This window comes from Maylandia zebra, linkage group LG5 (genome assembly GCF_041146795.1).
Source record: "Maylandia zebra isolate NMK-2024a linkage group LG5, Mzebra_GT3a, whole genome shotgun sequence".
Classification (NCBI taxonomy): Eukaryota; Metazoa; Chordata; class Actinopteri; order Cichliformes; family Cichlidae; genus Maylandia; species Maylandia zebra.
Genome location: NC_135171.1, coordinates 36,468,720 through 36,540,423, shown reverse-complemented (window position 1 = coordinate 36,540,423; position 71,704 = coordinate 36,468,720). Strand labels below are relative to the sequence as shown.

General features: G+C 38.3%; 3 protein-coding genes across 7 annotated transcripts; 1 reads left to right on the top strand and 2 right to left on the bottom strand.

The window, feature by feature from the left end:
• Window positions 1-14,590: 14,590 nt before the first annotated feature.
• tfap2c (transcription factor AP-2 gamma (activating enhancer binding protein 2 gamma)) lies at window positions 14,591-27,340 on the bottom strand. 4 transcript variants are annotated; one of them, XM_004547636.5, is made up of 8 exons: window positions 27,187-27,340; window positions 22,367-22,828; window positions 21,878-21,929; window positions 20,658-20,729; window positions 19,853-20,075; window positions 18,526-18,644; window positions 17,039-17,180; window positions 14,591-16,821 (listed from the first exon to the last, which is right to left on the bottom strand). In XM_004547636.5, the coding sequence occupies exons 1-8, from the start codon at window positions 27,214-27,216 to the stop codon at window positions 16,527-16,529; spliced, it is 1,395 nt and encodes a 464-aa protein (XP_004547693.1). In that variant the 5' UTR covers window positions 27,217-27,340; the 3' UTR covers window positions 14,591-16,526. The 4 variants fall into 4 exon arrangements, with proteins under 4 accessions (XP_004547693.1, XP_004547692.1, XP_004547695.1 ...); XM_004547635.5 differs by lacking the exon at window positions 27,187-27,340 and adding an exon at window positions 23,371-23,758; XM_004547638.5 differs by lacking the exon at window positions 20,658-20,729.
• Window positions 27,341-31,611: 4,271 nt separating this feature from the next.
• Window positions 31,612-54,891, bottom strand: rtf2 (replication termination factor 2). The gene is made up of 9 exons (XM_004547634.5): window positions 54,724-54,891; window positions 54,325-54,419; window positions 54,030-54,123; window positions 53,700-53,839; window positions 52,224-52,302; window positions 38,652-38,762; window positions 38,521-38,572; window positions 36,217-36,291; window positions 31,612-32,772 (listed from the first exon to the last, which is right to left on the bottom strand). Exons 1-9 carry the CDS (start codon window positions 54,790-54,792, stop codon window positions 32,576-32,578), a joined length of 912 nt encoding a protein of 303 aa, XP_004547691.1. The 5' UTR covers window positions 54,793-54,891; the 3' UTR covers window positions 31,612-32,575.
• Window positions 41,321-49,572, top strand: gcnt7 (glucosaminyl (N-acetyl) transferase family member 7). Of its 2 annotated transcripts, none has more exons than XM_076884302.1 (5): window positions 41,321-41,613; window positions 44,783-45,086; window positions 45,267-46,008; window positions 46,593-46,685; window positions 48,918-49,572. In XM_076884302.1, the coding sequence occupies exons 2-5, from the start codon at window positions 44,880-44,882 to the stop codon at window positions 49,163-49,165; spliced, it is 1,290 nt and encodes a 429-aa protein (XP_076740417.1). In that variant the 5' UTR covers window positions 41,321-41,613; window positions 44,783-44,879; the 3' UTR covers window positions 49,166-49,572. The 2 variants fall into 2 exon arrangements, with proteins under 2 accessions (XP_076740417.1, XP_004547690.1); XM_004547633.4 differs by having other exon boundaries at window positions 41,323-41,613; window positions 46,590-46,685.
• Window positions 54,892-71,704: the final 16,813 nt, after the last annotated feature.

Here is a 71,704-nt window from a genome sequence, read left to right as displayed (position 1 = left end):
ATGCTTGCATAAGTTTTGTTAGCAGTATAATGTGGTTGTTTTTGTCCTGATGCAGTTTGCCCTTTACCTTCATGCTCTTGTCCTTTTGTGCTTAAAAATAAATTTTTAAAAAGTACTTTCCATATCTATGCTCCTCAAAAGCTGTAGACCACACCACAGTTTTCTTCCTCTGACACATGAGCTGAAAGTGAATTTTCTTCTTGAAATGTGCAGGAAGAAAATGTTTGTTTGTTTTTTTTCTACCTGTCATTTTCCTGTTCACATGCAGCACGGTGGCACGGTGGTTAGCACTGTTGCCGCACAGCAAGAAGGTCCTGAGTTCAATTCCACCATCAGGCCGGGGTCTTTCTGTGTGGAGTTTGCATGTTCTCCCCGTGTTTGCGTGGGTTCACTCCGGGTACTCCGGCTTCCTCCCACCGTCCAAAGACATGCAACTTGTGGGGATAGGTTAATTGGATAATCCAAATTGCCACTAGGTGCGAATGGTTGTCTGGCCCTGTGACAGACTGGCGACCTGTCCAGGGTGTACCCTGCCTCTCGCCCTATGACAGCTGGGATAGGCTCCAGCGCCCCCCGCGACCCTGAAAAGGATAAGCGGAAGGGGATGGATGGATGGACATGCATAAACATGGTCCATAATTACTGACAAAAGAAGATGAGCACAATTGCTGTTTGTAAGTAGGTGCTTTACACGTGCTTTCATGGTCATGTGAACTGGATATTTTGTTTGGTTTTAAATTTTACTTTTGGTTTTGTGTTTTTTTTTTTCAATTAATACCTTTTTCACTCCAATATCCTGTTTAGGTTTTTGGTAAAAATGTGTATATTATACAAATATATACAACCACAGGCATTTCCTACTTGATTTTCCTCTTTCTGTCAAGATGAAAACTGGAAAGACTAATATCACTTTCCTTATTTCCTCCCATCTGGCAATTACAACCAAAAACTGCAAAGTGTGGCATTGCTTTATGCGCGGTAAACTACAGGAGATTAGAAATAATAACTTTGTAATGATCGGTCTAGATTGCAACCAGTTTACATGATTGAGAAATCATCATGTGTTGAACACTTAGGATTTCAAAAACAATATGGAGACAGTAATTTATGTGTTTTTAACCGTATCCTTTTAGAAGGAAATGGCATGTTTGCAGCCTGGAATAAAGAATGGTTTTGGTTGCTGTTAATGTGCAGTAGTTTAGTTTAGTTTAGTTTAGTAAGGCTTAATATTAGTTTTGACTGACAGATGAATGCTAACAATACAGACAACTGGACCTTTCAAACTAGTTTGAGGCCTTGGTGTCTTTTAAACAATTTAAGTGCAATAATCGGCCAAATACTTCACTAGGAAGTCTTTTCCTTGGTCTTTCTTGGTGATGGTGTAAGCACCCTTTGCTACACTATGACATCTGAAAAACAAGTATAGAGAAAAACATCTTATTTAAGAGCAGTTTCAACAACACTATTATGATAAGTGAACCATAAGTTGTGGAGTATTCAGTTTTCCAGAAATCTAATTAATCAATGGCAATAACCATAATAATGTGGCTGAGCAAAAATAACCAACAATATTTTTCTGTTCTCTGTTTCTCTGATGAAACAAATGAACAAACAAGGCAGATAAAAATGTCTGTCAAATAAGATAGCCAATGGCATGCAGTGGTTAGTTAATGTGTTTCCTGTAAATCACTGTGTTATAATGTAAAATAAGTTAGTTTTGAGATGCAGTTAAGTTCAGGGGACATTTTACTTTCATTTCCACCACAGTGGCACCATTAATGGACTGTACAACGAGCAGGTGTGACCGCTTCCTTAGTATTGCCAGTTTTAAAGTCTGAAGTATTTAGCTGTGCGTTAGTGCAACTACCAAGGTGTAACGAAATCCACAATGATCTTAGAGAAGCAATTAATGCTGCACAATTTGGGAAGGGTTATAAGACCATTTCCAGACAATCAAAACTCAATCATTCTACAGTAAGAAAGATAATTTGCAAGTGGAATACATTTAAGACAGTTGTCAATGTTTCCAGGGGAAATTTGTCCCAGCAAATTCACCCCAGTTCTCAAAGAAAATGAAACAAACAAAACAAACAAACAAACAAACAAACAAACCTTTCAGTTCTTACTTCTGGTTAAGCTCTTTATGTTTTAAGGTAAAGTCCCTGCAGCAATCTTCTGGAACAATCTCCTTTTGGACAGAAGAGAAGTGGAAATGTTTGGCCATAATACAGAGAACCACAGTTGGAGAAAAGCAAACACAGCATATCATGACAAACACCTCAAACCAACTGTCAAGCACAGTGGTGGAAGGGTGATGTTTGGGGCTTGTTTTTCGCAACCACAGGACCTGGGCCCCTTGCAGTCATTGAGTCAATCAGGAACTCCTTTGTATACCAAAGTATTCTTGTTTGAAATGTAACCTGTTCGACAGTAAAACTGAGCTATGCAATGTTATCTCAAGCACAGTAACAACTACAACAGAAGGGCTGAAAAGGAAAAGGAACAAGATGTTGCAATGGCCCAAAGTCCAGACCTCCACCTGACTGAAATGCTGTGGCAGGAGTTTAAGAGAACTATGCATAAACAGATGCCCACAATGAACCAATGAAACATTGTGAAGAAGAGCAGGCAAAGATTCACCCACAACAATGTGAGAGACTGATTTAATTCTAACGAAATTATTATTTCAAGTTATTCAAGTTATTGCTTCTAATTGTAAAGCTGGTTCTACGAGTTACTCAGTTGGTATACTTAGTCTTTCACATATCGTTTCTGCATTTGGTTTAGTTTTTGATAAATAAATAATTAGATGGTGTAATATTACATGGTTTTTTTTGTTGTTGTTGTTCATCTGAGGCAATATTTAAGTCATTTTTGGATCTGGTGAGGACTAAATGATGTTTTTAATGACCTGATATGTAAAACCTTGGAAAACATCATAATGTAAAAGTATAATTCATCCCTTTTATGTCTGCAGAGAATCACCCATAAGCAATTTTAACCTCAGCCTGCATGCTTTCTCAAGTCTTGGCCAGAGTGAAACACCTTTATCATGGCATCTTCCCAGAACACTAATTACATAGAAGAGTTGTTGAAGTCATTCCTGAGCAAACACGAGAAAGCAGGAACCACATTTTGACATATAAAAGCACCAGTGAGATTTGATTACAAGTCAGCAAGGACATGTGGCTCCACAGGAGTAGACTATGCTCCAGTGTCTTTTTAGTGAGTAAAGACTGTCAAGCAGAGGTAGACTTAGACCTCCTGAAATTCAGCTTTGTAGATTCATAATTTGTTTACTCATGAAGTTCTGTGACGCTGCCTGTAAAAATTTGACTCTTAACTGATTCAAATATCATAGATCTCTCATTCAAGACTGTCTCCTTGTGTCCTTGAATCCAGTATTTGGCAACTTTCAGCATTATTACTATTCTTAGTTTACTATCTGGAAGACATATTCTTATCACGAGCAATCTTTTTGGCACAGTGCACAGAAAGTAAGTCTACTTTTTTTGCTTGTTTGTTTTTTGTTTTTGTTAAACCGGCAACTAGACTGAATCTTTTCTAGTCACTTTTTACTTTTATCTCTCAAAGCTCCTTAGCTTGGCCTAACTACTCATCTGAGTATGGAAAACAAGGAAAAATCATTTCAAGTAGCTCACTATGGTGATATCACTGAAATGACACCTCAGATTTAAACATTTGAAACATGAGAATAAGGAGATAAAGCGCATGGGCATAACTTGCTTTCAAGAGAACACTTCAGCGAAACTGGTATCAGATGTAGATAAGACAGTAAGGAAGATGCCCCCCTCGGAGGTTAAGTAAGGAGACAGTGGTACTGATTAACTGTGTTGTTTTTAACAGCAACAATGAAAAAATTTGAATTTTTGAAGAGCTAGTTAACCAATTTATATCTGAGCATTTACTCTTACGTGAAAAAATCTATACATGCTAATTATTTTATTCATTAGATGTTTGGTGGGTCATCTTGGTACTTGTCAAGTAAAAGAACCCTTTTGCTCACAAATGAGTTATTCACCATATTTTTGCTGACTTTTTAAAAATCCTTTTTTGATGTATCTGTTAAAGTGCTCTTACACTTAGGTAAAGCTTTTGTCATTAGAGATAACTACTAGGAGGTTAAATGATATGATATTTCAAGCATTTTGGATTCTTCAAGTTGTCTTATTTAATCATTTAGGAGCATGCACGTTGCTGCTGTCAGGCTTTTTGGTAGATGAGTGAGCTGGAGTGAGGCAGTTTGCGCAGAGCAGAAAATGATGAGACATGTCAGAACAAGACAGATATTTTCAAGCTGCACATTTTTCTCCTTGCTGGAGACTTCTGCCTGTCTGTTTCGACAAAGAACTAAACCCACACACAAACACATACATGTACACCCCCACATGAACATGTTCAGGATTGCGCTTACACACACTTGTGTAATCATGCATTCATGCTCGTACGTTTGTCCACTCGTGTATCTAGAGATGGAGGGAAAACACATACAAACAACAAAGTTCACCAGTGTGGCCTAGTTTTATAATAGAGAACATTTACATTCATATCTGTATTAAATTACACCTGTACTCAGTGTTAATCTGCTTTTAGTGTGAATATAATTTAAGGCAGGCAACCTAAAATGTACATACCCTGTCAAAGTATATTCCCTTAGAAAAATGATATAGTAATCCATCCAGTGTGGTTGATTTGTCTTTGTGGTATAATACAGTGTATTCTGGTAAACTTGTATTGCTAGATATTTAGTGACTCATACTGCACTCATCCATAAACGCAGGTGCACTCATACATCCTGCAGTGTGATATCTCAAAATCAATTTCCCAACAGTCTGATAAGCACTTGTTTAAGTTGTGAAATTTATCACGCCTGCTTTCTTCAAGTATCTTGTTAATGCAACTGTGGATATGAAGGCTGCTTAAAACGCACAGCTTAATACCAGAAAGCAAAGTACGGTGCAGTGCGATGCCTGTGGTAAGTATATACTGCTTTCAGCAATTGCTTTTTAAGTAATAACAAAGACTACATTAGTTTTAAAGGTATAAAATGACTCTCTTGATAAGAGCCACCTCTGTTTCTCACCCAACAATCAGATAGTATACCGCAGCAGTTCTCTGAGTATAAACATGCTGAGATATGAGCTTTATCGCCCTCATATCACTGGCATCTGGGACCTCTCCATGCTCTCTCTCTCTCCCTTGTGCTCTTCATGCTCTCGTTTTGCTCCTTTGCCCATTTATCCAGCAGTGTTTGCATCAGCAGAACCGTTGTAAGTGGCAGTCACGCTAATTTATTTATTTTTTCTTGTTATATATTCTGAATAGACAGGTGCATGTGAGTCTACACACAAACACACACTTTATAATGCTTGTTTACTTTATATTTGTTTCATACACAAGCAGCTGCATATAAACACAGAAATGCAAAACATTTAAGTAAGCAGAACAGATCATGGTTTTTCTTTTTTAATAAATCAATTTGGTGCGAAGGCATTTGTCCACTTTATGCTGTTCAAACATTTAAAACAAGCAAATGTGTTTGCCCAGTTTAGCACACAAGCCCTAATCCACACTATGACAGATATGATTTCCACATTTGGAGTAATATTCAAATACAACATTTAGTTTACGACATTTAGGTTTCAGTAAAACCACAGCAGAAAATAGCTTTGTTGTTTCTCTTTCTTCCTCTTCCTGTTTCTCTCTTTCTGTTGTTTAAAGAGGAGCTCTACCAATCTGCCAATGGACACTGACACCTTTCATCACCACCTTCCCTCTTTAAGCAATAACAGCGTAGTGGCCGGATGCCACGGGTAGGTACTGTAAACATTCACTCCCTTTCGCTCCCTCCCTTCAACACAATGGCGTCCAACATCACAGAGGCATGCAAGTTTGTGGCTGCCATATGCCAAACAAGGGCTGAATAAATTGCTGGAAAGGAAGGAATGAGCAAAGAGGATAAAAAAAGAAAAGAGCTGCTTTTTGATTAATCAATGATTAAAGTAGGACAATGAAGGTTGAAGTAAAACTTTGTCTGGTTTTTTTTTCATCTTTATAATGAATAAATTTGTTTAAACTTTAAAAAAAATGCAGCTTGCTAGTGTTTCTATTTGTTTTTTTTGTTTTGTTTTTTGTTCGGTAGCATGAGACTGTCAAACTGCTATTCATGCAAGTGTTACAAGTTGCTTAAGTATGGCCTTTCCCTGTCAGAGATGAGCACATCTCCCTCTCTGTACACTATCCTGCACGTTGCAAACAAGTCTGGACAGCTTTGTATCTCATCCCTCTGTGGATAAACACAGGCAGGAAATGAATGTGGTTTTACAATGATTCACTCCATACTGGAAGCATTTGTTGTCAAAGAAATCCATTCAAAGCAGCTTTGGCTTCACATGTTTACTATTTTCTCTTGCTTTGGAAGATACGCATCTTTTCATTTAGCTGATTCTTACCTCAAAAAGCACCTTACAAGAGATCCTTTTGATTTTTGTAATATGGGGAGTTGTGTCTAACTCTTTTTTTTTTTTTGTTAAACAAAGGCCCTATTTTCAATTGGTTTTTTTTTAGCCAAAACTCAAGTGTCCAGTTATGTTTAGATATTTTATTTTGTCTTTTGCGTACCCCTTGCTTACCGCTTCACGTTCTCGTATTTATTCTCTATCCCATATTTTTCTCTTCTGCTCTGCTATCTTTATTAGTGGAAAGTCAAAGTGCCCGAGGACAGAATTTAAACTGTGCAGTACAGCTGGTTAGAGACTGTCGGCCAGAGTAATGAGCTTTACCTTTAGCTGAACCATAAAGGCTAGTTCCTGCTTATGGGCATTCCTGCTCTGAAGTGAGGACAACACACAAACACATGTGCATGTATGCTTAATATCCTATGTCCTGGTTGTAGCAGCTATCACTTTCAGGCTTTTAAATGTTTCCCCTCATCATGTGCAACTTAACAACCTGAATTGTTATTCTCATGTCGAGCAAGTTCATCAGTTACCGAACTTGTTCCGGATTACATCATTAGCATCTTCATACGTCATGACCTTAACAGGCGGCCGCTTTCATCTGACGATCTAGTATAAATTTCAAAACCTTACAATGAAACTAATGTGGAACTGTCTCTCTCTAAATTTGAGGTGATTTACTTCTGTAGCTTCCAAAATGAAATGTGTGACTTGTCAGTGCTTTATTGTGTCTTTTTTCCCTCTACTATTAATATTTAGTTGGGGGATTTAATTTTCTTAATTCAGATTTGTGGTTTTCCTTTATTTGTTATGTTTATCTTTTTTTTCTTATACAGTACAAATATTAGTATTATTAGGTTTAAAGATATTAAAGCTATTATGTTTAAATATTTTGTATTTATATTTTTAAATATTTTGGTGGATGGATGGATGCATATTACTTGTGTTTCAGTCTCTTTCAGATCACAGTTTTAGTTTTACAGCTTGGACTTTCACTTTTTTCATTGACTTCGTTTCTTTCTTTCTTTCTTTCTTTTTTTTTTTACTGAAAAGCACCCTAGAAATAGTTAGCACTAGATAGTGAATTGCTAGTGAATAGCAAAATATAGCATTAATGGTATTAATTTTAACGCATTAAAAAAAAAAACAGCTTCAGGAAGTAAAGACAAGCAGTTATTATTACACACAGCAAACACCAGGTACTGGATCTTTCTACTGAATTGTTCAAGTAACCAGAATCTAGATGGTTTATTGTGTCTGCAAGCAAACTCCTGAATGAACTAGCTACTTTTATAAAGTCTCCCTTTGTGACTGAAAGCATGTGCATGTTTTCACTACATTAGCTAAATAAGGTGTAGTAGTGCAGTATACCGGATACTCTGTTAGTTTAACTTGACACACACAGACATAGAGTGGACAAAAAGCTAACATGTGCAGCAAATTAATATGTTCGCAAAGGTATATTATACTAAAATGATAACAATAGACTCAAACTTGTCAATCTTTAAATGTTTTTAAAAAATAAAACGATAACAAACAAAAACTGTATCAACTGATTAGCCATGATCATCCCCAACTGACTGAAGAATTATAATGTGAATGGGCCTAAATTCAGTTTTGATGACAGAAGAGTTTGTCATTACTAGCATGACAGATGCCAGAGCCTGTGAAGTATTACAAAATATAGAAATAAATACATTAATACACATAAAATATGCTCATTTACGCTCAAAGTGTTAGTTATTATTATAAATAAATTTAACTGCAACCTGCAAGCATCTGCAAAGTTTACCCTTTACTTTTTACAAAATGCAGCCCCACAAACAATTTTTTAAACCAATCAAACCTGGAAGACTGTTGGAGCTCCCAATGAAAATATCACTGAACATTGTAAACCAGTAAAATTTCTCAGACAAGAATAGGGCCAGTCAACTCTAAGAGTACAGCACTTTTAAACTCCATTGTCTTTTGGCATTTTCTTTGTATAATTCATCAGCTACTAACAAAAATAAACAAACAAAACTATTGTCTGTTGTTTAATGTAAGATAAATACATTATTTTCTTCACATTTGGAAGTATATTTGGGAGTGGAAGGTAGTGACGGGAAAACCTGAAGTCTAGATAGCAGTGGTGGTAGAGCAGAGAGAGCAGATGGCTGAATGACACTTTGGGTGAAGCACCGTGAGAGCGCTGTAGATGCCCTAAAACCCACAGTGAAAGATTACAAAGAATTAAAAAAAAAAATGGAGACTAGTGACTGATAGTGAACGCTGGCAAAAGGATCATTAGACAAGAGTTGTAACATTGAGAGCATGAAAAAACATGACCAAAGAAATAGGTCAGCAAGAATAGGATTTAAGACTAAAATAGAGAAAGTAGAAAATTGCTTAGTGAACTCACACGTAGACGTCATGAACAGTGAAGAGAACGTGACCATTACTGCGGCCTTATCCTTTATTTCAGCCATGCGTTCTCAGACTTCATTCTGGGCTCGGGAATCAGCCATGTGCATGTCAGTGACAATGAAGAACTGAGCAGCGAGACGGAGACAAATCAATAATCCCTGCTAAGCCATAATCCCATTAATGGTAACAACAATAAGCAGCAAATGTTGCTTCATGGGATTTTTTTCTGTTTTCTATTGATTCACAGTAGACTTAATGGACTGCACAAAAATGTTTGAGAAAGAAGCATCTGAGCAACTAATGAGACTACTTATCTCCTGTTGCGATACCCCCTGTGGTCATGAATTTTGATTCTGGTAAACTGGTAAACAGTACTATGCATAAACTTTGGTACGTTTTGTGTTTACAGGTTTGTTTGTTGACCAAACAGCTTGTTCTGATTACTGCACTCAGACCTAGGTGAACAAGATTTGCCTGTATGTTGGTTAGCAAGGGGAGACGGCAGATGCTTTTCATTAAATAGATGAGTGGCGGCAACCATCCTGTGTTAATTTATCTGTTTTTGTGTGCGAGTAAATGAGGAAGAAGTAAGGGCTTTTTACTGGTGGTGGACTCTTTGTACGAATTAGCTTATATAAAATTGTGGGAGACCATCAAGGTCTCTTCTACAGCTAATTCTTCTCCACTCTCTGAGAGTACTGAGATGTGGCAGGTTGAAAAGAATTGCAAAGTATCTTCATTTTGCTGTTGACACTAGGAGAAGCCAGCAAAGAATCACGTATTCCCCGAGAAACCAAAACATCTGTTGTCTGTGAGAAGAGAGCACCAGGATGAGAACAGGGACTGAGGGGTCTCTACAATCTTGTCCACACTGGCAGTGGCTACAATGCTAACTAATTGGAAAGAGGCCCATTCATGAGCAAGCGAAGGAGGGGCATCTGCGTGGCAAGCCAAAGAGGAAGGAAGACAGACCACCTCATTCCCACAGGATGAGGGGGAAAAAAGGAAAAAAAAAAATAACAAGAAAACATCAACCAAAAAAACAAAAAAGAAAGAGTTGGTCCCCCTCTTCCCTCCCTCTCACCCGCCTTTCCTCTGTAGCTCTTCCAGTCCCAGACTCCAGACTAGCTTCATCCTTGTAATTTAGATTAATTTCTTCCACATTTTCCTCAGGGATTAGGCAGCAACCCCCCAAACCCCAGCACTCCTACCCCCAGCATACACACAGCATGCATGCACGCACACCCAGCTCACCCCCTACCATAGTTGCTTAATGCTCTCATTATTGAACTTCTTTCCACCAAATATAACTTCACCCTACCCCCAACCTTCGCACAAAAACAATCACTCACAAATGTAAAACCTCTCAACTGAGATCAGTGTGGATAGCTTGATATATGATTCTACTTATTATATAAAGAAACCATTATGTCTCATTTTCAGCTTTATTTGGTTCAATACTTAGAGTCAACTCAGAATTATTATTGCTGTTTTCAAATGCCGTCAACCACGCACTGCAATAAACATCCTTTGCAGCAATTACTAGCCAAAGTGGTTTGTCACGGAAAGATGAACCTCTTTGGCATCTTTAAAAGGTTTCTCATAAATAAAAGGTAGAGGTTGCCTTGGGAATAATTATGGAATTAGGGATAACAAAACAGCTGCTATAATAACAGATACACAGTGAACATATAAAAGGCAGTGACTATTGTCAATACACAAATTAGCCATGGTCTTTGACAACTGTTCACTGCGTCGCAGCAGCCAAATACTGACAGACTTACTGTAACTCAGGTGTTCTTTAATGCCAGTGAGTCACTCTGGGAGTAGACACAAACATTCCTCAGCCATACCGGGAAAGTAAAGCAAAGACACATTTGCTTTACGACTATTACGTTTTAAATATATTTACATTGACCAACAGTTAATTACACTTTCCTCTTCAATTTAAAACGGCCAGTCCATCGCATCATGTACAGTAAGTACTAACTGCTGGCCTAGATGACTTTAAGAGGCCACATTTGCCTCTGTTTTTCTTTGGTCTTTTCTTGATTTTCTGCATTTTTCTAACACACATATATTATCCATTATATGCCCCATCCCCGCCCCCACCCCATCTGTTTTCTTTCTTCCCAAAATATATTTTTTCAGTTGTTTTCATTTACAAGTAAAATTGCAGGAGTGAGAACATTATCAGACTGGAAACAAAGAACTGCCTTCTGCCTGTGTGTTGTAGGGGAATTCTACTGAGCCCTGCAGTAACTAAAACTACATGCATATACACACATTATTCCACATCTTTGCAAAACATTTTAAATTGAAAAAAGCTGAATTTTGTTTGGGTAAGTTGCCACATGTGTCATAATGAATAATACAGTAACAAAATAGAATTCATCTTCAGTCTGGACTAAACATAAGAAGCCTTTTTCTTTCTAGAGAAACTGATATGTAAGGTCAGTTTCTATTAGTCCTATTAATATGGGTATTTCTGGGATTTTTTTTTTCTATAACCAGTATATAAAAAAATAGTTTGACTCCAACACAAAATAACTTACTCCCCACCCCCTACTCCAACGAGGAGTCGACAGTGAACGGAACAATGTCACAGAACTTGAGGCTAGCCTTAAAGTACAACATCAACTCATTAAAGGTGTAATTCCTCTGCTGTTAAGATCAGATTCAGTACACTTACTTCAGTATGATTTATATTTTATCCTGGTATGTTCTTGTGCTTTTCCCAGCACTGATGCAGACCATGTTGCATCAACTTTTATCAGAATGCATCATCTCTAATACTTTTAGTCAACTTGCTCTCCATATAGCTCCTCATTCCTTACTCTTATTCCTCAGTGGCACCAAAATGGCACTATTAATCATGTAAAGACCGGATTGTTCCTATTTTTGTCCAAATGAGAGACACTTTTTTTTTTATATTAAAATGATCATCTGGGTTGTGTGTTTACAGGGCCAGGCGTGTTTTAATTCAGATTTCTGATTTACACTACTACTCTCATCTGTGTGACTTGTCACTTATGACATGGAACGTTAAGGCTATGTTTTAACTCATAAAGTGGTTTCAGTGGTTGGGAGCTGCAAGCAAGCGATTAGTCTGACTGCAAATGAGCCTTAATGTACAACAGATTTCAAAGACAGGGAAGGGAAGCGGTTAACTAAAAGGGTAATTGTAAAGTTCTAAGTGTCCTCGAAACAAGTTGGGCAGAAATCTATAAAAAAAAAAATTGTAACAGTAAGAGCATACAGTCAACTTGTTAGGCTAATAAGTAATAAAAACCAACAAAAAGATTGTCAAACAAGGTTTAAAAAAAAAAAAAGGGAAATATCACATCAAGTTGTCTCCTTTTTGGCCTTTTTTCCACTCTTACAGTTTCATCCTGTGACTTGGTTTGACCTACATGGAAAGGTCATTCAGTCAGAGCTGGAATAGAATACAGCTACAGTTCAGTGAATCTGGAGTTGACAAGTAGCCTCGGGCATCCTAATGAGGTCTGAAGATTATATTAACATGTCAGATATAATCTCTAATATCTATTTTTTGAAAGAAAAAAAGTACATGAGTTCCTCTTCTTTCATAAGAGAAAAAGAAGTGAAGGTAACAGGTAAGTGCAACAAGTCTATGCTCGCCTCCTTTTCCCAGCTACATTAGGCGTGTCGTAAGAGAATTACTCACACGGTCTCACAGTTGAGAAGAAAACGTTTGACCAGTTGCGATGTTGCCTGTGTTTTGGAAAAACACGTACAAGGAATTAAACAAAGCCGTTCACCTGATGTCAAACGGAAAATATGATCATTGTATATGTAAAATCAGGTCAGTTTAACAACTCTGCTGATCATTTGACCAGCTCCAACTTTGTGAATGTGCTCAGTTCGAATTGATTCTACTGACAATAAAAGATTTGGGGGGGGGGGGGGGGGGGAACCCCCCCCCCAAAAAAAAACAAACAAAACAAATGGGACGTGTGTACTTAACAGCTGACATCTGCCAAAACAAACTTTGTGATGTGACAAAGAGACGGCATAAAGAAACAAGGTCAACCTCCAATCAAATCCTCAGTGCTTCCTCAACCATTTTCAGCCTGTCATCAAAGGCACAAGAAGAAGAAAAAAAAAAAAAAAAAAAAAAGTCTTCCTCTTTCTCTCTGCTAAATTTCACCCATACCTCCTCCACCTATTATCTACCCTTTCAGGGCCAAGCACACAAGCTAACACGAGTAACTGAAGGCAGTTAAAGTCAACCGCTGTGAGGGCAGCGAGCCACTGCGTTGACAGGTCTGGTTAAACAGGTTCTGAGGGGAAAGGCTGATACTTGTTTAACTGCAAGGTAGTTGCTGCTGCTGCTTCCTTTATAACCTGTGGCTTGGTTTTTGGGAAATGTTCGTTTCACCCACTGACCCCAAAAGCTAATATAAAACATAAAGAGAAACACTGATGTCATATATGTTTGTGCATTTCAGTGCCGTTGTTATACCTTTCAATTCAGCTATATGTTCGATGTTGATTCATATAAGTGTTACTCCTACGTATGAGGGGCCGTACAAGCCAAAATTCATTCTTTCAAGCTGCAACACTTGCACCTGCAAACTTCTTTTTACGTGCACTCAAAATAGTGGCACAAAAATAACGCCATAGATAGCTTGCTGAAGAACTTATAAGAGCACAATATTGCAATGTGTGTTTTAAATATGTGTAAACATGAGAATAAAAATATCCAAATATAAAAATTAAAATAAAACTATGTGAGAGTGAAAGTATATGTATGTGAAAGAAGAATATATGTATGTGAGAGTGAAAGAATGAATTTGTTTGTACGGCCCCTCATACCTACGTGAAACACAAACAGATGAACCTCTGAAAAGCAAGGCCTGAACAGACAAGTGATGATGAAACAAGTAGACAGTTCTGCCTAACTTCCTTTTCTCTTAACTAAATTCTTTGCTGCAGCCACAAATTTGCATCTCATTATTCCCCAAGAAACTTGCAAGTAGGCTTAATGGCACACCTGCTCCAAACATATGTAAAGGAAATATTGGCAAGCTGCAGAGGATAGACGTTGAATGCTGAACGGTTAGTACAGTCGATTCAATAGTTGTCCAAGTTTAACATAAACAACCCATTTGTCCTCTCTAAGCTGCACTTCTTTGTTCATCACATGATGTACTTTTGAGGTCTGTGCTTTTACTGAGCAACACAGCTTATTTGTGAAGCTAAGTGAGAGCACATAATGATGGCTACTGTTCTCATTAGTTTAGTAGGGGATTTTCTTTGCCGTTTATTAATAGGAAAGTTTTTCAACACATGACTTAACCATCATCTGTGTGATATTGCTGAAAAAGAGGCTACAGAACAAAAGTGCTATCCATTAAGAAAAAAAAAAAAAAAAGTAAGTGTGTGGCCTAGGCAACATTACTGACTCACTAAATCAGGCTTGAGGCTGTCATTTATTTTTTTCCTGAAACTTTAAAACAGCATTTTTTTTTTTTTAAACATTTTCAAAAATGTATATCATCCCCACTTTCTAAAGTCTAGTTTATAAAAAAAAAAAAAAAAAAAACCTAACTGATTTACAAAAGTTTAACACATCGTCATAAAAAGTTAAGCTATGCACCAAACTGATACCATTATTTACACAAGCCCATTAAATTACAACATAAATTAGAAAATATTTACATCCAGGACAAGACACTGGATAAAATTCTATGCTTGGAATTTAATTTCTAAAAACATTTTTTAAAAGAAATATTTACATTTACGCACGCATTCTCACAACCAACACACAACCTGGCAGAAGTGGGCTTGTTGGTAGGTTAGTGTCAATTTGGATGTTGTTTTAATAACTTGTTCACAAAAAATTAATAAGTAAAAGCAAACAAACAAAAATTCTCACGACTATGTACTGTATGTGTTGTAAGACTGAGTAACAATGGATCCATGGCAACGCCTGTAATCCACAAACACTGAGGAGGCTTCTGTCATAGCAAATTCAAAGTGCCCCTGCTATGCATTCTGGGATTTTATCTATCATGTAGTCTGTTAAATCATTTTTGCACATGAGAAAAAGGGTTTGCAAAGTCCACATCAAAGTGAGTTATTCTCTCCTGCAAAAACCAGTGCTGCTAAACTGCTTGAAATGCATAATTTGAAGTCCAGACTTTTCTTTTTGTCATTTACATCACTATGTAACATGGTGCCATAATGCACACCTAGCAGCTAGTTTGGCATGCCCTCAAAAAAAAAAAAAAAAAAAAAAAAAAAGCAGTCAACTAAAACCTAATGCAGCCACTAATACTGAGTGTTTCAGAGGGTGAAGAGATGTGCTGTAGCAGTATACAACCACAAAAATAAAATAATGAGCCTCTAAATTGGCATAATGGGGGCACTTTAAAGTTTTTGGTTTCTGAAAGAGCACAGGCTGAGATGAGAAAACCAACTGTCTTTTCTCATCTAGCTTCAAATCAACTCCCATGAACAAAAACACAATAACACTGGATCCATTCTGAATTAATGGTACAACTAAAGCACAAAAATAAAGAAAACTAAGATTTTCCATCACACATAACTGTCCTTTGCAAGTCAATTGAGACACAGGAAATAAGTGGATTTGCCCCCAGACTGAGCAGGAAGGAGAAAACTGAGAGGAATTCACAGCCACAGAAAGTCATCTTGAAATGATGTCCTCTAGGGAAGATGAGGGAGGAAGGAAAAAAAAAAAAAAAAAAAAAAAAAGAGAGAGAAAGACAAGGGAGGTGGAAAAAATAGTCGCAGAATGCATTTTGTTTCCCCCTCATCTTCTTCAACAAAATGCAGGCCCTGTGGTTATAGCAGTAGGCCACTAGCAACTGTATGTAACTGCATAGTGGCTAGCATGATGCGGCATGTATTAATCCCCTTTTTAGGCATGTACTCCTTGCTAGGAATTTAACAGTATTTTATCGCATTACTTTGGTGTATGAATGTACACCCTGGTAACCTCTCTGGAAAAGTCATGGCTGTAGTTTCACTAGCTTATGACAAATAGCAACTGTGCTAAACAGCAATATGAACATAAATGTATACTTTTTTCCTTTTCTCCCCGACTTGCATGCATCACACAGACCCTGCTGTCCGTGGCAAATTTAGAGAGAACTGAATGCACAAACCTTACCAGTTCATAATGGCAGGACTTGTTGCCAAAAACAAATCTTTTGCACGTGTGAAAAATAACATATGCCATGCTGCTCTCCTCTTACTGGTTTGTGTGAATGAAGGCAAGACAAACATTAATATAGAAGTGAACTATCACTAAATGACAATCCTGTTGCTTTAGCAGACAGAAGAAGCCACACATGCCATGTCTGAAAAGGGCTTTACTCTTTCACAGAGCGGGCTCCCATTAGGACAAATCCAGAGCATTCAACACGCATGCCAACAGTAACTGATTTGTAGCCTGCTGTGACAGGCTGTTAAAAATCCCCAACCTGTCAAACTATAAATTTACAGTGTGAGCACACACATTCACACACAAATGCAGCTCTCAAAAAGACAATACCAAATATTGATTTTTAAAAAGGTCCAAAAGGGAAGTCGGGGCAGCAAGATTAAGTGACTCTGGGAATCTCAGGTTCATAGGGATTCTCCTTTAAGCTCTCATTTCCTGTGCTTGTCCATTTTGTCAGTAGATTTACTTCCACTGTCTGAGGATCCCTGGGTGTCGCTACCAGAGCTCAGGTACATCTTGTCCACTTGTTTGAGCGCTTCATTCAGGTAGTTCTGAAGCGAGGTCATGGCAGCACAGATGGCTGGAGAGCCAAAGCCATGAGTGATGAGACTGAAGTGAGTCAGGCAGCCTTGGATTCCAGGTTCCAGAATGGGAGCAGGCCTAGCGTTGCCCAAAGGTGAGCGGTCCTGAGTGAGCAGATCAGTAAACTCTTTGCAGATTTGCCTGTAGGTAGAGAAGCAGAATAACTAAGGATGTGAAATATGTACAGATTTGTGACCTAATTGGAAAATGGATAATACTTCAGATAATTTCGAAAATACAGCTTTCTATTGATCAAATACTTTAAAACCAGCTTTTGAAAAAGGTTGTCTTGCTACATCCCACTTTGCTAGGTGTTTAAATGCATGTAAATTAAAACAATGATTGAAAATACACTTACTTGGCAGCAAGGAGCATGTTCTTGCGCGAGTTAGCCTCATTCCGCTCCACATGTGGCCTACCCAGGTATTCAGCAATTGCCTTTGCAGGGAATTCGGTCTCACACACATAACCAAAGTCTCTTGCTAAATGAACAGCTTCACCTAAGACAAAAAAGAAAAAGATAATATTACATATAAGAAAAAAAACAAAAACAAAAACAGGTTTTCTGTAGATCCAAGAAAACACTCAAGTTGCAACTTTATTGCTAACCACAAATTAATAATTGTGAATAAATATATTACTAATACATATTAATATTAGTCTTTAGACAAATATTATAACAACATATCCTTTGACATACTAGATTGTTAAGCTGTCCAGGAGCAGAACAATTTACTAGTTTAAGAGCATTACATGAATAGTCCCATTTTCAAACAGATATACACAAGCATGAAGGCATAAGAAGTGAAGCAGCTGAACTGCAGAATAATCATCTGCAGTCATTCTTCTAACTCTAGGTAAGAAGAGCTATGCAGATTGATACATTTTTGTCTTCAGGGTGGCTCGACTTGCATGTTCATAAAGGGATTATGTGAATAAATGCTACCAAAACGGGCCCCGAGATGCCAACAACACCGCTTATTGATAGACATGTACAAGTCTTCAAATGCTGGCAGCTATTCAGAAGCACAAGCTTTAAGGTCAGCTGGCCCTCCTGGCAAGCCGAACACAAGATAACAAGGCTTAATTCAGCTTTGAAGGTCTCTAAATAACACAGGCCTCCAGTCATCTTCCTGCACAGAATCATCACCCCATTTATAAAAATTCGGCATGTGGGGAGTGAGAGAGGGAAAAAAATAAAATAATATCTTTCTATAGCCAGCGGCAGGTAAATGTGATTAAAGTGATACTGGGATGATAGAATCAAATGTCACTGACTGAGGTATGACTGCAGTTGTCATTCAAACTATACAGCAACAGAAAACAGTCACAATAAAAATCAGGGCTGTATGACCTAGTAGTATTCTTTCCATCAACAGGAACAATTAATTTTCCCTAACACAACTGAGTTTCAGAGGTGACTTTGCACACTAGGTAATACAAGACAACATGCTCAATGGAGTAACAGAATTAGTGCTGAGGTTTGTTGTTTCTTTTGAGTATTTCAGATGGAAAATGGTCATCTCAGTCTTTTATACACTATACGAGTTCAGTCAACCTAATTTTGGCTAAATTTTCCAAACCACTATGACTCACCAAATAATGTGTAGCTGACAGTCTGGCACATTAAACACAGGGGGAAAAAAAAAAAAAAAAAAAAAAAAAAAAAAGGTTGCAGTTACATTGCCTTTAGTTACCCTTTCCACAAGAAGTGAAACACACACATACCAATGCCAATACACTAACGTTCCCACATTCTCATACTACTAACGCGACATTCCAGCCACTGCAAACCGTAATTATAGTGCGAGAATTTACTGTGGGCAAATGACTAATGTGTCATACCTTCTACTAGCGAGGTAAGTAGAGTGACATTAGCTGCCTTCCTTCTTCCTGCAGGCAGGTTAAGCCCAATTTTGTCCAGCTTTTCTCTCAGAGAACGGCCTCCATTTTTTGACTTGGCTCTGTATAAAGAGAAAAAGAAATTGAGGTCATTCACATATTGTCTTGACATTTTCATCAAATTATCAGTGGAGTTTTAAAAGGTTATTGTGTCATTTATGACTATTTATTTTATCCCCCTTGAGACCATAAATTAAAAGAAATACCAAGAGTTACAAGATATGTACTGTACACCTGTGTAATACACATTCATGTGTATAGTCTCAAACACTTCTGAAAATAAATTACAAGAAGATTCTCTTGACCTAAAATAAAATATTGAAACAATTCATGTTCCACTCAAAAGCACAGCAGAGAGGTATAACTCATAAATGCATTTTCAGAAGCTCTTGAACTCTCCACTTGCCATAGCCAATTCAGTTTTCTGCATGACTGGCAGACAAGCTCTCCCCCTCAGTGGTCGGTGAGAAGGGGCGCATCTTTGGAGAGACATGTGTGTTTGAGTGCCCCCACCCCTTCTCCCTCTTGTCCCACTACTAACGATAGTCCTATTGCTGTGTGACCTACTTTTAAGAAAGAAGAAGAAAAAAAAAAAAAAAAAAAAAAAAAAAAAAAAGAGATTGTATATGTGGGTCTGTGGGTGCATGTCAGCATTAATACAGGCACATGGGAAGTGGTAAACATGCACTCCAAGTACAAAATGCTCCAGTCAGGAGTGTTAACCATGTACTGTAACCTCGAAGTCCCTCAACAGACTGCTGCACTACCATGTGTGCCATAAGGTCAACTGCTCTGGCACAGTTTAACATTTGCAATCACGTACACAGGCACACAAACACAATAGGTAGGTACTAACAATGTTGACGCAACCTATCCCCAATGGAAGCACTGAACCCAAAATTGCACACAACACAAAGAATGTCACAAACCTTGCAAAAAATAAAGAAAAGAGGAAAAATGATGAGCCGGAGCAACAGAGTCAAGCTGTGCTTTTAAAAAGAGCCTTTCCCATGGGCTACTAAGCTTTAGCCTACAGATCACTTGCTCCACGCCTTCCACAGCTTAATGATGGTTTATTTTTGAGATAATAAAAGTCTTAACAGTTTGCAGAAACCAGAAATTTTGAACAACTGAAATCATTTTGGATTAGTTAATCCTATTTTTTGTGAATCAATAGAAATGTATTCACATGTCATGTTAAAGATTTTTACGAACCACAAGGAAAAAGAATACTGTCTAGCTGTGACGTGGAATGAGACCGAGCCCTGACCTGCGTAGAACGCCTCCCAGGAGCGATGCGTTGAGGCATTCTGGGGGTGACAAACGTCTCTGGACTTCAGCCACAGTAACCTTGTACTTGGATGTAGAGCTCAGCAAGGAAAGACGGCCTGGTACGGAGCAAAACACCTCTGTGGGATTTGACACCATGCCCAGCAGGGACTCTTTCTGGAAGGGAAGACCCAGTGCGTTTCCTTTAGGCAGAGTGACAGGCCCTGGAGAGTGAGGAAAATAATGTTTGTAAGCTAAATACTAAAGTAGTGCAAAAGAACATAAAAACAGATTGTGGTTGGGCAGTCAGATTTGTTAATTACTGTCAATCTTTATTCCAGACTTACGATCCATAAAAAAGAAAAATAAATCAGACAAACCAATCTGTACGTTTCCTGTTTATGTGCATAAGCTCTGATCTTTCTGTGTCTTGTGCGGAAAAGCGAGCAGAAGTATGCGTATGCTGCTCTCCTCCAATGAGGAAAGCCAGTCTCTGCTGTGCCAAAATATACAAGAAAAAAAACATCTAAAGCCTTTTGAAATGTGTGGTTTTGGAAAGATCGGATGCCTGATGGTTAAACAGCTATGATGCCCTCACGTCAAACACCATCCACAAACAGGTACGCACATACAGACCGTCACTCATCTAAGCCACAACCTCGGAACCGTGAATTGATTGGTCTCACAGTCTTTGATCGAGCTAGACATTGTGATTTTTTTTAAATGTCATCCCACAACAAAAGCACTGACAGACAAACAAAACAGTACAGCACACTACGAAACAAAACAGCTATCTTCATCCTCACCCGCGAAAATTCCCCCCTGATAATAAGTCCTCTGTAAGCGATCAAGGTTCCTGCCACCTCGAAGTCCTAATACTGAGACAGAAATGACAGAGTCACATCAGTGCTTTAAATCTCCTCTCCGGCAAATCACTGGGAATGACATGCCATTGTTTACAAGTGGAAACCCTAGATTGCCCATAGCGTGCCCTTGAGCCTGGGAACAGTATAATAAGCAATCACTGATTTACGTAACAAATGCAGACTGTTTGGTTTATTGCACTCTGCAAATGTCGTGCTGCTTGTTATGTACTGTAATATTGCAATATTACAAAGCAACCCTATAATTACTAGCATGCTTTCAAAGAATAAAACTTTGGGACTGTACTGCAAAATATGACATTGTCAGCAAATCAAAAACATCAATTTTACTTTGATGTTTAACATACATATGAACAAGAAACTAAGGCGTGACGTTTACATTTTAAAATGAAACTTAACTCTACTTACGCAAATTATATTTTCTACTTGTCCACTGTCCACATACTGTTCATAATAACATGATGTTCCTTGGGTTCATCTTTCACTTTAAGTCTGTTTAATAGAGCCCTGATGACAAAACAGCAGGAATAAGTTTCTCCCTCAAAACAGTTCAAGTCTCAACAAATTACTAAACTGTCCTTCACATGCAAGCCTAATGCCACACCCACCCAAAAGCTGGTTCTGCAGAGCCAAACACAGCTTCAAGACCAACTCATAATTTCCTGCTAACATGAACTGAAAAGAGCTGCAATTGCGAGCTTAACACGCCTAAAGATGATCCAAAGCTTTGGAACTCATAGTCAACACAGTTTGTGAGATTGCTCAATTTCCATGTCATGTCAGCTGTAGCCTGATGAATATGAAAGGGATCAGTTCTTTCCCACTGGGCATCCATTCAAGCACCTTCAACAGAATAGGCTAAGGATCACATCGGGCTTAAATAAGTGCATCGCATGGATTATCATTGTATGCAGTGTAAGTACAAACAGAAGACGCCTCCTTTCCTTACTCTCTCACTGAGTGCCCTGACATGCCACTATAGAAGTATGTCATTTCCAAGTATATAGAGTTCAACAAATGAAGGTCCAGCATTTTTTAGTAATTACCACATATTTTGCTGTACAAAAGCATTCCTCTTCAGTTTTCTTTTTTAATTGCTCTAACAGTTAAAAAGTCAAAATAAATAAAATGTCACAACTCACCTTTTTTGATGACCGTCTGATCTGCCATAATTATACTGTGGTCGTCTACTTGCTGATAACAAAGAAAAGAAGCAGCAGTAAGTAAACACATGCATTGCTCTGTTTTGATAAGATGCTTGAGCTAGACTATTTTTTCCTAAGGTGGGTATTTTCTTGATATTAGTAATCATAGTCTGTCTCTTTCATGCAAAGCATATAATGTAATATGTTCCATTTTATAATAGAAATATTTTCTACTACCGCACCTTTAACTTGGAAGCATTTTGAATATATGTGACCTTTGGTTATATTAACATTTAGGAGATTTTAAATCTCCATATGGCAGGCGAGTGCAATAAAACACACTATAATGCATCCATTTACGACTTTTCAGTATATTCACTACTTCGACTGCATTCACACAACCATTTAAGCACAAAGCCTCAGTCTTTGCGCGCCTCTGCCTCAAAAGTATAATGTCAAGTGATTATATAAATCTAATCCACTTACTTGAACATCATCCAGCCCGTGTCCCATGTCATGCATCCCCATATTATCGCCAATAACCGACGACTCTAGACTGTGAGCGTGTGGAGACAGCAGCTCCGGTCGGCGGAACCCTTCCCTCCTAACCCCTGACGAGCCTCCCTCCAAGCCTAGGATCTGACTCGCGAGTCCGCTCCTCCCGTGTGCGCCGAGCCCCTCCTGGCCTTGCCGCCCAGGCCACGGCTGCTGTTGGTTCGACGATGGCGACTGGTGTATGGAGTTGATGTTGAAAGGGTCCCCGAGGTGAGAGTAGGGGTCACTAGACTGCGGGTACGAGATAGGCTGGTAGGGAGGAGGAAAGTAAGGGGGCTGGAAGTCTGAACTGGCCGAGTGTGAGAGGGAAGTAGACGGGCTGTAGAGGTGTTGACTGACCGCCGGCAGGTGAGGCAGCCGTGGGTTCCCATTGCTGTTACTATCGTGCCTTTCCTAAGGAATGGAGGAGACAAAGCGGCTGAGAAAGATGCCAACAACATGGCAGGTTGTCACCCAAGGAGATAAAATGTCAGATTATTCGCTGGCACGATGTCTACTGAAAAATGGGATTTAGACGGGATAAAACAATAACGGAGACCGTTAATTTGGAATTTTTCTTAGTACTTAGTGGCTATTGCAAGAATATGCAAATATTCTCAGCAGCAATCAGCGTCTCAGATTATTATTATTATTATCATCATATTTTATTTTGTATATAGAGTAACAATAATAAGAACACGACCCCACTTTAATTTTATAAGGAATCATAGCCGGCTTTAACTCTGACAACGACATCCTGTTTTCACTGTTTCGCCAAACTTTACTCTAACTTTTCTCCCTTGGTGCAGCACATCATGCTGCTTCTAATGAGTCACCTTCCGAAATTTTACCGTGATTATTTCAACCCAAAGGATTAAAAGTCAGCACCCACTTCTTGCCGTTAAATTCGGTGCCACTGATCTCACTTAGTGGAGGCCATCTCTTACGAAACTCACCTCACAGTCATCCTCGTATTTTACGTTGTCGGCTAATTTCCACAACATTTTGGCTGAGGAAAAAGTCTCTTTCTTGCAAATTTTAAAAAAAAAAAAAGTGTAAAAGAAAAAAAAATGGGGGAGGGGGGAAAGAAGCCCGCGAGTTAATCCAGGTATGAAGAAATTAACAGCTTCCTGGTGGTCATGAACCCGCTTATTCTTCAGCTGCAGCAGGAGGCAAAGTTGTAGGCGAAGGCTGAAGGGCGAACTGACCTACCGACTGAGTATCCAACTACAGATATGAGTTTCCACAGCCACTATGAGAGAAAAATAATCGTTGTCAGGCAATATTCCCCCCTTTCCTGCCAAGGCGCTCAGTACTTCTGTTGTGAAAGTGGGCGAAACCGGTTCATAAGAAACTTGACTCCCTCTTATGGACAAAACAGTGCTGTTCAGTGCAAACATGAGCATTTCACTATATCTGCACAGCTACTTACAGTGGGCGTCACCCTGTCCGATGATGTCAGTGAATTGGAAAAAAAAATAATAAAAATAAAAAATCCTGATTGGCGGGGTGATTGTCCAATCAAAATTCGGTCCGTCTGTAGCGCGTCTTTGCACGGCGTCAAATATTAAAAGGATTAAACATCCCCAGTGTAGTCTATATCCATTTCCCTCTCTCTCTCTCTCTCTTTTTTTTTTAACCTATTCCTCGTGTCTTGCACCAAATGCTGCTTCTCATTAACATTTTTACTTCTTTTATCTCCTCGGGCCCATGGGTAGTTGAACCTTTAATTTTACAGGGCACTGTGTTCTGTTTAATGATTATATTCTTGGGCTTTAAAGCGATTCATTGGGCAGAGATCTGTTAGCCAGTCATCAAAGAAATGATTTCTTGAGTTTTATATATTTACAAAATTGCACTTTACTGAACTGCAGGACAATGTGCTCATGTAAAATATTACGACTACGAGACAGAACCTGTGAAAACGTTGCAGTTACTGCTGTACGTTAATGAGAGCTTCTTGACGAGACCTTGTACTGTAGTATACGCAGGCTTTACACAGTGTATTGCCTCTAGAGACCAATCACTTTGCTCAGTTTGAGCTGCTAATTTTAATAGCCTTCAGGAGAACGTCTTAATTTGAGGTAAAAACAAAAAAACAAAAGTTAACATTCGTGTTCTTAAAACCACCACCACTAAAAGTAAAACCCTATTATTATTATTATTATTATTATTATTATTATTGGTAGTAGCAGTAGTATGTAGGTCAATTATTATTGGCCTGCATACATACTACGCATAAATGCAGTGATAGGAAACTGAGCCAAGCTACTGTGTGTTTCCCTTTTATTCCTAAAACCTTGTGGTTATGCTTTGACCGACTGGATAATTTTATAATCTTAAAGATCACCTTTTTCCCACGACAAGGCGTACTTACAGTTTGTATGCTTAATTCAGTAACAGGTATTCCAACAGGCCCGTGACATTTTGATGTTTCATATCAGTGGTACGTTTCAAACCGCAATAAGCCCGAGGGCTTAACCGCATTATTCTCTCAAAAAGCTCTAAAGCTCAAAGGATTTCGGCAAGCAGCCCTTTCTTAACTTCATTTAAATTTTTGTTGAGCTTTATAGTATCTCGGAAGGAGGGCTCTTTGAACTCTGGTTTTAATCAAAAGACAAGTAGAACAGACTTTGAGGGGGGAAATACATGATATAAAAATAACACCTGTTATCAGTTCTTCAAATCGTATTATGCCACCCCGAGGCTGCTCTAGTATTTTATCACTTTGTTTTGCATTATCAATTGATACGTAAACCAGTACGTGTCAGATTTTAATTTGTGAACTTAACGTGCGGAAATCCCGTGGCTTCTCTCCACCCAGCTGTGATAGTCCGCCCCTTTTTGTCCTCTTTGCCTTGTTGTCATGCCAAGCACTATTTATTTATTTATTTTTTTAAATGCCCTATTTAAAATGTTGTTCTGTGTTGAAACAGGCACAGGACGGACCTAAGAAAGTTAGTCACGCTTGGCCGACCGGTAAGGTTTTGAAAAATCCTGATGCTCAGCCTGTCATTTTAATGACAGCCGACTCAGCTGATGTCAGGTGTGAAGACAAAATGGATCCGTGCCCGGACACATTCAAAGTGTCACAGAAGCCAATGACTGAGCTCTGCCTAGTGATCTGCCTGTTTGCTTTGATCCCAGACTTAAGAAATATAGTTCAAAGCTGGTTTATGAACTGATTTTAACACCCAAAATTTGCATTGTATTGATAGGTCTACTAACTAAGTGAGTAAACTACTAAGTGAACAACCCTAATGGAGATCACAGTAATATTGAAGTTGCTCCAATATGTGTTCGTAACTGAAGAAAGAAAGAAAGAAAGAAAGATATATATAAACTTTACTGGGCGGAAAATCTACTCTTGTAATCCCCCGCCCAAAAAAAATTCAATTTAAAATTTATAACTTAAACTGTTTGCAGAAACTATTGAAGAGGTGGAAAAAGTACCCTATCAGCAATTTTACTGAAAAATCATTTCATCCTTTATTTCAGTTTTAACCATCAGCAGCTCCACTGGTTTGTGATCCAGTAGCCTCAAGCGAAAATACTCAAAGTTTCTGATGAGTTAAACCTTATTATTGGCATTAATCACAGGTTATTCAAAAAGCGCATATAGCGCCGTGCGACTTTAAGCTGGGGATAAAAACGAATTTGTAACTGCCCTTTTCCGCAGCAACCATTTTGACGTGAAGCAGTGTACAGCCACAGCCGCTACTAATGACATTAATGAAGATTTTGTAATTAGTAACACCTGTAGTTACTTACCACGTCGTGTCCAAATGGCTGCTGTAAAGTTTAGGCTATATAAGGAGGGACTCAGTCTTAAGGTTAACGAGAGCGCACGTTTGCACAATGCAAACGTATTAAATTAGACAATAAATATATTTATGAGTAGATCTATGATTGCTATAATTTGACTTAATATAGCCTAAACTAGGGTTACGTTTTTATTCTACTCTGAACAAGACTGTTTTTAAAGTGATCAGTGTAAGAAAGACCCTCCGTAAGTTTACTTTTCTGTTAGTCTTCCACTGATGTAGATATTAAACGAATAAGTTTAGTCTTTTAATAAGTGCATTAGAATTATAAGTTTACATTTTACATTAGCCTTTTCATATGCTTGGATATTATTGATGCCGTAGTTCACTCAAACATGGTGCAATTTAAATTCCTTCTATATTCAGGTTATTTTAACTGGAAGCTACTAGTTAAATCAGCGAAGGTTAAAAGATAATCCACAGGCCTCCGTCCTGTTCAAGCAGGATGTCAACCAATTTGCATTAGTTTTTCACCCTTATTGCTCACTCCGTGGCCTCTCGCACGCAACAATCTCCCAATGCCTGCGCCTTCTGACAGGGACCTGATCTTCAAGGTGGTTTTTGACCAAACAGGGAGCTGATCTGCAAGGTGACTTTTACGGGAAACCCTGTGAAGCTTGTGATATTTGAAAGTTGCCATTTTATACCCTACAGCTGTAATTAGTCAGGCTTGTTAAATTTAATGACAGAGGTGGAAGTGCATGAATTCATTGTTCAAATTTTTAAGAGTGTGGCTGTAAAAACGGACTCTAAGCTAACCTATATTAAGATGAAGTGAGGCTGATCGTCTACAGAGCTCTGTGAGGAGTGTGTCGGGCCCGAACAGCACCAGCCCAATTTAACTCCTTGTTATGGTGGGAAGTAATAAAACAAAAGCGATAAACACGATACAGGCTTGGTCAAATTAGATCATCTGTAAGAGGAAAATACAGGAGGCAGCCAACTCACCCTCCAGTCTATCCTCTCCAGTACAGACATCTGCAAGGCTCCAGTCGCAGTAATCCCGCTGAGCTGCAGCGAATGAGTGAAACCATGAGTTTTACATTGCCGACTTCACCTGACTGCAACGCAGGACGCATGCGCACTCTAATGAACTGCACCTGAGTGGACAAATCAAAATTTATTGCCAAACCGTTTATGGAAATTTGCATATACGGTTTGTGTAAAACAACGTGTACATTAATTTATTAATATGAGGAAAGCTGGTACGAAAGACTAAAAAAAAAAAAAAAAACACTGAGGAAAACAAACATGATGCACAGAATTAGACTTATAACCGAGACAGTACTACAGTTAAACTTATCATTGTATTCTAGTTTTGAGTGTAAAAAAAATAAAGTTACGGAGGATAAAATTAATGAATACGTGGAAAAAAAGAAGTATGGAAAATTCAAGATAAGGCAATTCCAGCCCAGCCCTAAAGCCACAGCGCCTCGGGGTGACCACAAGAATCTGCTTTCAAAAGCCACTGAAGCTTTTTAAGGTGTATAGTCCCTGTTATCTGATCTCCAGAAGATTTCAGCTTAAACTATTGAACAGATCAAAGTGTCTTTGCTGTGTGGTTAAGAATGCAGCTGATATATCTTGATCTGGGGAGGGGGGGAAGACGTCTACCTGTGGTCTGACACCTGTTTAATCGATTTTTAAAAAATGGTGGAATGACACATTTTCCCCCCAGATTAATTTAATTCCAACAATAAGACCTTAATTTAAAACCGTGTGCTACTGTTAAAAAATAAAGATCTTCTAATATATAAATTTTGTTGTTACGTTCTTGAGTAAAACAAAAATTAAGGGTGGAGGGGGAAAAAATCTACAATTTAGCAAATCTGACGTTATGTGTTGGTGAAATAATTCAAACCAATATAAGCAAACAATAAATTGTTCCGTGTAGTTGGTATTTATTATATCTTTCCAAAAAACCACAACAAAACACCAATTTCGTTTTATTATAGTCCCCCATGACCACTAAAGAGGCCTAAATAATAAATATATTTTTTTTTCATTCGCAAGTCTTTATTATAACTATCAAATAAATTAAAATGCTTGTTTCCTAATCAGTGTTGAATGCTTTGTTTGATAAAATGCCGCACTAAGTGATCCAAACGTGAAAGAAAGAAAACAGCAGACTACCAGGAAAATCTCTGGATGGAAACAGTTCTGTTATTCTAAAGTTTTAGCCACCATAATTTGATCATTTGTGGTGTAACGAGAAGCAGGCTTTGTACACCCTTTGTATGCTGTTTTCTTTACGCCGAGTATAAAATCTCAGCGCGGTACTTGCGCCTGTGCTGTCACCTAGGGGCCGCATCTTTTCATTACCACAGGACTGCAGTAGTAGCCTGTTTTGTAGTGGCTGTGGAGTAAGTAGCTACTCTGGGTGGACCTATTCAGAGATCAGCTCAACATATTACATCTACGGTACTTAATTTTCAGTTATTTAAGTTATTTAGGTATTTACATTACATACTTCAGCAGTGAGAAAAATAGCTTATTGGCATGGCATATTACTTTTTATTGCCATTTTCACATATGTGTGTGTGTAAGAATGATTGTTGCAGAGGTAGTACTGTATAGCAGATGGCACTAAAAGCAACCAATAAAATGTTGAAGGTAAAATTTTTTTACATTTTCTCGATCACACAAGTCAATCATCTAATTGCAACCCAATCATGCGTTTCCCTATATGGAAAATTAGAAAGGAAAAACCCGGCAAACATTAACTCAGGATGCAGTAAAAGTCTGACAGAGTATCACAAAGCAAGAAAGACCATATTTAACATTCACAGGTTCTGGATATCAGCTGTTGAAACCAGAGGTTTCTCAGAGTATTTTATTACCATCAATTTGTCCAGTTTTTATAAACCTTAACTTTGTAGTCAGGGACAAAAATATTTGAACCCCTGCTAATTTTATGAGTTTGCCAAATAACAAAGAAATGATCAGTCTATAATTTCAATGGTAGGTTTATTTGAACAGTGAGAGACAGAACATTAACAAAAAAAAACCCCACATTTCAGTAAAGGTATAAATTCCTTCGCATATTCATGAAGGAAACAAGTATCAGCAAGATTTCTTAATACAGGTAATGAGTTGACATTAGGAGCCTTCTCAACTCGTTACCTGTATAAAAGATAGCTGTCCATAGCAGCAATCAATCTATCCAGATTCCAAACTCTGCACCATGAAGACCAAAGAGCTTTCCAAGGATGTCAGTGGTCCAAGGATGTGTCGACAGCACTCTGGGCGCCCTTTCCTCATATTGTAAAACACATGTAAAAAACCTCGGCGTCTACATTGATGGTTCTTTTAAATTGAATAAGCAGGTGAATGCAGTAGTTCAGTCCTGTTTTTTTCAGTTAAGACAGCTAGCCAAGGTAAAGCCATACCTTCCGGCTAACGTCTTTGAGCGTGTTATTCACCCTTTTCTTACTTGCAGATTAGACTACTGCAATTCATTGTATTATGGTCTAGATCAGGCCACCATCCATCGTCTTCAGATGGTTCAAAATGCAGCTGCTCGCCTGCTAACTGGTACCAAACGAAGAGAGCATATAACCCCAGTTTTAGCTTCTTTACACTGGCTTCCTGTCTCCTACAGGATCCAATTTAAACTTCTACTTTTTGTTTTTAAGTCACTTAATGCTCGGGCCCCTCCTTACCTGTCTGAGCTCCTCTCTGCCTATGCTCCAGGAAAAACCACGAGGTCTAGCTCAAAACTAATGCTGTCCATCCCACGGACTAACCTCAAATCCCGTGGTGATAGATCCTTCTCTGTGGCAGGTCCCAGACTTTGGAATAGTCTCCCCTTAAATATTAGATCTGCACAAACACTTGAGCAATTTAAATCATCACTAAAGACACATTTCTATGCCCTGGCTTTTAACACACTATGACCCAAGCATTTTGGTCTTATTTGAATTAGTTTAGTTATTGTTTTAATTCTTTTACTGTCCTATTATTGTTTTTTACTGTTATTATTGTATTACATTGTTGCTTTTTAATACCATTTTTATATTGTTAAGCACTTTGTGCAGCATCGGCTGTTTGAAATGTGCTATATAAATAAATTTGACCTTGACCTACACAAGGCTGGAATGGGCTACAAGACCATCGCCAAGCAGCAAGGTGAGAAGGTGGCAAATGGAAGAACCATAAAATAACTGCCAGTCTCCATTGTTCTGGAGCTCCACACAAGATCTCACCTCGTGGAGTTTCAGTGATAATGAGAATGTTGAGGAACCAGCCCAGAAATACTCAGAAGGAACTTGTCAATGATTTCAAGGTAGGTGGGACGATAGTCACCAAGAAAACAGTTGGTAAAACACTAAGAAGTGAAGGACTGAAATCCTGCAGTGCCTGCAACGTCCCCGTGCTGAAGAAAGCACATATGCAGGCCCGTTTAAAGTTTGCCACTGAACATCTCAATGATTCAGATGAGGACTGGGGGGAAAGTATTGTGGTCAGACGAGATCAAAGTTCAGTTATTTTAATTTTTTCAATTCAATTTTATTTATATAGCGCCAAATCACAACAACAGTCGCCTCAAGGCGCTTTATATTGTACAGTAGATCGCACAATAACAGATACAGAGAAAAACCCAACAATCATATGACCTCCTATGAGCAAGCAACAGTGGGAAGGAAAAACTCCCTTTTAACAGGATTGGTTGGGGTGAGAGAAGGAAAACTGGATAAAGACATGGTGTGGAAGAGAGACAGAGATTAATAACAGATGTAATTCAATGCAGAGGTGTCTCTTAACACATAGTGAGTGAGAAAGGTGACTGGAAAGGAAAAAACTCAATGCATCATGGGAATCCCCGGCAGCCTACGTCTATTGAAACATAACTAAGGGAGGATTCAGGGTCACCTGGTCCAGCCCTAACTATATGCTTTAGCAAAAAGGAAAGTTTTAAGCCTAATCTTAAAAGTAGAGATAGTGTCTGTCTCCCGAATCCAAACTGGAAGCTGGTTCCACAGAAGAGGGGCCTGAAAACTGAAGGCTCTGCCTCCCATTCTACTTCTAAATACTCTAGGAACAACAAGTAGGCCTGCAGTGCGAGAGCGAAGTGGATTTATGCTGAGTCAGTTTTTTCAGTTGCTTCCTGGTTGTCTCATTACTGTGAGATACAAGCCCTAATTACAAAAATGTGACACTGTCCACATTATCACTGCAGGGAGACTTGTTGTTGCGTAAGAGTTTTTTATAGCTTGTGTTAGGTGTGATGTTTCCCTTCAAGTGCACAACAGGGATTTGGTTTTGCTTTTGTGATCTTGGATAATTAATGCTCTGTTATGCACTTAGTAACATGTTACAGAAGAGAGAACACAAAGATGTAATATAATCTGCACCATAAAAACAACACTAAAATACTGTGAACAGAAATTTATTGTGGTATTGCTTGATACAAAAAAAAAAGCAAAAAGTAAGAACAAAGCCTTTTTTTAGTTCTTTGTAAATGTTGTAAATGTACTGACTGTCTATACAAGCACATTTAACCTCAATATGAATTCATTTGGAGACAATAATACAATGTAACTTTGTATTTTAAAGGTCTTCCATTAAAGTCCAGACAAAAATGCACAAAAACAAAAAAAGCATTAGTTATAGAGTATATTTCCCCAATCGCATTAAAGCTGTTGGTCTCTGGCTGTGGTGGTTATTTTGCAAATCAGAGGAGTCAAATACACCAAATGCTTTAGTTTTTCCCCCGTTTCAAAGAACAATTGAGAAATAACTAATTAAAAGAACAAAAGTGAGTGAAAGTCACCTGCTACACCTGTTAAAAAAAAAAAAGCCAAAATAAATAGCTACCAGGCACATACAACTAGATTTTGTGAGGAAGGAAAATCTGGAGATACTAATTACTGAGGATCTGCCTTTTCAAATGCAGGGCAGTTTGTCTTTTTTCATTTTTCTTATCATAACTAAGGACTAAAATAAATGCAGCAATCCTGTGAGCACATTAAAATGCTATTTTCTGCCCATTAGGGGGAAGCAGAGTGCCACTGATAATACAGTCATCCTAGTATTAATTCCTCAACCACCTGTGACTGACAACAAAGAGGTTGTGAGGGAATCCATGGGGAGGAATTAAGTTACAAAGTACACACTCAGAACCACTTAGGGAGCCGCAACTAAATGTTCACAACATGTAAACACTGAGCTACTGGGAACTGGAGAGAGAAATTGGGAATTAGCCTGCATATCGCTGTCAATATCTGAGGTCATGTAGGGTTGGTGTGTGTGCTTGGTATGCACAGCAAGATTTATTTTAATATGTTAATATTTCTGGGAAGATCTAGAAACTGTGATCTATGCACTTTAGTAGTTATTAGAAGTGATAAGGGGTGTGGGTGACCCAGTTGGATGTCTGATCTTTAGTGCGCTTGGCAGAACTGTGGGTTGTGAACAAAGACTTAAAAGCCTCTGACTTTTCGTTCATATCCTGGATGGACCTCTTTGTAGCAGAGGCTGATGAAGACTTGGTCGCTTTAGACGAGCTGGAAGATCCAGAGGGTCCAGCCACAGCTGAGTAGTAGGATGAAAGAGACAAAAAAAAAAAGGCATCTTTAAAAATAAGGACTTGTTCCTCCCACAGGTTGATCATACCCATTGGATGTTAATTTAACTACAATAGTCTAAGGAGCTTGGAAAGAGTCTGGACTTCTTTAGGTTTAGTCGAAGATGTTTCACCTCTCATCCAAAAAGCTTCTTCAGTTCTAAGGGCAATTGGTGGAGAGTCCCAGATTTTAAGACATGTGGAGAGTCCCCAAGAGGGTCACGGACCCCCTATTGATCCTCTACCTAATCACACAAGCCAAGGTGTGAAAAAACAAATGCAACAATACTGTCATCCCTTATGTAGCAGGTTTATCAGAGCAACTCAGGAGAGTTTTCTCAAAGCACAACATCCCAGTGTACTTCAGACCCAGCCACACACTCAGACAAAAACTGGTTCATCCCAAAGACAAAACTCCTACACACAAACTTAACAACGTAGTGTATGCTGTACAGGGAACCGGGAATGCTCAGACCTCTACACTGGAGAAACCAAACAGCCAGTTCATAAACGCATGGCACAACATAGAAGAGCCACCTCCATGGGACAAGACTCGGCTGTCCACCTGCATCTAAAGGACAAAGGTCACTCTTTCGAGGATGCCAATGTTCACAGAGAAGACAGATGGTTTGAAAGAGGTGTGAAAGAAGCCGTTTATGTCCACTGTGAGTGACCATCCTTGAACAGAAGCGGTGGCTTACGACACCAGCTGTCTGCCATCTATAATCCAGTTTTGAGATCCCTTCCTAGACGCCTTAACGCCCACGCACATCCTGGGAGATTTGACCTCAGTAAATCACATGACAGGGTGGGGCTAGGCTTCACAATAGGTTCATCCAAAACCTTGGCTGATTGGGACCCACACCCGTTTCCACACCTTGGCTCGTGTGATTAGGTAGAGGATCAATAGGGGGTCCATGACCCTCTTGGGGACACTCCCATAGAGTTTAAAATCTGGGACTCTCCACTAATTGCTCTTAGAACTGAAGAAGCTTCTCGGATGAGAGGTGAAATGTCTTCAAGGAAACTTAAAGAAGTCCAGTCGCTTTTCTTTCCAAGCCCCTTAAACTACGATGACCTGGATGACTGAGAACAATTCATAGACATTTTAACTACAGTAGAATTTTACTTTAATTGGACATCAGTGGTAAAACACTGAACATTAGACTGAACATGGATCATTAACCTCCTGAGCCCTAGAAGAAAAAATGTGTGATAGATCCGTTTAGATAATTTAAGTATTGTTTCAAAGAAAAATAACTGTGGAAGTGGAGTCAAATTTAGAGCAGTCAAGAAATGCGGTGGACAAGAGCCAGACATTAGAGCACGAAGGTGAAATTTCAGACAGAGTGAAAAGTTCATACCAGCTTTTGAGGAGCCTGGCAAAATGATAACATCCATCGCCCATTATGGACAAAAAGGATTGTGTATGCTAAGGCTCTGAAGTTGTAGGTAGTTACTGGTTTCTCAACTGTTATGCAGGACATCGAACTGTGAAGGTAATCACACTTCATGGCAGCCTTATTGCATTCTGTATTCACTTTCCAGAGTGCTTTATTCTGCTCCCACTTAGCTGTGACGTTAAGATCATTATTACTTAGACTGCCCAATGTTGATGAAGCTCTCTCAACTTAATGAATTGGCTTTAATTAGGAACCAGTAAATTCAGATTTTAAGCTATCTTTACAAGCGGTGACAACAGATAAACTGAACAATGTTTCAGTTCCAATGCCACCTTCAGAAATGACCATTTCCCTCTTGTTTGTGTGGTGATTTTTTCTGTTACACACAACCACCAGACAATGGTTTCCTGTTTTCATGTTACCTGTTAGGTTTTGTATTGTTGATTGTCATTTATGCTTAGAAATATTTAACCATATATGCTTAGAGGTGTATAATCAATTGTGTAGTGATAGGATGTGTGATCTTTAGCAGGCTGCAAAGGCTTGGTGTGCATTCCAGAGTGGAATGCACACCTACATCCTGGGAGCATGGGAAGAGGTCGTACCTTGTTTTATTGTCTTATGGTAGGATAAACGTGGCTATATCTGTTTTAGGCTAAGTGCCTTTTGTTTAGATGAACTGTTGGACTTCCAGACCAGCAGGTTTAGGGAAGTCATTTATGGGGTCACACTCTGACCCCCCCCCCCCCACACACACACACACACACACACACACACACACACACACACACACACAGACACAGGCAAGGTACTTTTTGTTTGTATGTAGACGTCATATGTTAATGAACCTATGCATATTCATGTAACCTCAATAAAAGAGCAGTGTTACGGGGGAGCGGACGAGAGCAACTGGGGTCAAGCGAAGGAACGGCGTTTGTCCGGTTCTCTCCCGTGCACGAGAAACATGAAGAACTTTGCCTACTTCGTGTCTTGCTTGCTGTGTAATTATATTGTCTTCAACGTTCCAGCGAATAGGTTCAAGCTACAAACCTATCATTACCTATAGAATTTTCAACCCAATTTCAGTATGTAACCCAAATTGAAATGATAAAGATAGCAGATGTAGAGTTTAATAATATATATGCTGAAAGTGCATTAATTACATGACTTGACAAAATAAGAGAAGAAATCAAAATCTTAGCTGGTGGAAGTGTGATTGTGTGAATTCAACTGAATAGGTTTTTATTTCCCCTTCTAGATATTAAAATGCCTAAAAAATTGAGAGCCCTACATTAAACAGCTCCTATTATGGATGGTAGGTACAGTCACACCACCCCTTCGTAAGCTCCTTTAAAGATGATGATCCTCTGAGCTTCCACCTTCCTACTCTGATGTCTGGCCTTTGTCCACCTCATCCCCTGACAGCAGTAACACTGACTCCTCTTCCATAGTTCTGAGTAAATTATCTTTCTGCTTCATCCTGCCTTCTGCTACCAGAAGTATGGACTGGTTGAAAATGTAAGTAGTAAGTCCTGCTGTTCAATACAAAGGACAGTGAATACAATTTTTGTTTTGGAAGGGATAAACTTATTGTACATTTCTGAAATCAAAGTCAAAGTTAAGACTCTCAAATTGAAGAAACAATCTGAGTGTAAGCAATAGAATCATAATGTATGCCAATCTGTGGAAGCGGCAATTTCCATCATTTTGAAAAGAAAGTGCTCTGCAACCTCCACAAATGTGGCATTTATAAAAAGCCCATCATGTCCCCTTGACAGTATAGTAGGAGTCGTATAGATAGCATAAATGGTGCTTAATGTAGCAGTCTCAGTCAGAGGACAAAAATTCATTGCTGGGTCTTAGAAGGTTAATAAAAAGAGGCTGAATGAATTACATACAGAAAACCACATTCATGTTTTTAAAACAGTTGGCTTCAAGAGATTTGTGAAGACAATGCAATGTCAATAGACTATTTGTCTGTACGTAAATGATCCAAGTATTGTTATTTACCTGACTGGCTGCTGTCACCACCATTTTGTTGCAAGCTTGTTCCTGCTATATCATTGGGAGGAGACACTGTGCCGTCTGTGTGGAAAGCAATCAGGCAAGACAGAGGATAAATGGTTAAAAGCACTAATACTTATGTAGCGCTTTTTAACTGAGCACTAAATGTGCTTTCTTCCTACAACCCTCATTCACCCAATCACACACACATTCATAACAAGCACTTTTTTCTATACCTTGTCAAACATTCATCCACAAAAACATTCCAATGTATGCTTTAAGACATGCACTGACTGGAGTGCCCGGCAAATTGATCCACAGACCAAGTAAACGACTGTTCTACCCCCTGGGCCATGTTTTCCCCAGACTGTGTAAGTTGAGTGGACTTATACTGTTCAGTGAATAAATAATAAATGACAGATTTAGTGGTATTTTCATAAACTATTTATTTACCACATCAATGGCAGGGCAAATATTTTTTCTAACATGGCAACCTTTAAAAAGTGAAAGGAGACAGAAAGACAGGTGAGAAAGAATAAAACTTAATTGACTTTTTGATGGCATTTTACACACAGTACTGGTACAGTATCTAGAAAGTGTGGGAAAATACTGGCATCATATACAGTACTTTCCTCTGAAGAAATTATGATGGGACCCAGAAAAAAAACCATTCCTATGTACAATAATGGATTTCTATACAGTTTACATCAAATGAAAACTTTGGTTGTAAGATTCAGATAATTTTTTCAAATTATTTAATAAAAGCTAGACATTTGAAATGAGAATAAGAAAGAAACGTATTTCTTTGTGCCCCCTTTCCCTGTTAATGCCCTACCTGGCCCCCTGGCAAGACTTTGCTAGACCCGCCCCTGCACAGTTACCAGCTGTCAGCAACGTAGAAAAGGATCCTGGTGTTAGTTGTCTCTCAGAAACAGTTCATAACTTCCTCTCAACTCATTCATGTCACCTAAAAGGTAAACCTGCTTCTCCATCAGCTGTTCAGCTCTGATGATTCAGTAAGGACATCTCCTGGTTTCATCTTCATGTTTCCCTCTCACCACATATCCAAACCGATATCATGACCAACAGCTTTTACAGCTGTGGCTCCAGCAAACATCAGCTGATACTAGAAAGTAATATTAAGTAAATTCTAACAACAACTTATCAACCTTAAGTGCTGCTGCTGTTGTTTAGCAGCCTCCTCCTGCCTCACCTTTCCAAGTGGTGGAGACCAGCCACTTGCTAATGTTACTGAATCTGTGGAAGCTCCGCCATAGCCACCACCAAGCAGTTGAGTTATTTTTACACATCTGCCAGCATCTGGCCAATCCACCACCTTTCATTGTTGATACAGTTACGTAAAGAAAAAAACCTCCAAAAAAACCAAAACATCTGCCCATAAAAACAAAAAATCCCCCCCCCCCCCCACCGGGCAAATGCCCGGTACGCCCGATGGCCAGTCCAGCTATGCATTGGAGTGTTAATCTGAGTAAAAACAAATCGAATTCTGGGGTTTCTCAGTTAGTCTTGTTTGTGAGTTGAGAGCGTTGTGCTATTATTGAAAACAGGAAACCACAGCAATGTTCTCTGTTGGCACACAACACTGACACCTTCAATTTAGACTAATTAACATCAGGTTAGACTGCAGATCTACAGAATCTGGTTCAGTGTGACTATTTTTGCATTTCTTGGCTCATTTATGAGAGTAAGAAAAACAACTGGAAATAGTAAGACACATTCACAATTATAGGAAATGTATAATATAGGAAAGTTTTTACATTTTGATTTACAATTGTAAAACTGTGGGAATATTCCCCCCCCCCCTTTTTTTTTTCTTTCCTTGCAAAAAGGTGAAAGACAGTCAACAAAGCTGATATTGGCCAATATTACTTATTTCTATGACTAATCTTTTACAGTTACACTTAATCCTGTGTTATTGGAAATGTGTCAGGATCTAAGTTTGCACAGGAATTATGAAAAACACTGTATGTCAGTAAAATATGACAAAACCAGCCTGATACATTACTGCAAAACCAGAATAAGATAAAGTAATAATGTCCATCATTGATGTACAAAGTATTAGCAGCATTAGCTTGGCCACACACTATATATTACATTTATATGTATCTTAACTTCTCAGTATTTTCAGTGTGAGTTAAAAGTTTGAATAACCCAGCTAGTACACTACAGCACATTCAAAATATTATCCAAATGAAGAAGAAAATTTTCTGGCCTTTTGCTAGTTCGTTGGCCTTGTTCATGCAAATGCTGAACACATATGATGACTTACTTACTAGGCTTCACACAAACCTTTTGATTCTGATGTTGACACCGTTTCAGTTGCTTTACTCTTCTTTGATTTCTGAAAATCAAAGAATATTTGTTTCAGGGTTTTGTAGTTGTGAAGACAGATTCTATCAAAAAGCAGAGAAGTCACACACCTTAGTTTTAGCTTTGGCCCGCTTCTCTTCCATCTTCTCCCTCAGCTTGTCCACCTCCTCCTTGTTGCCATTGAGCACAACAATATCTTCATCTTTAAATGGATCTCCACACTATAACACAAACATTATATTCCAGATAAGGGACTCTTAAAGGGATTTAGAAAAGGCAAACATGTTTTGCAACAAGTGTAAAGGCAGAAGACATTCACCATATAGCGTTATTTCTGCTAATGCACTGTTATCCAGCACAACTGTTTTAAAATTAAATATGAGGTAGGACTTTCACATATATCATCTGAAATCATGAAGCAATGAGCAAGTTCTGTGTCAACCTCTGTTTACCATTTAGTACCTAAAAAGGGAACTACTTCAACAACCCCCAACAAAGCAAGATGTTTTGCAGAATCTGCACATAAACCTCCTCTCTTTCTCAAGGTGGAAACAACAGACCTGTTTTACTATTTGAGGAAACAACACACCCTTCAGCAGAGCAAGCTATGAAGGATGGTGCTGTGTAATCCTAAAGTAAAGTAAACACTCAACCAAGCATCACTAGCTGCACTCTATATAGAGCAAGTCTTGGATGGAAAATACTGGTGTGGAAAAGCAGGACTTTAAGTGGTTGGTTAAAAAACGTGACCCAAGATACAACATCCAATGTAGAAAATATTTTTTTCATTTTTATTGAAAAAGGAATAAAAGTTTTTAACTAAAATACTATGCAGGCTCCGAACAAGTAAAAAAGTGACGTTTTTTTAGTTATAGGTAAACTAAAGTGCTAAGGAGTTACGTTAAACCTTTACTTGAAATTTCCAGGGAAACACGACTAGCTTATTTTACTGTTAATTGTGTTATTATTGTGTATAATTCTCTATTACTAGTATTGTGTATAATGCTGTTGCTAGCGCCTCCTTTCAATAGATTCACACTTTGAATGAGGTAAACTGTTATCAGTGACAGTAGCTTCTTGGCCAAGGAGGATTAAAAAAGTGCCCTTCAATTACTTACACTTTTAAAAGCTGCCGCCTGCTAGCATTGATAAAACATTGTCTGGTTGTATATGCATTATAAATTTTGTGGCAAAACAGGAAGTAACAAAACTGAAAGTTGATTGTAATTAACATCATTTAAGGTATTTTGAAATATACATATTTGGCCGTCAGGCTAGTTTAAAATGATTTTCTCTGAAAAAGTGACTGCTTTCAGTTTCACTTCGTATAAGTACATGTAGTCCAATCCATCTTGCAAATCAGTTTTGTTTTGTTTTTTTAACTTTCTCAATGGACGTTCATAAAATGTTGCTCGTTTGCATCTTTTGCAGGAATTTGCAGTAAAACTTTTTTTTAATATGCCTTTTGCTTTTTCCATGAGCCATTAATATCCAAACATACCTAGAACTCAACACTAACTAACAAAACTATTAGATCAACCCACAGATAATTTCTTTGTCGGGACACGTCCGTTTTCCATTTTATTTGCATGCTGCCTGCCTATGACTGGCTAAACTCTGTGAAGCATGAGAGGGGAAAAAAACAAAACAAAATGCCACGAACGTGTCAGTCAGACACGCACACATCGATGAAATGACTAAGACAAAGAAATGTTATTGTTATTCTATGTTATTATTTCAACAGTTTGACACTTGAAATTTTCACAACACAATAAACCATTCTGTCACACCAAATCAAAAGTTTAATATTTGCTCCAGATCCAAATTAAAATGTAATTTGTTTTATTGTTGCTGTTGTTTTCATCGTTCCTTTGGTTTCAGAAGTAGCACTTGAGTTATGATTTCATTTATCCACAACAGTTTGTAAGTTTGCTAATAGAAATACAGGATAATACTGGTTAACGATAACCCTGTATGAAACAAACTGGCTTACATATTTGTGAAAGTCTTGCGATTAAAAAGAAAAAGAAAAAGGCTTAGGTTTTTGTGTCTCTAAACATATAAACGGGATGAATGCTTTTAATAGGAAAACACACACCGATATTCAAAAACAAATATTAAACCCCTGAGTAACAAGTAGGGGATCCATTGTGTGGTTGTAATGCAGGCTCACTGGGTGTGAACCGTGGCCATGTGCTCTGTTCAACACAACAGAGATAATCTCGGGAGCTGACCAAGCAGCAAATAAACTCTGTGGACCGCTATGAAGTCTGTCACTCTGCTGTTACCATCACCAAAAATGACACAACCTAGCATGAAGTCAGTTAGTAAACAAGTCAACCAAAATCTTTTTTTTTTTGTAACTGCAAGAGGCAACAAGATTGTGAACAAGAGACGAGTCACACTGCACAGTGTGCATAAACATGCACACCATTAACAGGGCAGATAAACTGGAACTGATCTTATCTGAGAGGAAAAAAGAAAGAAGAAACTTGAGGTAATGAGATTCGAAGACGAGCAAAAAACAAGAATACTGATGCAATACACAAGTGAGCAGGAGAGAGAGAGAGATAGCAAGAAAGAGTGTGTGTGTGTGTGTGTGTGTGTGTGTGTGTGTGTGTGTGTGTGTGTGTGTGTGTGTGTGTGTGTGTGTAATGTGTGAATATGACTCCTTATGTCAGGTGTGTGATTGGGTGTTCATGCTAGTAACCAGGGAGGGCCGGACTTGTCTCATGGGGCTGTGGGAGGAGAGACATAATCAGCTGCAAACACAACAAGAGAATACTCCACACAATTACAAACCACTGTGGCTCACTCACAACGCAACATCAAGCTCTGAGAAAGCAACCTCCTGACGAGAACACAAGAAAGCAATTCAATTTAGCTTGACACTACCGCTACTGCTGCTGCTGCTGATGGCACCAAAGGAACGGACTCTTCACTGCAGGACTTCAAATGAATTATAGCAACATAACTCGCAGGAGCAATTTAGGTCATTAAGACCCAAACAGGTGCTGATGTACAAAAGTTGACCTCTTCACTATAAGGAGTATAGATTGACCTGCATCAAAGGTAGGTCACTAAGCTTGTCATTTCTTTGTCTTTCTTTCTTTACATATTCTGCTGTTTATTTCTGTTGCCTCTGACCAAAGCAGCAATGTGATAAATGATTGCATGAAAACAAAATATAGTCGAACATGCTGATCTAAATATGATCTCAAATTTTCATTGCAAGGAATGTATAAACAAATATTTTAAGAAACCAAAGGGTTTTTTTTTATCTACCCAAACTCATAACCAACAACCAGCAAGCTATTCCTTGTTTCTACATATGAACTGTTCTTTCTATTAGTCGCAATATGAGAAGGATAGGAATCTCAGCAGATCAGAAACATACACATTTCCATGGCAGCCTCCCTGCTGATATCTTTATCTTCAGTGATATTCTCAGGAACAGGCTTGAGTGAGGATGTTTACTGTGAAAGAGAACAGTGTTCAGACATGTCTAAAGCTTCTCTGCCCTCCAAAGGATACTTGGGTATATTTTTTTTTTTTTTTAATAAACAAAATAAAAAATAAAAGTTGTACTTTTTTCCAATTAAACTCAGGTTTACTTACATAGGACCTAACAGTATTTGGGAGAAAACACCAAAATTTAAAAAATTCCCTGTAAGCAAGCAGTTTGTGGGGAGTGTAGAACTCTCTTTTAACAGAAAGAAACAGCTAGCAAAAACTGGCTCCGGGGGGCAGTAATCTGCCATATCCAGTTGGGGGTGTCGGGATATGCTCGGTGCATCACAGCACACCGATTTAGTCCCTAAAAAGGAGCTACTTCAAACCTCCTCCAAAAAAGCGTTTTCGGAGACGTCTGTTACCCAACAGCTCGGTTCAAGGCTCATTAGAGCCGGTGAGAACACCGGACTCCCGGCAAATTGTTTTCAAACCCACCGCCGTCTTTCGCTACTCAGGTTAAACATGGTATATAAGTCACTTAGATAACTTAAAAATGTTATTGTTTGGCTTTTTTCAGTATTTTATTTGTTCCCAAGTAAATTGGTTTGGCTGAGATTAAAATTATAGTTTTACACAGATGAATAAACATCAAGCAGACAACTGATTATCAGAAGTGCGAGATGCTCGAGAATATACTCCTGTTATATTTTAGATAGCAAGGAGCAGACGGCCGAGTTTATTCAACTTTACCGAGACAATCTGCAAATTTCATTAAAAGTTTAATAAACTATCATCTTGTCTTTATTTTTAGTTAGCACATACCTTAAACACTTAAAGCTGTAAGCTGGTGCAATAAGCTGTAAGTTTTACGTCCAATGGACGCACAATCTGATTAGTTGACTAATCGCAAAAATAATCGTTGACCAGTCGACTATCAAAATAATCGTTTGTGGCAGCCCTAGTGCTGTGAAGGAAAGAGTGCTGTCAAGGATGACACCAAGACTCTTGACCTGAGAGTCCATTGATAACTCTGTTGTCAGAGTTATCAATGGATAATGAAAGACTTCTGGTTGGAACTTTAGTCAGTTTTGATTTGGTGCCTATTAGAATAAATTCTGTTTGATTGCCATTAAGTTTAAAAAAGTTGTGAGTAAACCAAACCTTGATGTCACTTAAACAATCAGAAATAGTTGTGGGTAGGAGAGAACCTGTGGGTTTGGAAGATAAGTAGAGCTGGGTGTCATCTGCATAGCAGTGAAATTGCATGTTATACTTCTTCAAAATATCACCTAGGAGTAGGAGATAGATAATACAAAGTAAAGGACCCAGGACAGAGCCTTGAGGTCACCAGAATTAACTGGAGTAGATAGTGATCTGTGAGTGAGTACTTGAACAAACTGTGAGGAGCCAGAGAGATAAAAAGAAGACGTTTAGAAGAATCTGATATTAATGGATTACAATACTCCACCTGAAAGAAAGCAGCGACACATATTTGCTTAATGCACGTTGAACGACATATCCAGTTCAAAAATGACTCTCAGGTTCCTCACAATGTTACTGGAGGCTAACGTAATGCCAATCAAGAGTTTGCGTTCTGGTTAGACATCATGTTTCAGAGATTAGGGACAAATATAATAACTTTAGTGTTGTGTCTAAAACATGCCTGTCCTTTAACTCAGCGGTCCCCAACCCCCGGGCCTCGGACCGGTATCGGTCCGTGAGTCGTTTGGTACCGGGCCGCGAGAGTTGAGGACCGTTTTCAGGGTTTTTATCAGTTTTCAGCGTTATTTTGTTATCATTTTTATCGTTAACTCGGTTGTCCCGGGTCTTTTCACGTGCGTTATGAATAAATCTTTTTTTTTTTTTCGGTACCGGTACTAGTTTTATTTTGTTGTATTTATCCGCGACACCTTAAAGGCCGGTCTGTGAAAATATTGTCGGGCATAAACCGGTCCGTGGCGTAAAAAAGGTTGGGGACCGCTGCTTTAACTAATTAATTTGTGTAATCCAGCTTCAGAGGTTACTATAGCTTGGTATCATCTGTGTTGTAATGAAAATGTATGCAAAATTGTCTAATAACAAGGGAAGGGAAGCATCTATAATGTAAACAGAATTGGTCCCAGCACAGAACCATCTGTAACTCAATAACAAACTTGTCATGTGAGAAGACGACTCCCTATTTGCATGCACACATTGGAATCCATCAAATAAGTCATGATTAAAATCAATGCAAACCATTTCCTTTAACACAAAAGCATATATGAGTCTCTGTAGCAAAATACTGTGGCCAATGAATGTGACACTGAGATTTAATAGGATAGCCTGTTGTTCAAGTAAAGTAATTGTTCACTACAGAGGTTTCAGTACTATGATGAATTCTGAAACTATACTCAACGTCCCGCAAATAAACCGCTCCTCTGCAAGTGATCAGTTAAACGTTTTACAAGTACTCTTTCAAGAACTAAATCATCTTCTTCCCTTTGCCGCGTTGAAAATATACAACAAGATGAAAACAAGTTATCCGCAATTGAACTGCTTTGCATTATCATAAAAAATACATCTAACATAGTGATCGATATCAATTACCTTTGCCATGCTTTTGTAATATTATCATATACAGAACAGCAAGTAATTCACTTCCTGTGTTGCAAGCTGTGGTTCTAGAAAACACATCCCATAGACATTGCAGAAGCACTAAAGCAGCAGCAGTTAATGTGCCAAATATTACAAGCTAGCTTCATCAATTAGGTCCAACCTAAATACTTAACCCTATTTTATATTCCTCAAGGATCCAGGATCCTTCTGCAAATAATCCAACTGGATGTCTCCACTGCAGAAGCTTTAACTGTGGTGGTACTGGCAGACTACAGAGAAACAGGGCTATTATGCGCCAGCTTGAAGGGACAAAATGCAGCTTCCTCGTGTGCCTCGGGATAAGTATTATTATCTTTTCCTTCATTTATTTGAGGACTAGGACGCCACCTGAGTTAAAGCCTCCCCCATCTTCAAGTTGCAAACCTTTCTCAACTGTGTGTAAAACTTTTTTGCCAGGCATGAAGAAAGGAGTAAATTGGTACAGCTGTGACTGCCAGGTATGTATTTTCCCCCCACCCTTTCTTTACTTCTGAGAAATAAAAAGCACAAATATTCTAGATGAAATTTTCATTTGATCTAACAACCAGTTAGGAGCATTAGCACAGTCACATTGACATTCCTATTTAAAAATGAGTTTCAACAGTAACAGTCGCAATATATGCTTTTTTGGTCTACAGGTGGAAAGCTACATTCTAAACAGCCACCTGCCGTGCTCAAACTTGAAAAGAGATTTACACTTTATAACAAAACCTCTAAGTCGTGCAGAGGAGGCTTACCCTTTAGCTTTCATTGTGACTATTCATAAAGAGCTGGAGCTTTTTGTCCGCCTCTTGAGGGCAATTTACATGCCACAAAATGTGTACTGCATTCACGTGGATGCTAAGGCTCCACGGGAGTATCGGGAGGCTGTACAGAAGCTAGTCAGCTGCTTTCCAAATACATTCCTCTCCAGTCACAGTGAAACTGTGACCTATGCTGGTTTTTCTCGTTTGCAAGCAGATCTGAATTGCATGAAGGATCTAGCGAAATCCAAGACAGACTGGAAGAAGGTGGTGAATCTGTGTGGACAAGACTTCCCTGTTAAGAGTAACCTGGAACTGGTACAGTACATGCAGAGCCAACAATGGAGGGATAAAAACATGACACCTGGGGTCAAACAGCCGATGTCTATGATGTACAGAACGCAACGCCAGTACAAGGAGATTGTGGGGTCACATGTAGCTCCGAAAGGGCTAGGCCTGAGGAAAAGGCCTCCTCCACACAATCTGCAATTATATTTTGGAACAGCCTACTATGTTCTTACAAGACCTTTCGTGGACTTTGTTCTGAAAAGCCCAATAGCGCATGACTTCTTGGATTGGTCCAGGGACACATTCAGTCCAGATGAACACTACTGGGTGACGCTCAACCATATCAAAGGTAAAATGGCGGTTTTAAACAGGTGCACAGACACAAAACTCCACGCTTGTTTAACAGCTAGCACAAAACTATTAAACATGTACTAATGTGAGTATGATGTGATATAAACAAAAGATGATATGAAACAAGGTTCTAGGTTCAAATTTCCTTATTAACTGGAGCCTTCTGTGTCTGTATGTATGTGGGCTTTAAATACTTCAGTTCCTTCTCATAGTTCAGGAGACTGAATGGGTTTCTGTCTATGTAGGTTATACTTTTCTTTTTCATTTTTGTCAGCTAGAATAGACTCCAGCCTGCCTGTGACCATTTGTTATCCTTATACATTTTATTTCATTACCCCCTGGTAAAATGAAAACTTATCAGGAATTATAACAAGTTTAACTTTTGCAACTTTGATCAATGTCTCTACTTTTAATTGCTTACAGACTGCAAATGCTACCTCTTCCTTTAGCTTTTCTTTGAGATGTATCGAGAACTGACTCTCAAACAGCAGATGAAGGAGGCCTGAGCAGGGCTAGTTAAACCTTGACAATTCAATTAGGTCATATAATTACCAATTTTGTCTGATTACATGTTTTAAGAAGCTCCAGGCAGTCGCATTGATGGAGGCTGGGAAGGAGCTATCCGGGCAATCAAATGGCGGGATCAAGAAGGAAGTGCACACAGTGGTTGCAAAGGTATAGTCATATATGTCAATAAAGACCGGATTAGTTACTCTCCCAGAGATTAAATTCTACCAATATTTCCTAATTATTTAAATTATAAAAATGTGGTAAAAATGAGGTATTTAGTTTTGTAATCCAACAATAAATTATTAATCCCACATAAATCCTTGTGAGCAAGTCACATGTACATCCATAAATAGACACACACACACAGATATAGATAGATATATATATTAGGGGTGCAACGATATTCATATCGATATTGAACCGTTCGATACAGTGCTTTCGGTTCGGTACGCATATGTATCGAACAATACAACATTTGTAATTTATTTTATCAACTTTCCTTCTGACGATGCTGTCTGTGTTGAGCGCTCAGTGAATCTGCGTTCGACTACTCCGCCTAGGCTGCACTGTCGAGCGCAGATCCACTGAGCGCTCAACACAGACAGCATCGTCAGAAGGAAGAGCGCAGGGCAAGCTAGCAAGACAGAAGTTAAGCTCTCCTTGTAACATGGACCTCCCCCACCCTCATTCAGATCTGGCGTTTGGAATTATTTTGGTTTTCATGTGACGTATGACCCTGAAGGTAAGCGAGTCATGGACTAAAGTAAAACAGTATGTTGGATGTGCCGTGCAATGCTCAATTACATGGGTGGGAACTAGTGTGTTAGCGCAGTTAGCTCGTTAACGTGTTGGCCGTCTAGCCCCATGCACAGGGCGATCGGCGGTAGCTCGTTAACGGAGATTTGCCGTGTTGTGGCGTTAAGGTCATTTCAACGAGATTAACCTGAAAGCACTAGTGGGAACACGACGAATATGACTGCACATTTACGCCGACATCATCCTAGTGCAAAGACAAGTGGAAGCAGACAAAAAAAAGCAAGCATGCTACTAACTTTAGCCGAGTCATTTAGACAGCTGTTAGCACATGATTCTCCTTATGCTGCTGAGAATATAGCCCAGAAGAAGCGGATAGTATAGCTTTTATTTTGGAAAGAGACATTTCTCTGTAATAAACTCTCTTTTCCAAAGATGAGTGATTCCTCAATCAGATACAGGGCTTGCAATATCGCTAGCCCCAGGACGTCGGGCTAGCGATTTTTTTCAGTCGGGCTACCAAAATCTATCTCTTCCCTGCCCGTCGGGCTATTGTAGGAAGGAAAATCATGCGAGCTGTGTATAGAGAGCGACAGCACTGATCTGTGAGTGATGATAATTTGTGCACCAATTCCTCTGACATCGTCTTATTAATCGTTAGCTTACTATGCAAACATGACAAGTGAAATCTCCCGCAGCAAGCTTAAACATGTGAGAGGTTGATCGCGCAGAGAATCGCTGAGCTTATGTGAGTGCGTGTGTAAAAGTAGCAGGATATATATTTTAGTTCTGCTGAGCCAAATAAGACAGGTCAGGGTGAAGAAGTGACAGCCAAAGAAAAGCTTACCACAAAACGGAGAAGTTATGACAAATCAGACTATAAGGCAAAAAGAAAGTGCAGCTTTATGGTTTCATGGACAAAATAATTTCTGTGGCTGCGATATGATGAGCTAAATAACCAGGGCTGCACATAAGTGGTCCGCAGGTGCGCATTCGCTGTCAAAATAAAAAACACGCACAAGGGTTAGGGTTAAATTTAAAAACTGTACTTTTGAGTTAAAATATATATTTATAATTTTAATAAATGACAAATTAAAAAGGCATGAACATTTTTTTTGTATCGAAAAAATATCGAACCGTGACACCAAAGTATCGAACCGAACCGAACCGTGAATTTTGTGTATCGTTGCACTCCTAATATCTATATCTATCTATCTATCTATCTATCTATCTATCTATCTATCTATCTATATATATATATATATATATATATATAGATATATAGATATATAGATATCTATATATCTATATATCTATATATATATTAAATATATACACACGTGTATATACGTGTATATGTGTGTGTGTGTGTATATATATGTGTGTGTACGTGTGTGTACATGTGTGTGTACATATGTGTATATATATGCGTGTACATACATATGTACGTACGTACATACATACATACATACATACATACATACATACATATATATATATGGCATACTCTCCACTAGCTTTACGTCAAAGGTTAAATACGCTTGCGTACATATATTTATTTATATAATGGAAACTCGTAATAAAAGGAACGAATTTTGGCATAATGCTAAAAAAAAAAGTCATGTCCAAGCTGCTGTTTTCCAGGGCATTACATACGAGACATCTGTATCTACGGAGTGGAAGACCTACCATGGATCATCAGCATGGACAGCATGTTTGCCAATAAGTTTGAGAGTAATACCTTTCCTGAGGCACTAGACTGTTTGGAGCAGTGGCACAGAAACAAGGTTATCAACCAGGCTACTGTTCCCATAGAACCGTCATGGCTACTGGCCATACACAGCAACTACAGCAACAGCAGCAGCTACTTTAACAGCAGTGCTGGAGAATGAAATCACTACAAACATGCAGTCTATATCTAGTTGAGCTTATTTGCACTTGTCTTGTGTTGTTATGTCATAATATGAGCATAGGAAAGCAAAACCAAGGAAGACAAAATGCATTCAATATGCATTTCAAGACCATGTGTGTATACTAATATATTTATCTATGAAACTTTATCAGTGCTGTCCTTTTTTCTAAATACAGAAATAAAATATGAAATAAATTCTGTCCATAAAGCAAAAATAATGACTAAAGCTTGGATGAAACGACACTACCAAAGAAATGTTATTCAGTATGACATTCAGTTTGAAAAACACAACTGCTGATAAAGGTGTTGACCCTTTCTCTTATTTAAGAAGTAACAGGTGTAAACAAATAAAAGCAATTGTGATAACGAGTCCTAACTTTCACATGATCTTGCGCATGCTGTCAGTGTGTCTGAACAATACCCGAGTAAACAGTGTTTTACCTTTTTAAAAAGGTTTCTTTTATATAGGCTACAGAATTTTCTAGTAAGTCAAGCTAGACTAAAGACATTTGGTTATGTGAATGGCATTTTTACTGGCAGATCAATTTATGCAATGACTCCTTGCAAAAATATTTTTTTTAAAAAAACAACAAAATTTCTTAAAAAGGACAAAAAGTGTGTTCGGTAAACAGCAGCATGCAAGTAGAGTTCAAATATGAACCCACAAAAGAAAAAGAAAAAAGAGAGATAAATGCTGGCTTAGATAAAGATTCAGTCTTTATCCAATGACACACACTCTGAACTTGATTCTGACAGTTCAGCCTTAGATAACAATTTTATGATGGGTACTGGATGCAAAGGGGGAAAAAAAGCCAAAATGGCTATCACTTTTTATAGAACCTGTCCAAAACTCAGCACAAACTGCTTATTGTCTTACATGGATATAACAAAGGGTGATGTTGCATTATCAGTTATTTTGTATGTTTTACTTTGACATTTAAGGTTAAGTGAACTGTACTTTACATTTCCTAAACTTAGCAGCAACTGAATAAAGAGTGGGTAAAGTCAGGCTAATCGTATTGGCTCCAGAAACTGTGCTGCCTTATAAGCCTATCTTATCAAAAATCACAGTATTCTAAGTCAGCTTCCCACAAGAAGCGCTGTAGCTTTTCTTATACTTTTAGATATTTTTGACAAAGTCAAACAACTGATCTGTCACTGTTCCAAAATGCTTTTAATTAAACAGAAATAACAACACTGACCAGCTACCATCTGCTTTCTGTTACCTCAAAATAGCCTGTGCATGGGAAATTTCCACCATAGTTTTAATGCTCCTTACAACTACAAGGTCAGAACCCATAAAAGGCATTAGGCCTACTTGATTCAAATTCCCGTGTGGCTTAAACTAGGGCAATCTCAGAAGCGACTTGAAGAAAGGAACAGTGCAGTTTAATCTGTCCAAAACACATCTACTCACATAAATGTTGTGATATGGCATGTTCTTTATGGTTTAGTATTATTTAAATTCAGAAAGAGGTCAGTAATATTGTAAACGCGCATTATATAAAGGCCATGTTCAACTAAAGTGATTAAACGTTAAACTTCCTCTGATCCTCAAATTAAAGTTCACATAGATTCTAGTGCAAATTGTGAATTCAGCAAAACAAAGGTCAAAACATGATGAAACCAAATTTCAAACATTTGCCTAATCACATATTCCTATAGAACAACAAAGTGGTTTGTAGTGGACTATAGGAGCACTTTAGTTACATTTACATTCTCTTCAGGCTTTATTTTCTTAACAATGCTGATATTGTGATAGTTTTTAAAAGTCAACATGCTATAATTTTTTTGTTTAAAAAAAGCAACCCAAAAACAATAAGTTATTTATCTGTGTGTATTCTACGAATGTAAAACATTGCCAGAGTTCACTTACATTTTTATTACTAGCCCTTAAATACCGAAAACAATGTGAACATGATGGTTTTTATTTCTATTTATGTCTTCTCATGGGAGCATTAAATCATTACACTTCAGTAATTTAACTTGCATTCTTATCTATCTGAGCAACCAGTTGTGCATCTGGAACAAAGCTAATACTAGAGGTGGGAATCACTATACATCCCACGATACGATATTATTGCAATTTTTTAAAATATTTTGCGATATTCAGATTCTGTACATAAAAGTAAACGTTATCAATATTCATTTTATCTAATATCAAAGTCTCACACTCAGTCTTTCTCTCATTTCAGTCCGTTTTATTGTTGACAAATTGAACGGTTTGTATTACAGTCTAGTCCAACTTAACTGAATGCAACCATCTGGTACAATTATAGCTATTCTGAACTATGCAATTTATGAAAACTATGCAGCCCCTTCAGCAACTGAAGAATTTGAAAGTAAATTAAAACAAAATATAATTTTACATTAAATAAAAAAGTTTTAAACTTAATTAAAATAAAACATGTCTTAAATTAAAATAAGTAAACTGTCATGTTTATTGCGGCCATAAAAAAAGTTAAACACATTTGGACAGTGAAGGAATGTCAGGATTCTTGCTCAGAAAAAGGATCAACATGCTCTGAAGTCAGAGCACAAAAACCTTTTTTGTAACAAAATATCGATTTCTGCTGTCCCTGTATCGATACATTATTAGCAAACAAAATATCACGATACTACACAGAATCGATTTTTCCCCCACCCCTAGCTAATACCAGACTGCTGCTATCTTATCTACATTTTTATCAAACCTGCCTATTTACAAATCATTAGCGTTGAAAATTTGCTGAGTGTGACTTAAACAAGGAGCATTAATGCCAAACACCCAAGGTCAATGATGGAGACTTTAGGTCCATCAAGTCTTTGAGTTCAACTATTGGTGGTTTTGTGTTTAAGGAGCATAAAAGCTACGTTATTATCTTGTTGCTGTTCAGCAGAAATGATGTCACAAATAGAGCTGGCTATGTTTGTTTTACATATTTTTAATGGCAGTAAAGATTAAAAGTGTCTTAAGAATTTTTAAAAAAAAACTGTCAGAGTTGACAACCTACTGAGGCTAAATAACCTGGGAAAATAAATAAATGAATGTTGCCTACCTTGTGGCAGATTTCTGTCTTGACTTCCTTCAGGGCCCTGTCTGAAAAGACACAGCCACAAGTCTGGAGGTAACAGAACCTAAAAAACAGAGAAACACTTATATGAAATTGTTAAACAGTTTCCACCTGTATCGCTTTTAGGGCCATTCACCAAAAATAAATAAATAAATAACAGACGCAGGGCTGGGAACTGTATGTCTTTCTAACTTTATGTGATCTAAAGTTAGGTCCATACGTTTTTGGGTTCTTGACACGTTGTAATTTTCCCTCTGTACACTACCGCCTTTCTTTTCCACAGCTGACAAGGTCCCACAACAGCATAACAGCAAAAGTAACCCACAGACGAGTTGTTTGTGACACTACCCCCTGGTGACAGGAAACAGCTACAACATGTAGACAAGTCTGTGCCATAGCATCTTGGAGCCCTTAGATTTTGTGAATGTTTTTGTTTCTTAACCATAAAGAATTTTGACCTTATTCACTTTAGTTTTCCTCTGTGGCCTTTCAGGCTTGATGGAGTTGCAGAGCAGACTAATGCTTTCTTCTTTTCAGTAATGTACCTGATTGAAGATTTGGCCACTCCCAAGGTTTTTGATTTCTCTCTGATAGGTTTGTTTTGTTTTGTTTTCTCAGCCAAATAACTGTTTTCTTCACTTGCATCAACATTTCTACCAAATGCATTTTGTTAAACTCCAGAATCAAAGATACAAATCTGTACTTCCATTACATTTTGATTATTTAACTTACGCTGTGTTCCAGACACCTCAGAAGTCAGAACTCAGGAGTGACATCACTCCTGAGTTGAGTATGATTCAGTCAGAGAAGACAGTAAAAACAGGATGTCTTATACCTTGCTTCTTAGTAAGATAGAACTATTCATCCATCATTAACAAAACAGAGCAATACTTGTTTTTCTTTGACTTAAAAACACTGCTGCAGCATGGTCATGGATCGAACCTTGTAAGTGCTGTGTGAATGGATTATTTAACAAATCACAAATACGAAACAATACCAGCACAGGTTAAAAGTTTTACACTTTTAATAACGTTTACGTTCAGTCCTGCCATCTTACAATTGTTAACTTGTGGTTGGCATGTCTACTTTGAATTTCTGAGTTGGAAATTTGAGTTGAGAGGGCGTTCCAGGTGAAAATTTCCACTGGGAACTTGAAAATTCTGATTTCCAACTTAATCGCAAATGCGGTATTAAAGTACGATGTGGTTATGTACAGAGGTAAAATAAAATAAAAAATAGAGAATTTTAAGAAATACAGAATTGTCCAGAAATTCACAAGTATATCAGAAGCAAGATAGACGAATGCCATCATATGTTTTGCAGTGAATTTCAAACATGTATTTAGTATATTAAAATTAACTTAGATACAGTGGCTTGCTCCTTAAAACAAAGAGAGAACATGAATCGTCAGTCTCATTTTTTCATTCTTAGGTTTAGTACCTCTTCACTCAGGTTGCTTACCGGTGTTTGCCATTCATCTCCAACCCAACTACAGGGCAAATAAACATGCCACAATGAATGTCTTCATATCTGTCTCCCTTTGTATTTCTTCTTTCTCCTTCCCATTCAGGGTTATCAGTCAAGTTCAGCTCCTTTATATCCTTCAGAGAAAGCAAATAGATAGATTTCCTGTTTGAAACCACGAATAAACACACAATCATGTGTCCAGAAACACATGGGCTGAAGACCTCCAACTGTGTAAATGGATAATGTAGCTCTGTATTTTATTAATTACAAAAACAAACAAATAAAAAAAACAAGTTAGATGTTCACACTTCGGTGTTAATATACCTTGATCCCACGGATGTGTGCTACAGCCTCAGCATTAGGTCTCTCAGCCGACTTATCCAGGAGATACTCAATGATAGCATCTTTGTTGTACAGTCTGAAAAATAACATGTGCCAGACCACCAGAACATAATGTGGTGTAATGAAAAGATGAAAAACTGTACAGTCTTAATTCATGTCTGATTTTTGTTATTTGTGAAACGGTGTTTATATCTTCGCGCTGTCACATCATCGAGCGATACCGTGTCCAAACATCAAATAATGCCCGAGTACAAAACAAGACAAAAAAATAACTCACCTTCCCAGTTCACAGGAGACGATGGGTCGTCTAAGTTTCTCTTGACTCAATGCACAGTACTTCCATTTGGCAGCCAATTCAGCATTTTTATCAACCTGTTCATGTAAGAAGACCGTGAGGAAAGAATACGCCATGTAGCTTCGTCTATAACACATCAAGATAATGTTAACTAGCGTTAAATTCTGAAAACTCACAGCAACTACATAACGTACATTAGAAACCACATTTAAAATACCGTAATATGTCTTTTTTATTCTCATGATGAAACCCCGAAACTTAACAATACTTAGTTTAGCCCATTAGCATTAGCAACTTGTTAGCGTTCGAAAAATATCGCCAACAGGGATATTTTCTATTTAAAAACGGAAGGGAAACTGAAGCCAAATAAAGCTAACACACCTTCTCGATTTTCTTGGGCCCTTTCACCAACTCGTGTCTTTTGGGAATCGTGCCACCATCACAACCCATCTTGAAAGCTCACTTCTAACTAGTTAGCTCAAACAGTCACTGTCACACACAAAAAAACCAAAATGCTACTCTCATCAGACAGGAAGTTCTCGGGTTGTAAACAAACAACGAGATCTCACTAAAGCTCGCGGGATGTGCGATGAATTCAAAGTCGCCCTCTAGTGGCTGAATGACTAGAAGTTCAAACGCTGCATGTGTATCTAATAGCTTCGGCCATGGTGTGGCAGCATCGTTCTAAATGTGAGTATATTTATCTAACTTGAAGCTAGAGGAATAGAAAGAAACTACATATATATTTTTATATTGACTTTTTTTTATATTTTGTTAAATGTTTTTGTTTATTTTTTTCACAGCTAGTTTATAATGACTTAATTTAGATCAACTTAAATCACATATTTATACTGTCTAGCATGTAAATACAGAATAAGAAGGTGATATCAGAATAAGCAAATTGTCACAAAACATATACTATGCAAAAATGCACATAACAAAATAATCAAAAACAATCCAAATGTATTTAGCAGTAACATTGATTTAACAACAAAAAGGTTGTATGGTTCCATGGCTTTTGCTAAACTATAGCGCTTTATGACCCCACAGTCAAGCACACAAACATAAAACAACTTCACACAGATCCCTCCACTCTTTCATTGTCCATCCATCCATCCACATTTTCAGTCAGCCATTAAACCCAGAACTAGTAAGTGACATTAGTCTGGCTTTCAGGCCTCTTGTCAGAGTGGTCTAAAGATGAAAGTTTCCTTGGAAGATAGTTCAGTGAGTGCTAATGAGATCTGTTTCCTGTGCCTTGCAGGCTTCAGATTAGTTTACTATCGATAGTGCTGTCCAAGAGCGACCATTAGTTTGGGGAATACCTCAGTGGAGACATCTCTGGCGGCATGACTGATAATCGTTGTGGAAAAGAAGAAGGAATAAAAACCCAGCACTAGACTTCATTTTGGCCCAGAAAATAGATTTCAACCTCTTTATGCTCACCACACACTGGAAGCCACATACAAAATACAATACATTGCCCAAAATAAGCAAAATTAACAAATACAAACATAAAAACATTTTTCCATTTTCCCTGTTGGTTCGATTGGTTCTTCCTGTAATTTATAAATTGTGTTATGTGTCTTATTGAATTTCCTCCCTTTCTCACACAGAGCTAAATGTTTAGTATGGATTTTCATTAGAGGCAATGGAGTGAAAGCTCTGTTAGCAAACTATCTTTGAGAGAGTACAGTGCCCTGGGCTGAAGCAAATCAACACCTCAATGCACAATGGCCAAAGGACAAAAGGAACCCTGTGTGATCTTCTATCACTTCTATCACAAAAAAGAGGTTGTATGTGTGTGTGCGTGCACGTGTGTGTGTGTGTGTTTGTGTGTGTGTGTGTGTGTGTGTGTGTGTGTGTGTGTGTGTGTGTGTGTGTGTGTGTGATGTACGTAACTAACCTCACCTCATCAGTGGATACATTGTTGTATTTTGCACCTTTCATTTATATCTTTTTTTACCATATCTTTTATTTATTTCTTCATTTTTTTAAATAATTTTGCATGTTTTTTGCATGCTAACAGAAACTCAAAATACACACATGTAGGAGGATAAGTCACCAGACACTGTAGCTTTAATCTAATTAAAAAGAATGTGAAATTATCACGTATAAAAAGTAAGAATAGGGATAGTGCAAGTCTGAATGTCCATATGTTTTCTAAATCTTAAGAAGTGACTGGATATTGCAGGCGCAAGGTCTATTTTTAATTACTGATTGCTAACTGATAAAATAATGGCATTGCAGTGGCCTAATTGCAAAATAATCAGTCTTTTTACATCTGGTCTGAAAAAGTGCATACAGATCCTCACTGTAATAATCACAGCTTCTGTGCTTTCTAAGAGTTGAATCTGATTAGTTTCCACAGCTGAAATGCCGCTTCCTCTTTTACAAATATCTCCCTCTGATTGACCTCCCTCCCACGCATATCTTGGTGGTGCTACCCAGCACGGCTGACCCAAAGAAAACCCCAACCACTAAGCGCCCATCCAGCCTCATGTTTATACTTCCATGATGAGTCCAACCTGCATAATCAGACTTCCAGTGACTGGCCTTGAACTGAAACTGTATACATCTTAACCATCCCAGTCATCCAAAGCAGCCAGTGGAGACTAAGACTGCATTAATTGCATAGACCAGCCCTGGTATTGCACCGAGTCCAATGCATTTAGCGTTTCTAATTGGGGAGGAATTGCTGTGTTTACATTGGCGCTAGTTGATAGAGCTGGACCCTTAGCCCTGCAGCCAACCAAGCTAACGCTCTCTGAAGGAGAAAAACCAAACTGCCTAGTCCCTGAAATCTCTCTGGACAGAGCTGGAAGGAAATTATTTGGAACAGAGCAGAGGGCTATTTTCTCAGATTTATCATGGGGGATGGTGAGAAGGTAAATCTTTCTTTCTTTTTTTCCTCTGGCAGATTTCATCTTAAAAAAATGTGCAGAGGCAAGAATGTGATTATTTGTAGTAACTAACGAAATGCCATCCTGCAATGGGAATAGCTGCCACAGTTGATTAATATCTGTTTTATGCATTTATAAATAATGACATGACTATTTTCCAAAGCCCAACTCTTTGAAAAAAAGCATGCCAAAAATAAAAGATGTTAAAGTTATAGATTTATGAATGAAAGACAATCTTGTTGTATCTCAGAGACTGCTGGATAAGCAGGAGATTTGCCAGCATTATTCAGTTTTCAGTGAAATATTTATTGTTAATGATTAATTGTAATACATTTTACATTTCAAAACTAATCATGCCTTGACAGCACGCATCCTTTTAATTTCCTGAATCCCATCAATTTTTTTTATTTGTCTGCTGCCCATACAGGAATAATATAATTTAAAGGCTGTTTTGACATCATTTCACACTTTTCTGGAACGACTCCAGTGGACAGTGACGCCCCACCGTGTGCATGAACTTTCAGATTTCAACTGCAAATCTACCTTTACCATAAAATTCTCCCTCAATAAAAATCCTGGCAAATGAAAAAATATTTTGTGAGTTTAGGTTGAGTAGGGAATGCTGCTGTACTCAGTCAACTCTAACAGCACGTATCCAGCCATATACAAGTTCATGTACCTAACATATAATGAGAAATCCAAAACCCTGGAAAAAGAACACCACATCCAACATGAAGACTGAAACCAACGGGTTACCACACACCAGTCGACCACAATTATTTTCTCATTCCTTTTTCTGTTTATGTTGAAACTCACATAGCTAAAATTATGTCAGTTGGAAACACTGGCCATAACTAATTTTTCTATCCTCTTGGTCTGAGCCATGCTAGTGTTATTAACCCTATTGAGTTTTTGCCATATATTGATACAGACTCTTGATAGCTTGTACGGTAAATTATCTCATGTAATTTGGCATCAAGTCCTAACCACACAATTGTCATTGTTTAAATGATCAAAGATCAAATTAGGTTTTGCTTATATTGCTCAACTTTGTGCAGAAATGATAAAGAAAAACATGCCTAATGTTGTCGTAATTCCTCCTGCAGATGATTGCGGGACATTTTTCCCTGTCGCAGCAGCCAGCTGTGTGATAGTTTTGATCGACTGGCTGCACTGAAGTGTACAGCTCAACAATTTATTTACCACAAATTTCATGAAGAACTGGGACCTTTGTGAGCCCAGCCAAGCTGACACACAGAGCCATGCAGCAGCACACAAGCGCAGTCCACCTGGATGCATTTTTACCATCACCCAGCCAGTTTATGATTATCTTTTCCACTGTGGCAAACCAGACTGAACACCCACCAACAGATAAATGGATACATGCACGCCCACATGCAAGCACACACGCATTCGCAGTCTCTAAAAGCAGACGTGCTTATGATACAGACACACACACGTTCCAGGGTTCCTCCTTGATGGCTGTGACCTGGTAAGGAAAGTCTCCATACATCAATAGAAGGTATATGAATGGAACAACTCCTTGTGTGCTGGCAGCAAAGACTCAGTCACAACTCGTTAGCCTGACAGGCTAGCAGAAAGGTTCTGACAGCATCCTGGCTGTGATCGGTGTGGCCTGGGGTGATGGGGACATACCTGTGGCTGCTTTGTGTACTCTGTGGGCACGTGGTGAAGACTGAGCACACGTAGCAGCTGAAGCCTGGCAGCAACAGTAGCTAAGGGTCTAGGTGTCCACGCCAGCCGCCGCCTCACCATACACGTCTTCAGCAATAACAAAGTTCACTCTCACTTTTTTCAGTATTTTCTACACCCAATTTCACCTTCTCATGCCCTCTCTCACTTTCTCCTGCCTTCACACACTCACACAGACACACACAGATTATAGCCATAAGGGGAAACAGTGAATCTAAGCACTGCTGTGGTACAGTGAGCTCAGTGCTAAGTTTGGACACTGAGCAAAAATCCATTTGGAGAGCAGTTATTATTTCAGTTGATTAACCAGATTTTGTGGTTTTAAATATATAGATTTGTTGGTCTTTAAAGAAGTAGTTTGACAGTTTGGTTACTTTCTTTCAAAGAGTTAGATGGTAGGAATTGTAGACTAGTCCCCTTGTGCAGTTAGTAGGCCAAATAAATATGGCTACACCTAGAAACCAGTTAGCTTAGATTATTAAGATGATGTAAAAGAAGCCGTTGGCCAGGAAACATACACATTTAATGCTTAAATATATGGATAATCGTCATGATAAAGCATATATTTTGTTAATTCATGCTTAAGAGGATCTTGCAAGTGTGTTTAGTTTCTTTGTAAAGAGCTCATTCCTCTGTTTGTCTTACACTTACTTTGAACTTTTGCATTTTTAAGGTACTTATTATTTATGTATTTTTTTTTTTAAAATATTCATGAGTCTTATTTCAGACATTTCCTTCAACAATGTGCTGAAAACGAGATGAGCGAGCCCTCTGCAGAGATTTTATTCAGCCCCTTTCTAGATGTCTCTCTGAGGGGTCTTTGGAAGAACACGTGTTTTTAATAAGGGTCTTTGCGTCTGGCCTTGCATAAATGTTTTGCAGTGTTCCTTCTGTGAGCTGGGGCCTGTCTTTATAGTGGAGGCTAATCAGCTGTAAATTCTGTTTTAAAAAGGAAAAGAGGGGCACGGAAGGAGTTAATCTCCAAGGCCCATTCTGTCTCACCTAATTGTCTCTCTCGCTTTCCCTCTCTCTCTCTCATATGTAGACCTTTATAGGTGATACACACTCCTTAAAGAAAGAGTCAAGAGAAGATGATGACAAAAAAGAAATGTGTGTGGGAGGGGAGAGAAAGGTTCAAGGCTCTGACAAATGATCTAATAAACGAGTTGGAAGATTACAGGCTAGGTGCCCACAGGGAGAGGAAGTGGAGCAGTAAATATTTTTTAAAAGCTGTCAATAAATTTGCAGTGTTGAGTTGAGAGAAGTATCCACAGCGAGAGCCTAAGAGATGGGGCTCCTGTGCTGGGTAGGTGCTTCACTGTCAGGACCCTGGGTAAGGCTAAAAGTAATTTAAGTGCTGAAATGTTGTTTTAAAGGAGCGCTAATATAGAGATTTCTTACATTAGCACCAGAAAGAGCACCTTGTTTGATTAATATGCTACAACGAGCTGTCGAATTAAACTGTATTCTTTCACACTTTTTTAAAGGTTAATATGGATACAGCTGTATAATAGTAGTCAGTAAGCCTTTATAGCAGTACGTCGAGGATTTCTTTTACTCTGCACAAGACAAGGATCACAGTTTACTGATATTTTGTTTTGTGGTTCTTTTCATAAAGGCATAAACAGCTCATTCTGTCGGTGGTCTATAAAGTTCACAGGCACCAGCCTCACTTTCCCACACCTTTCAAACATGCATTTTACTTAGCAGCCTAATTAAAGTTGATTCAAGGGTTCACCTGCATGCCTATTGGCAAATGTTCCCCACAGGGCAGTGCTTCTGTCTGAGTGATGGTTTGATGAGGTAATGTCAGGAGCACACAGGTCTCACCTGCAGATGTCTTTTGGTAGAACTCCAGTACAGGTTGTCTGATTATGTGAATAAGTCACATCATTCAAAAATGATTAAAACTATCTGACAGAAACAGCAAAGGAAGCAGCTGTGATTAAAATGTTAGGTGGCTTCATTTCAAGTTGTACTAACAGACGTTTTGTTACACAAACATTAATTACACATTGACTCATACTGTTATAATTACCTGTATTTACCCTTGATAGGCCCTGTGTGCCTCTACTAGGGTACTGAAAGTTAGGTTGTCATTTTAGATCCAGCAAACTCCATCTTTATTCACCTCAACCGGGTGGAGTAGTTGGATTCCAAGGTGCAATAGTGGAACCTACGCCACCTCATAACTACCATAGGAAATTGAAATTTTTAGACCTCCCAGTCATCAGACATAACAACACTGATTTCATTCTTCTGTACTTCCTCTCCAACCAGCTTGGGTAAACATCAAAATTAGTGGTCAGACAGTAAAAATAAAAACTAGCTCACTTTTTTGTTGGTTATAGTGAGCAGTGTGAAATGTTCAATTAGGGCCAAGAAAGATTTAAAAAAATATCTTTTTGACAGAAACATGGTTTACGGTTGGTGATCTTACTGACATATGTGTGCTTTCTCTATAACACAATAACACAAATATTCATTCCTGTGTGGCCATACAAACCGTAAACACAACAAAGCCCTGAAGACATGGGAAAAGCATCAGGACACTGATACCTTCTATGACACCTTCCTCCTCACTCCTGGAACAAATCCTCTTGAGTTTCTGTTTGGTAAGCAGGGAGAACATCCTCCCATCGCTGCTGTTCTCCACTTCCCAGCTGGTTTCCCCTGCTTTGGATAATGTTTCACTGATCCTCGCATCACACCGCTGCTGCTAAGGTGTGGTGGACAGAGGTTCAAGACCTCCAAGCCAAATAAACACAATACAGAGGAGGCTTGGTGAGGTGTTAAGGTTGCAATAAGAGGGTGTAAATTACAAATAGTAAGTTATAATAATGATCATACTTTTTAAAATAACATGATTCATTTAATCCTAATAGTTAGTGTCAAATAGAAACACATAAACACACAAATATGTCATTTAAAAAGTGCACAGGAATGTGCTCATTTTTGTCATATACAGTAAAAGGAAAAACTTAAAAATAGGTACCTCTGATTTAAAACACCATCACACTCTCATATTTAATGAATTAGCTCTTTTCTACATTATTTGAGACATTCAATACAAAAGATGTAAAGTAGCAATTATTTGGCGCATATGGTCGTAATTATTTATATTTTCATAATATAACCCTGTAAAAAGTGCCACACTAGTACACTAAGTTTTGAACCTTCTCATATTCATTCCCAGTCTTTGCAGTGAATTTGAGATACTGACACTTAGTGACACGCAGAATTTGATGGTGTTTTTTTCTCCACACAAATTTTGCAATAGGACCCGTTCAGAAGGAAGGCTTACATTGTTGTCCTTAGGATGGCACTGGCTAATAAATGTTACCCCTAATCACTTTCATTTCTGATTCCTTCACACACCTCTTGGTTGTACTTTGTCTAACCGTGCCAAGGTCCAACTGCCTCTGACTTTTATACAGCTATCCTTGAAGCAGAAGCAGCAACTACCAAACAGACATCACTTCCAATCATCGTCATGACCCCAAAGCCCTCTGAAAACAAGCAGCCTACTCCAGGTCTCCAGTTTCTCTTCAAAATCCCACTAGACTCACCAGTATTCTCTTGGATTCATTCTGGCCTGCAGTGTCTTTTTTTGCAGGCAATGCATGTCATCTTAACAATCACTAAAAATCAGAGGCAAAAGAAAAAATTCTTTAAGCCATTATCTTTCTTTTGATGGGCAATTGACTTCAGGAACGGGAGTTTTTAGGGAGGGAGGGAGCGGGGCTGTGGAGCTCGGTTGTGCTTGCCAGTAAGAGCTCCAGGGCCTCCTGTTCTGTTCTGCTGTGATGCCTGCGCGCTGAGTTTGGCTTGGCTTGAGTCTCTGCACTTGATGGTTTATTCATATTCAGTGGTGCAGGACGCTGTGCCATGAGGTTCCTCTCACACTCAATATGTCTGCAAAAAAGTGACAGCGAAGAATTCTGAATCCCACTTTTGCTGCATAGGTGTTTAAAATGTTTTGTTCTCATCTTAAGATTGAAGCAATCATCGCGCACTGATGCAGCCAATACCACACATCTTTACCGTCTCTCTCCACAAAAGCCGACGTTTTACAACAACATCTTGTCACATGTGTTCTAATCCTGTCTTTTCAAATTTGGCTTTTGTTTTTTCATGTGTTTATTTTATTCTCCTTTTTTAAATTGCTAGTCTTCTGTTGTGACATCTATTTCAGCATCAAAACCATGAATTCCTTCAGTTTTTTGTGCCTCAAACAGACTGGGAAAAGAAGCTTTAGCAAATATATCTCATGCACATCAAAGCATGAAACAGGCAACACTGGAGAAAAGTTTGGCATTCCTGGGGAAATTTATTTTCTGTATATATTACAACCTCCCACACAGCCATACTATTCCCACAAATTCGTACTATACTTGTACATGCAAACTTCACATAAATACACAAATAGGTAAACACCCTAACTTCAATAATGTCTAATCTCGCCCGGGTGATTGTCTCCATGGCTTGTACTCATCAATTAACAAGCCACTTGCTATTCAAAAACAAACAACATCAACTTCCCCTGAAAAGCCCAGTCAAAACAAGCAGCAAAGCCTGGCTTGTCCACACTGCCCCTCTTAATCAAAGCCAGATGTCTCCTCAAAAACTATTTCTCTCTTTTCCTCGCAGCACCCCTTTCTCCAATCTCTCATTCCCCTTCTCTTCCCTCCGCATTCCCTTTCCTGTCAGAGATTGTGTAGACCTCTTTTCCTCAGCAGTCGTGATTTGGCACTCTTAGGCTATCTGTCTTTTTCTCTCTCTGTCTCAAGTTTTCCTCCTACTTCCCTCCATTTCCCTTTTTCTGTCCTGAGAATCAGCATCTTGTCAAGCAAGCACAGACCTACAGTGAACCTCCACAGCATTCACAATCACTCAAGGTGAAAAATTAGACCCACATGGAAGATGTCGCCAAAGAATTGCCTCTTGCCGAATACCTTCCAGTAGATCTGCTGGGGCATTTAATGTCATGGCGATTTTGAAATACATGCCACAGCCTGCCTGTCTAAGTAAGAGTTCCAGATTTCTTTCTATTTACTTAAGCGTGAGCCATGTCCCTTAAGTTTCAGCTCTTTGAAGAGAGCAATCTCGTGGCTGTCAACACACCATTCTCAGTTAGTCGGGGCGGGAGCCAAGCCCAGAATGAACGCTAATTTACTTTTCCACCTCAGTGCTGAGAGAAAACACCCTTCCCCAAAGATGCTAAACAGAATCGGCAGTTCTGTTCTGCTAACTGCTCTTTAGGGGGAAACCTCCAGAGCATGTCTTCCTACTACCACTGCTTTCAGCTCTCTTGCAAACTCACCCTCTTTAATCTGAGAGGTAAATAGCCCCCAGTGTTGTTCTTAAAGCTCAGGCACAGCTCTGGACAGCTCAATGGGCCCTTGGAGAGATGCAACAAAAGCACAAGTCTCTGTGTTTGAAGTCTGCCATGTGATTGGCACTAATTTAGTGGCTCTTTAGCCTCTTTCTGCTTTTGCATCGCATTGTGTTGTACTGCCTCATATAATTAGCTGTGATTTCATGTATTCTGGTAAGGAACTGTTGCTCAGAAACTGCTCTGTCAAATGTTGCCAAATGTTCTGGTCTTAGATAAACTCCTCCAAGTCATTCATTATGCAAATCACAGATGGAATCCAACAAAATCTGAAATTACCTCAGTTGGTCCTTTGCTTTAAGGATGACAACCAAACAGATGTTTGCCGAAACAACTTTTTACAAACAGCTTTTTAAAAATTATTATTAAGTAAAAATGGATGTTGCACATATATTTTGATTGACAGAGGCCATTCAATTTACAATCAAATGGCTTCCTCAACTTAAGTCTCTGTATTCTCCAGATTTCTTAATCCTTGCAAAACACAACATCCAAAACCGTTAAAAAAACAAGAACAAAACATTTTCTGTAAAGCTTTGTTTTTAAAGTTTAATTTTAATTATTATAATCCTCACGCCTGCATAAACATATTGGTAAACCACTACTTGATTTATTTTTAATATGGAAGAAGAAGAAAAAACAACTCCTTCACACCATCCTGTCCTGGGTCTTATCAGCACGGACTTCATGCCTGACTTGCTGGCTTCATTGCTTCAATGGGTTTGAGAGGATGGAGGAAGGGGCAGCAGATTCTTGAAGGGGACACTTGTGGGAAGGAAAAGGGTCTCATTGCGAGAGATCAGCTTGTGTAAACATTCAGGTTAATGAAGCTCAGTGGGTCTAATCCTCAGTCCTCTTTCTCACTCTCCCTCACCCTGGCCTCAAACTCCCATCACCCCTCCCCAGGACCCACACCCCTATTTTCGACTATAATCCCTTGCAGGAGCAGGCACTGTCAATCAAAAGAACCTAAGAAAAGAAAGACAAGGGGTGTCGTGTGCATGTGCTCGTGTGTGTATATACGCATTTACTTTGCATACAGTACATCTGAATGTGTTCATATGTCAGAGAGGATATCCGCTTGTATACACGAACCACAAACGCCATGTTTGTCAATGTACGGTTACGCCGGGTGCTTTAAGGTAGGGGTTGGATGGGGGATTTCCATAGTTCTTTAAACCATATGAATCGAAACAGTGGAAGCTCTGGGCTGAGACCTGGACTCGGGGGTAATCAGCAACACATGAACAATGCGTGTGTAAGAAGAAAAGGAGATGAAGGAGGAGGAAAAGAACGGAAAGTAAGGTTTCTAGTCTAAGTTCTCCAAACATTGTCAAACGTTGTGGTCAGACTATCAGGCAAGCACAGGAGGAAATATTTTTTCTACCCTAAAACAACGTCACATTATCACAGCACATTGGGCTCGCTGAGAAATAAGTGTTACATGCCATGCTGCTCCTCGTTCATGGGAAAAATTCTTGGTTAAAGATTTTGATATACAACAAATGCTGGAAAGGATTTCTGTAGTTAAGACACATATTATTTATTAAATCACACAAAGTTTACTGTTTAACAGAAACTTCCCAGAGCAGGTCTTTGAAGCTTTGATCCAGTGCAAAATGGGTGTGCGTGAGGCTGTAGTAAACACAGTGCTTTGGATGTGAAGCATTTGAAAGCAGGTGGTTTGTTCTGAGTTTATTTTTAGCTGGTTCAAATTCAAAGTTGTCGCATTCCTTAGCACGTCTAAATAAGTTACTTACTAACTAATTACTGAAGTAGTCATGGTTTTAATTCCAAAGAATATGTTACTAACTTCATTTTAGGTTGCTCAGTGGGTAATAAGCACCTGTTCACACCAGAAAGCCTGAGGCTTGGTTAGTTTTGGTTACAGATTGTAGTTACACAAGTGCCCTTAAGAGTATATAGTACCTATATCCTCTTATCATCATATGTTGGATGCAACTCCCTTTACTTTATACCACTGATTTGTAGCCGGTATTTGTCTGACATGTTTTCCATTTAGTGGGTAGATCTCTACTGTCATTTCAATTCATGGAAACAAATGAATGAAAAAAAGGATTTATATTGCTGCTATTTTACACACTTGTACTCTCATCCTTTGAGGGTTTTTTCCCCTTTGTGAAACTGTAGAAACATATTTCAGTAAATTTATGACAGCCTGAATTTTCCCCTTTAAATGGCGAGTGACACAATTTGGAACTAGAAAAATTTGCATTTCCTGCGAAAATGCAGTGTGGATGCTTAAAGCTGAAGCTGTATGCAAAAAGTAGCTGAAAAAGCTGAAAAGTTGCAGAAATTGTAAAAACTTTGCAGAAGCAAAAGAAGTTTGCTAAAATGGAATAACTTAGCAGAACTGCAATATCTTAGAGGAAACATAATACTTGGCAGAAATACAATAGCATAGCAGAATTTAGCAGAAATATTGTAACTTACCAGAAACATGATAACTTCTCAAAAATACAAGAATTTAGGAGAAATAGTATAAGATAACAGAAAGAATATATTTAGCCAAAAATACTTAAACATTACAGAAACACTATGATTTAGAAAAATAGTACAACAGAGCAGAAATATTGTGATTTACCAGAGACACTGTGATGAACTATGAATATTGTAATTTTAAATTGAGACTATGTTTTAGCACAAATATTATAATTTGGCAGAAATACTATAATTTAGCAGAAATACTATATTAAGCACAAATCCTATAAAAAGCAGAAATGGCATGATTAAGCACAAATACTACATTTAGTAGAAATACTTTGTTTTAGCACAAATCCCATAAAAAGCAGAAATACTGTACTATGATTTAGTAGAAAAACTATAATTAATCAGAAATACTAAATTTAGCAGAAATACTATATTAAGCACAAATACTATGAAAAGCAGAAATAGTATATTAAGCACAAATCTTATAAAATAGCAGAAATGCTATGATTTAGCACAATAGTAATAAGTTAAACAGAAAAATTGGAAAAGCAAAATGGACAGCTGAAAAAATGCTGAACATGCTGAGGGTCCCTCAAATATACTTGTTAAATGACAAAAATCTGCAAAAAAATTTATTACAGCCACACAATCACAAATATGTACACATGAGGAAACACACATGCACAGAGAGACACACACACAAGATCCAATTCAGTCAACCAGTCTAAATATATTGAATTTAAATCTTAGAATGAGATCATCCCATTAAAAGCCTCTCTCTCTCTCTCTCTCTCTCTCTCTCTGTCACAGACACACACACACACACACACACACACACACACACACACACACACACACACACACACACACACACACACACAGGGAGAGAGGACTAAGTTTCTAGGTCAGCCTGGGAACTGCTGAATTTGAATCCACCAATCAGAGAGCCTGTGCACTTTTCCCCACCAAAACAGGTGCATCTGTTTACACACGCAGCAGCACAGAGAGACACAGGATTTTTGCAGTCTATTTCTCATAGTGACGACTCCCTCAAACAAATGACCGTAATTTCCTAACCGTAGGGGCTAGAACGGTCATTCTTACACCGTTTTGTTCAGAAGAGGTGGGGGAATCTTCAAGTGTTGACAATTTAATATTAAAATATGAATTTTTAGAGATATATGACATGGATGACTTGTTGACTTAGAAGCCACGAATTCCCCAATATGCAAATTTGAATGCCTGAGACCACATATGTGATTGGCTGGCTGGGAAGCCGTGCAGGCCCTGATTTGTGGATTTGAATTCCTCAGCCCTCAGATATGATTGGCTGGCTTAGAAGCCATGAAGTCCCCAATATGCAAATTTGAATGCCTCAGGACACATATATGATTGGCTGGGAAACCGTGCAGGACCTGATTTGAAAATTTGAATGTCTAAGTCCTCACAGAGGATTGGCTGCCTGGGGACCAGGCAGAAATATATAGAAATACTATGATTAAGCATAAATACTACATTTAGTAGAAATACTATGTTTTAGCACAAATCCTATAAAAAGCAGAAATACTATAATTTAGCAGAAATACTATATTAAGCACAAATCATATAAAAAGCAGAAATACTATATTAAGCACAAATCATATAAAAAGCAGAAATACTATATTAAGCACAAATTCTATAAAAAGCAGAAATACTATATTAAGCACAAATTCTATAAAAAGCAGAAATACTATATTAAGCACAAATCCTATTAAAAGCAGAAATACTATATTAAGCACAAATCTTATAAAATAGCAGAAACAGTATGATTTAGCACAATAGTAATAAGTTAAACAGAAAAATTGGAAAAGCAAAATGGACAGCTGAAAAAATGCTGAACATGCTGAGGGTCCCTCAAATATACTTGTTAAATGAAAAAATCAGCAAATAAATGCACAGGGAGAGAGAAGTGAGTTTCTAGGTCAGCCTGGGAGCTGCCGAATTTGAATCCACCAATCAGAGAGCCTGTGTACTTTTTCCCGCCAAAACATGTGCCTCTTTTTACACACGCAGCACAGAGAGGCACAGGATTATTGCAGCCTATTTCTCATAGTGAGGACTCCCCTCAAACAAATGACCATAATTTCCTAACCATAGGGGCTAGAGCGGTCATTCTTACACCGTTTTGTTCAGAAGAGATGGGGGAATCTTCAAGTGTTGACAATTTATCATTAAAATATGAATTTTTAGAGATATATGACATGGATGACTTGTTGACTTAGAAGCCACGAATTCCCCAATATGCAAATTTGAATACCTGGAGCCCACATACATGATTGGCTGGCTGGGAAGCTGTGCAGGCCCTGATTTGTGGATTTGAATTCCTCAGCCCTCAGATATGATTGGCTGGCTTAGAAGCCATGAAGGCCCCAATATGCAAATTTGAATGCCTCAGGACACATATATGATTGGCTGGGAAACCGTACAGGCCCTGATTTGAAAATTTGAATGTCTAAGTCCTCACAGAGGATTGGCTGCCTGGGGACCTGGCAGAAATATATAGAAATACTATGATTAAGCATAAATACTACATTTAGTAGAAATACTATGTTTTAGCACAAATACTATAAAAAGCAGAAATACTATAATTTAGCAGAAATACTATATTAAGCACAAATCCTATAAAAAGCAGAAATACTATATTAGGTACAAATCCTATAAAAAGCAGAAATACTATATTAGGCACAAATAGTATAAAAAGCAGAAATACTATAATTTAACAGAAATACTATGTTTGGCACAAATCCTATAAAAATAATAAATACTATAATTTAGCAGAAATACTATATTAGGCACAAATCTTATGAAAAGCAGAAATAGTATCATTTAGCAGAATAGTAATAACTTACAAAATTACAAATATGAAGGCATATTGAAACACAAATGCACAGAGGGACACACAAACACAGGCTCTAATCCAGTCAACCAGTCTAACTATATTCAATTTAAATCCTACAATGACATGCTGCCAAATAAGGGCAGGGTCCTCTCTCTCCCACTAAACACACACACACACACACACACACACACACACACACACACACACACACACAGACACAGAGGGAGAGAGCTGCCGAATTTAAATCCACCAATCAGAGTGGCTGTTTACGTTTTCCCGCCAAAACAGGTGCATCTTTTTACACACGCAGGACAGAGAGGCACAGGATTATTGCAGCCTATTTCTCATAGTGAGGACTTCCCTCAAACAAATGACCATAATTTCCTAACCGTAGGGGCTAGAGCGGTCATTCTTACACCGTTTTGTTCAGAAGAGATGGGGGAATCTTCCAGTGTTAACAATTTATCATTAAAATATGAATTATTAAAGATATTAGACTTCTAATGCACCATAACTGAGCAGAGCGAAGCAAAAACTGCCTTGACTTGCCCTCAAACAACGCTTTCTAACTCTAAATCTATTTGGAGTATCGATATCATTCTTTCACCGTAAGAGACAGCAGGCTTTGGTGAACAGTCAGAGAAATTTTCAGGTCTCTGTGGAAATCCAACAAAAAGTTATGACGAGAGAAAAAAGTGGTTCATTTCCACAGTTTGAAATCTGAAGAAATCTGAGCGAAGGACAAATTTCCTACCCTCAAACAAGTCCAACTCATTTCAGAACGGTAATAGGTGAGGAAGAAATTCTTGAATTGTGAGCGTCAGGAGTGTCTGAAGATATACCGGGACAAGCCTCATGTCTTAACTTTGCTTCGTTAAGGAGATATGACGATTCGAATATGCCTCTCATTACAGAAATGCAGCGATGATTTTGAACAAGCTCTCCATTGACTTTATATGGAGAGTTTTGAGACCTTGTGTTGGTCTGAGGAGATTTGCCAAAATTCTATAAATCCCACAACAATGATAGTGACATTTTCTGAAAGCCAGCAAAAATACCTACGTTTTGATGTATAATTTGTGGAAGTTGAGTGAAAATTGAGCAAGTAGCAAGAAGTTGTTCGGACATGAAGTGAAAATTGCAAAACCTTCAGTGACACACTGGAAGCCAAGAGCATAGCAACCATAACAACGCATGTATTTTGTGAAAAATCACAATTTTGCAACTGAAAACTTTAAGAGGCATAAAAGTAAAACGGTAAAAGATTTGAAAAAGCTGAATCATACATGAATAGCCCAATAATTTGTGAACATTTTAAAGTTTGAATGGTTTTTCTAGGCGAAAGTATGAGGAAGTAGTTAAGTTTCAAAAACAAGCAAAATTTAGCAGAATTTTGGAAGTTTTCCATTCATTTCAATGGGACAAATTAAAGGAAAAAAGCTTAATATTTTAAAAAGTATAATAGCAAAAAATAGCAAAAATCATAGCGCAAATTAGCAGAAATAGCAGAATAGTTTAAAATTTGAACGGTGAAAATAGCACAAAAATTGTGGAAGTAGTTAAAGGACGAAAAACGAGCAACTTGAAGAATAATAATAACTAGAAAAATTTGCATTTCCTGCGAAAATGCAGTGTGGATGCCTTAACGGCTGAAGATATCTGCTGAAAAAAGCTGAAAAAGTTGAAACAAAAAAAAAAAAAAAAAAAAAAAGATGCCCTGAGCAGGATTTGAACCTGGCCCTCCTGGTCAAAGGGCAGCTATTTAGCTCACTGAGCCAAACACTTTTTCACAAAGAAAAGGTGGAGAGATTGACAATTGTGCTAGCAGAATTTGGGCAAAAAAAAGGGGGTGAAAATTCTGCTGAAAAGAGTTCAATCAGCAGAATTTCTGCTGAAAAGAGGTGACTGAGCAGAATTCTGCTGAAAAGAGGTTTTTGCTGAAAAAGAGCTGAAAAAGTTTGGATTTGTGCTGAAAAGGGGTTAAAAAAACTGAAAATTTTGCTGAAAAGGGGTGAAAAAAAT

Coding starts and splice junctions, on each gene's coding strand:
- gcnt7 (XM_004547633.4), top strand. CDS start 44,880: ATGCGCCAGCTTGAAGGGACAAAATGCAGCTTCCTCGTGTGCCTCGGG. Junction 45,087..45,266: donor GGTACAGCTGTGACTGCCAG/GTATGTATTTTC, acceptor TTTGGTCTACAG/GTGGAAAGCTACATTCTAAA. Junction 46,009..46,589: donor GACGCTCAACCATATCAAAG/GTAAAATGGCGG, acceptor ACATGTTTTAAG/AAGCTCCAGGCAGTCGCATT.
- rtf2 (XM_004547634.5), bottom strand. CDS start 54,792: ATGGGTTGTGATGGTGGCACGATTCCCAAAAGACACGAGTTGGTGAAA. Junction 53,840..54,029: donor CACACATCCGTGGGATCAAG/GTATATTAACAC, acceptor CTTTCTCTGAAG/GATATAAAGGAGCTGAACTT. Junction 52,303..53,699: donor GAGATGAATGGCAAACACCG/GTAAGCAACCTG, acceptor TCTGTTTTTTAG/GTTCTGTTACCTCCAGACTT.
- tfap2c (XM_004547635.5), bottom strand. CDS start 23,418: ATGTTGTGGAAATTAGCCGACAACGTAAAATACGAGGATGACTGTGAG. Junction 20,730..21,877: donor TCAGACGGTCATCAAAAAAG/GTGAGTTGTGAC, acceptor TTTCTGTCTCAG/TATTAGGACTTCGAGGTGGC. Junction 17,181..18,525: donor ACTTACCTCGCTAGTAGAAG/GTATGACACATT, acceptor TTTTTGTCTTAG/GTGAAGCTGTTCATTTAGCA.